The sequence below is a fragment of the Peromyscus eremicus genome, unplaced genomic scaffold, assembly GCF_949786415.1.
Source record: "Peromyscus eremicus unplaced genomic scaffold, PerEre_H2_v1 PerEre#2#chrX_unloc_1, whole genome shotgun sequence".
NCBI lineage: Eukaryota > Metazoa > Chordata > Mammalia > Rodentia > Cricetidae > Peromyscus > Peromyscus eremicus.
The window spans coordinates 2,096,355-2,162,502 of record NW_026734288.1 but is presented as its reverse complement, the minus strand read 5'-3'; the positions used below and the strand labels follow the sequence as shown (position 1 = coordinate 2,162,502).

At 37.5% G+C, this 66,148-nt stretch overlaps 2 protein-coding genes across 2 annotated transcripts; both read left to right on the top strand.

Annotated features, from left to right (window-relative positions):
• Positions 1-12,504: 12,504 nt before the first annotated feature.
• Positions 12,505-59,018, top strand: LOC131900899 (zinc finger protein 738-like). Its single transcript, XM_059252221.1, has 5 exons — positions 12,505-12,513; positions 34,935-35,061; positions 35,528-35,623; positions 58,516-58,611; positions 58,975-59,018. Exons 1-5 carry the CDS (start codon positions 12,505-12,507, stop codon positions 59,016-59,018), a joined length of 372 nt encoding a protein of 123 aa, XP_059108204.1.
• Positions 44,931-46,607, top strand: LOC131900995 (zinc finger protein 420-like; the record flags this gene model as incomplete). The annotated part of the gene is made up of 1 exon (XM_059252312.1): positions 44,931-46,607. A coding segment is annotated over one exon (1,677 nt), but the record flags the coding sequence as incomplete, so codon positions are not given.
• Positions 59,019-66,148: the final 7,130 nt, after the last annotated feature.

The window sequence follows — 66,148 nt, the reverse complement described above, 5'->3', positions numbered from 1 at the left end:
AGAAGCCAGCAACTCAGAGTTATTGCCTCCATGGTGTAGCTAGAGTTTTTCTGCCTGGCCCACAGTCAGGACAAATCTCTCTCACTGCCAGTCCCCCAGCCACTCAGACCTGACCAAGTAAACACAGAGACTTATATTGCTTACAAACTGTATGGCCATGGCAGGCTTCTTGCTAACTGTTCTTACAGCTTAAATCAATCCATTTCTATTAATCTATACCTTGCCACATGGCTCATGGCTTACCGGGATCTTAACATGCTGTTTGTCATCGTGGTGGCTGGCAGTGTCTCTCTGACTCAGCCTTCCACTTCCCAGTTTTATTCTCCTCCTTGTCCCGCCTACACTTCCTGCCTAGCCAATGGCCAATCAGTGTTTTATTTATTGACTAATCAGCAACACATTTGCCATACAGAACATCCCACAGCACTTCCCCCTCCCCTTTTTTTTTCAAAAAAGAAGGTTTTAACCTTAACAAAGTAAAATTACATATAATTTGGGAATTTGGGTGTAGCTTCTCTTACTACTTCCTGCTGGAGGGGGGTGCTGTATCTTATGGGGACACAAAGAAAATTTTAGGATCATAGAGTAGTCCGTGAGGCTGTATCATCTGAGCAAGTTGCCTTGAAACCATTCTGGATGTTGGATCATCTGGGCCATGATGTCATCAGAGACCTTTCATGTGATCTTGGCTGGTCAAACCTGATGTATCTTAATCTGGAACAATTCCATAGCCTTTGGCTTTCTGTGGGAACAAAAGCAGAGTCTCCTTTCCAAAACAACATACCCTTATATCCAAATTTTGAAGTCAAGGTACCTTTAAAATATACATTTTGGCATAACTCAACAGCTTTTACAATCAAATGTTTTTCTGCAGTTAGAAATCCCAAAGACAACACAATCCAGATTCTCTGTGTAATATCCATTTTTACGTGGCTTATTTTTTATACTACCTTTACTGTCTCTTTAAAGACTTTATTTTTAAAAACTATTTCTTTATATAACTGTATATATTCCTTTTTCTCTCTCTTTCAAGCCTACGTACATTTTTACACACATTGTAAACTATTACATCTGAATCTGTCTTATTGTGATTCTATTGCTATAAACTGCAGCAGCTGTGGCTGCTGGCTCCGCCCTCCTCAACTTCCCAACATGGCTATGTTTACCACCAGCTCTGGGAGCTATTGTGGGTCTATGCTTTTATCTAAGCAGCTTGTAGTCCAGAAACCTCTCTTTTTTGTTGTTGTTGTTTTGTACTAGCAAAGTCTAAATCCACGATGCAGCTTAATGTGCCACTTGCAGAGGCCTCATTTCCGCCATACTGCAGGTCAAGCGCACACCCTAGGAACCCACAAGGAGCTCAAACCAGCAGCTGCCGCTCATTTGAGAGAGACAATTAGGAAGCTGTTTTTAGCTCCGTTTTAGAATCTTTTTTCTCAGTTTTTAGGTGGAAACTCTTGCCACCACGTTGGATTCCATTTGTAGCTAGAGTTTTCCTGCCTGGCCCACAGTCAGGACAAATCTCTCTCACTGCCAGTCCCCCAGCCACTCAGACCCGACCAAGTAAACACAGAGACTTATATTGCTTACAAACTGTATGGCCATGGCAGGCTTCTTGCTAACTGTTCTTACAGCTTAAATCAATCCATTTCTATTAATCTATACCTTGCCACATGGCTCGTGGCTTACCGGCATCTTAACATGCTGTTTGTCATCGTGGTGGCTGGCAGTGTCTCTCTGACTCAGCCTTCCACTTCCCAGTTTTATTCTCCTCCTTGTCCCGCCTACACTTCCTGCCTAGCCAATGGCCAATCAGTGTTTTATTTATTGACTAATCAGCAACACATTTGCCATACAGAACATCCCACAGCACCTTGGTCCCACCACTGTTTGTGGTTAGGCCCAGGCTGAAGCTTATCGTAGGCCTCCTAGGCCAGCCTCAAACTCGGGATCCTCCTGCCTCTCCTTCCTTCAGTAAATCCTACCAGCGTGAGCCACCACAACCAGCTGAGTGTAGCATAGGCTTGAGCTTGGGCATACAAGGCCACAGGCAAGCAGCTTTTTCATGAATTCGTACCATGAACATTGGGCCCCGGATGTAACAGGAATCTTTTTTTTTTTTTTTTGGTTTTTTGAGACAGGGTTTCTCTGTGTAGCTTTGCGCCTTTTCCTGGAACTCTCTTGGTAGCCCAGGCTGGCCTCGAACTCACAGAGATCCGCCTGGCTCTGCCTCCCGAGTGCTGGGATTAAAGGCGTGCGCCACCACCGCCCGGCGTAACAGGAATCTTAAAAGTTCTTATTAATAAGAAAGAACCTGGGGCCAGTTATTGGGGTGAACTGGAAAATCATAGAAACAGTACAAGCCACAGCTATCTCACCTCACCAGATCCTCAGCTGGTCTTGTTTCCACAGACTGGAGGCCTCTGAGTCCTCATCCAGAATTGGGTCTCAGCTGAATTGCTGCTCAAAAGCCTGAATGCTTAACCAGACCAAATGCTTAACCAGGTCAAATGCTTCTAGTTTCTGGTCTTCATGCCTTATATATCTTTCCTTTCTACCATCACTCACAGGAATTAAAGGCTCACTTTCTGGAATTACAGGCGTGAGTCACCATGCTTGGCTGTATCCTTGAACAGATGGATTTCTGCCTCTGAAATGCTAGGATTAAAGTGTGCTACCACTGCCTATGCTCATGTTTAATATTATGGCTGTTCTGTCTCTGACACCAGATAAGTTTATTAGCATGCACAATATTTCAGGGAACACAATACCACAGTTAACCACAGAACAAAACTGCTTTTCCCTCTGAAAAGGCTGGCTTAGCAGAAGGTCACAGCTGTTTCCATGCAAGACCAGCAGGAGTTCATTTGAACAAGCCCTGGCTTGTTTTCTGGCTCAGGGCTGTAGCATCACAGTAAATAATTTCATTATTTCCATCTTATAACATTTTGAATAAAATTAATTATACAGTGCTTTGCCTGTGTATGTGTGTTGTGCCTTCCAAGACCAGAAGAAAGTAGGAGATGCCTGGGACTAGAGTTACAACAAATGGTAAGCTACCATGTGGGTTTGGAAAATGGAACCTGGGTCCTCTATAAAAACACATTGCTGAGCTGTCAATCTAGCTCCTTTTTTATTTAAAATTTATTCTCATAAGTTTTTAAATGAACGATATTACATCAGTTTCCCCTTTTTTCTCTTCATTGCATTCCTTCCCAAATCCTTTTCAAATCCCAAATCCTCTTCCCTTTTAAATGTGGGTGAATAAGTATGCTGAAATACAATAATACAATCTGCTGCATCTATATTTGTTGGATATATATGGATAATGGGCTGACCATGTTGTACTGGCTAAATAATTAGGGAACTCATCTTTGCCTGAGATTAAATCTCTCAGAAGAACTCTGTTTTTTAATTTTTATTTTTATTTTGCAATACAATTCAGTTCTACATATCAGCCACAGATTCCCTTGTTCTCCCCCCTCCTGCCCCCCTCACCTTCCCCCCCAGCCCACCCCCCCATTCCCATCTCCTCCAGGGCAAAGCCTTCCTCGCAGACTGAGATCAACCTGATAGACTCAGTCCAGGTAGGTCCAGTCCCCTCCTCCCAGGCCGAGCCAAGTGACCCTGCATAGGCCCCAGGTTTCAAACAGCCGACTCATGCAATGAGCACAGGACCTGGTCCCACTGCCTGGACGCCTCCCAAACAGATCAGGCCAATCAACTGTCTCACCCACTCAGAGGACATGATCCAGTTGGTGACCCCTCAGCCATTGGTTCATATTTCATAGAACTCTGTTTTTTAATCAGCATCTGGTATCTGACCCTGACTGGCCTACCTTGGACAGGAAACATAATCAAGATAGAAAACTTAGGTTGGAAAATATCTTACCAGTTAAGAGCACTGAAGATCCTTTCAGAGCACCAGCTTCCATTCCCAGTATATACAGAGATTCACTAATATCTCTAACTCCAGTATCAGGAGTCCTGACACAATCTCCTCTTTTTCCTTTTCAGTATAAGAAGAGACTTTGACCATAAAAATTATTTTTCAAGCTGTGAGTGGTACTTCATTCTTTTACTGCCAGCAATCTGGGCACAGAGGCAGGAAGATCACTGTGAGTTTTAAAACCTGTGCCACAGTCTACACAAACACACACACACATAAACACACACACATACAAAGAGAGAGAGAGAGAGAGAGAGAGAGAGAGAGAGAGAGAGAGAGAGAACTGAATTACATACAAGAAAATGAGCTTTGGAGAATTAGAACAACACAATACCTCTTAAAGTCATTTGAAGTGTCTGTCACTGGTGCCCATAGAATCATTTTCAAAAATAAATATGGCCAAGCATGAGAGAACATTACATTAATTCCAGTCACTGGGAGAAACTGAACATTTGACAGTGGGCCACCACCTTACCATGTGACCTGAACTGCCCATTGTCAGCTGGAGGTTATCCAACCCACCAAGTCATAAAGTAGGATATGCTCAGTTGCCGGGGGATTGTCTTTCTGTATTCTGTGAATATGTGTTGCTTCCATTGGTTCGTAAAGAAGCTGCTATGGCTTATGACAAGGCAGAATGGAATGAAGTAGGTAATCCAAGAGACATACAGCAAGAAGAAAGGTGGATTGAGAGGAAATGCTTTGACCCATAACAGCTGTGATCATGGTGAACACTTGTAATCCTAGCACTTTTTGAACCATAGAAGAAGGAACAGAATTTCAAGGATTCAAATGAGGTCAAGGTCACTATGGGCTACTTGAGAGCCTGTTGCAAAAAAAACTCAACTAAATACACAATAGCAATAAAGTCTAACAGAGACAAGATTAATCAGGTTTCCTATAATGGGGGCAAAAACTGAGGGGATGTAGCAAAGGCTTAGTAAGTAACAGCAGTGATTATTTTCATTGGGCACCTAGGGTTGATTTCTAGCATTGACATGGAAGCTCATAGTCATCTTTAATTCCAGTTGCAGGGAATCTGATATCCACTTCTGGCTTTGATAGGTACCAGAAATACAAGTGGTACACAGACATACATGTAGGCAAAGTATAAACATAGAAAACCTTAAATTAAAAGTGCCATCTTCTTGTAAGAAATGTGCTAAGAAAAGAAGTGGGTCAGGAGTGGCTACATATTATCTGGATTATAAACATAAAAAGACAATAGTGTAAAATCAAGCACCAGGATTGCATACACAATTTTAGTAGGCTGAAGTACAGACAAGTAGCACTCTTGGATTCTGGCTATGCATAATTTCTTGTTCACCTCCTTCTTAACCCAGGGCCCCTACATTCACAGAAAACACGAAACTGGTCCTTAAAGCCAAACTGGATAAACAGGTTTATCACTGTGACAAAGCAAGGCACTGAGTTCCCCTACAAGGAGCATAACCTGTTCGTAGTGGCCTAGAAGAACATACTCTGGGAGTGTAGGAAAACTTTATTCCTTAATTAGTATTTGTCTGGACCATTCTGGGACATTGTTTCAGTTATAAAAAACTAATAATAGTATCACTTAAATAAACATAATGTCTCCATACTACCATAATACTAAAAATATATCCTGAATTTAAGTAATTGGAACTCAAAATTCCTAACTTCCGACTGAAGAATAAAAAAAAAAAAATGTAGCCTAATGGTTATCTATTTGTAAGCAAGAGCTACATTTGTTAGCTGATTTCACATTTGCTGCAATACACAATCATTTAATTAGACATTTATGAGTGGAGAAAATACCTGGAAGACAAAGGATAGTTTATTGGACACACAACTGTAATCCCAGCTTTTGGAACATAGTAGGATTACCTGAAGGATGAGACTAGCATGATCTATATAGATTAATTCCAGGAAAGCTACCCAACAAAACTAGCTTAGATATATTGAATAATTCATTAATTATAATTTTAAAAACCGGGCAGATATAATTTAGCTACAGCATTATTAGGCTTTATGACAAAATGAAAGACAATTCCTTACACAGTCTCAATATTATCCACAAGAAAAACATGAGTCTTTGTTCAAAGACAAGCTGTATGAAACAAAAAGCCTTAAAAACTAAGAAATGAAGTCATCTAACTGCACAATTTTCTACTATAAGAAAAGTAGAGAAAGTAAAATCTCATGTGAAAGATTTATTAAGAAAAGAGCTTGATCTATTTACTGAGATAATAAAAAAGAAAAAATATGTTCAGACATCACAGAAGTATTTCTAAGGAAGAAAGCAGTTCAGTGGTAGAGCAATGCCTAGCATCAGCCCTGCCTGGGTTTCATTCCAAGATAAAATTGTCTAGAAAAATAAATCCAGGATATGCAAAAAATTATAATTCTAAGAGCAAATAAGCTTTTTTAAAAGAAAAACTGAGTAATGATGATTCATTTAGAACTAATTTGTGAAGACATGGACCACAAAGGTCAAAGAGCAAACAGAAGTCAAGCAGATGTGAATGGAAAAACAAGATTTAATACATATTAATTAAAATGTATGAAAATAAATTTTAAATAAAGATGTGGCCTAGAGAGATAGCTTAACAGTTAAAAGCAGCACCAGGTTATTACATAGGACAGAGGTTCCATTATACCTAACCATCTCTTGTAACTCTCTTCTGGCCTCTGCAAGAACTCTGCACGGACACCTGGAGGCAAACAGCCATAAAATAAACATAAAACATAAAATAAAATAAACATAAAACATAAACATAAAATAAAATAAAATAAAGCTTAAAAATTAATTAATTAATTAATTGCGATGATGTCACAGCCCTGAGACAGACAGCAGGCAGGGCTAGTTGAAATGATCTCCTTCCTGTTGTGCCCAGGTCTCAAGACCCCTAAGCAAGACCACCACAGAGCCATTAACTGACGAAAGCACACAGAGGTTTTTATTAACAAAACAAGCAATCTTGGTCCACACTCAACATCTGACACAGTCAGCCTGAGCACTCACTGTAAGGGGTTTGTATAAGAAAGGTTTACTTGCACCTTGGAATTGGACAATGTGGCTAGGAGTGCAGCAATTCTTTGAAGTTACTGGCTGAACTATAAGCATGGGGTTACTGATAGCTAACAGGATTCAGGGTATCTACAGAGACATAAATTTTTACTCCCTATGTCCTGCTTTTGTTGAACCCAGAATATATACATTCAGATTTATTGTTCCAGTCCTACTTTCTCCTGACTTCAACTTCTGGTCAATTGAGCCCATTATTCACTATATCTTGTTTTGCCAAGTCCAGGATACATAGATTCATTTTCCCAGCCTTAAAAGTTCAACTTCTAGTCACTTCTAAAACTGCTGGTCAGAAAATACCTTTGGAGGAGGAGAGGGGGAAGTATCTCTTGAGATGGCTACTGATTTTTCCCTTTTTCTTCCAAACCTGCATGCTTGTAAGACATTCTATGAAATCAACTTTCTACATAAATGGAGAGATTCATTCTACACATCCTGATCATGTGGAGAAGCTTGAATAATACAGTTGTGTTTTTTTTTTCACCTGTCTATGGATATGTGCTGGCTAACAATGATGCTTATAAATGCATTCTTCTTGGCTCCATTACTCTCTAAGTATTAAACTTTCCATGAAGACTACTCTTTATTATTATTTAATTTGCCAAAACTTTGCTCTGAATTTCAGGAATAAAACTCCTTAATCAATGGAGCCATCCTCCAGCTTTCTGATGGGAGAAAGACCTTTTATCTTGTTTGTGGTCTAGTTTCTGCTTTTCTTTGCTGTTTGTCTACAGTCCCTGTGACAACCAGGTAAAAGATACCTTCAGTTCACCTGATGTCAAGGTTAAGTCACACAACAAACATGAGGCTAATTCTCCCACCTGCAAGGGAACTCCATTATTTAATGAGCAATAAGAGTCTTATGCCCAAGTGATCTAGGTGCATTAGACAGGAAACTTTATCAAGAATGTAAAATATTGCCAAGAATAGTAAACTCGAATTGGTAAATACCTTAGCTAACAATTGCTGGTGCCATGGCCCTGAATTTCCGCAACTGCAGGGAAGACTATGGACATTGTTCTGAGCCAATCACATTCTCCCTTGGCTCTGTGGTCCTCTCCCCATACCCCAATAACCATTATCATTTTGCATGACTTTGAAATCCAGAAATTTCAACCTCCACATTCTAAGTACCATGATTACATTCCTGTGCCACCAGCCTGGGTAAGGGGGCCTCAGCTGCATTTAGTGTGGAATTAGAATGAGGAATGAGTAACAAGGGCAGATACAATTAACTATATTCAGAAACTACTTATCTCTGACAGCCTGAGTTTCACCATCTGCAAAATAAGGAAAGAACTGTTCCTAGGAAATTGATGAGTTATAACAGACTCAATAATATAGAAAAATAAAATTTCTCATAGTTGGAACACTGTGGACATTAAGGCAGAAAGGCTACATTTGATGTGACAATTCTTCTGTTACTGGAGATAGGACCAGAGCCTGTGTCCTGGTAACTATAACTAGCCAGGCTCAGCCATTCATCCTCAGTAAGCCAATTAAATGACCCAAGTTATCCTGTGAGTGACATGCCCACCTATATTTCTGGCAATCTGGAGGCAAGGTGGAGAGATCTCTCTGATGTCCTAAGATAGCCTAGTCTATAGTGTGAGTTCCATGCCAACCAGGGAGTCATGGTAATATTATTGCTTATAAAAAAGAAAAAAAGAAAAAGGACAAAAACAAGTTATTAATGAAATTTTTATTTAATATTTTTATTTATTTATTTATTTTTTTGTTTTTTGAGACAAGGTTTCTCTGTATAGCTTTGTGCCTTTTCCTGGGACACACTCTGTATCCCAGGCTGGCCTCAAACTCACAGAGATTCACCTGTCTCTGCCTCCTGAGTGCTGGGATTAAAGGCGTGCACCACCACTGCCCGTGAACATTTTTATTTTATAATTAACTCCATTTCACATATCAGCCACGGATTCACCTGTCCTCCCTCCTCCCCGCCGCAACCCTGCCTCCCAACTCACCCCCCATTCCCACCTCTTCCAAAGCAAGGTCTCCCTCCCCTTGGTAGTCAGCCCAGCCTGGTAGATTCAGTTGAGGCAGGTCCAGTCCCCTCTTCCCTGAACCAAGGCTGAGCAAAGTGTCCCAGCATAGGCCCTAGGCTCCAAAAAGCCAGCCTATGAACCAAGGACAGGTCCCAGCTCCACTGCCTAGGGACCTCTCAAACAGTTCAAGCCAATCAACTGTCTCACTTATCCAGAGGTCCTGACCTAGTTCCTTGGAGGTTCCTCAGTCATTGGTTCACAGTTCCTGTGTTTTCACTAGATTGGCCCTTTGTGCTTTTTTCCAATCATGGTCTCAATATCTCTCACTCATACAGTCCCTTCTCTCACTTGCCGATTGGACTTCTGGAGCTCCACCTGGGGCTCGGCCGTGAATCTCTGCATCAGATTCCATCAGACAATGGATGAGAGTTCTATCATGACAGCCAGGGTGTTCAGCCATCAAACACCAGAGTAGGTCAGCTCAAGAACTCTCTCAACCATTGCCAGTAGTCTACAGTGGAGATATCTTTGTGGATTTCTGGGGACCTCTCTAGCTCTCTGCAGTTTTCCCATTCCCCTGGAAATCTACATTCATCATGGTATCTCCCTCCCCATTCTCCCACTCTGCTCCTGATCCAGCTGGGACCTCCCATTTCCCTAAGCTCTCTTTTGCCCAAACCTTGCCCTCCATTACCCCACACACCCCCAGTTTGCTCATGTAGATCTCATCCATTTCTCTGTCATTGGGCAATCCCTGTGTCTTTCTTAGGATTCTCTTTACTAGGTAGTCTCCGTGGAGTTGTGAGTTGCAGTTAGGTTATCCTTTGCTTTACATCTAGTATCCACTTATGAGTGAGTACATACGATTTTTGTCTTTTGAGTCTGGGTTACCTTACTCAGGATGATTTTTTTCTAGTTCCATCTATTTGCCTGCAAATCTCATGAGAAGCTTTTGTAGGGCAAAGGACACGGTCAACACGAGAAAATGACAGCCTACAAAATGGGAAAATATCTTCAAACTCATGAAATCAGACCTCAAAATACCCAAAGGTCCAATTAAAAAATGGGCTATTGAGCTAAACAGAAAATTCTCAACAGAAGAAACTCAAATGGCTGAAAGACATTTAAGGAATTGCTAAACATACTTAGTCATCAGGGAAATAAACGACTATGAGATAACATCTTACACGCGTCAGAATGGCTAAGATCAAAGACACTAAAGACATCTTATGTTGCAGAGGATGTGGAGCAAGAGGAACACTCCTCCACTGTTGGTGGGAATGCAAACTTGTACAGCCCCTTCAATATGGAACTTTCTTAGAAAATTGGGAATCAACCTCCTTCAAGACCCAGCTATACCATTCTTGGGCATATACCCAAGAAATGCTCAATCATACCACAAGGACACATGCTCAACTATGTTCATAGCAGCATTATTTGTAATAGCCAGAACCTTGAAACAACATAGATGCCCTTCAACTGAAGAATGGATAAATAAAATGTGGTACATATACACAATGGAGTATTACTCAGCAGAGAAATGCTAATAAAAATTTAAAACATGATATTTATTCAAATTGACTAGTTTGGAACAATAAAGAAAATATAAGATAATTAATCTATCCTTGAGGTCCAAAAAGGTTTAGATAGAAGGCAAAAGATACGCAAAACTAGGTAATCTAATGAAGCCATGTAATTAATTTTTTCATCTTTAAAATCCACCTAAATTCTCATCTAGAGCATACAAGTCTTTTCCCATAATGAGATGCCCAGTGAAATTACAATTTTATGTTTTCCACTGCTTAACAAGTTGTTAGCCAAAGGGAGAGATATAAGTGTATCTTTAGAACATCCTTATTCCTATGAGGAATATAAGTGACAGGGATTGACAAGGTGGGAACAAAGGAGCTTTAAGGCCCTGGTGAGGATCACACAGTTGGAGCTGCAGGATAGTGTCATTGACAGCTACATGTAGTTGTCAAAAACAGGAAAAAGTGAGAGACCTGGAATGCACTAGCTCACGACAGCTGAGTGGATACAGAAAGCACAGTAGGAGACAGCTTGACCTCAGGTGCACCTCAAGTATTCCTCTCTGGTCATTTGATCCTGGGCTTTCACACCCAGAACTCCCTCCCAAACATTTCCTCCATACTCCACAGCTCTTTGTGAATGCCTGATTGCCCCAGGTTTAGAGTGACTTCTGTTTAAGTCTCAGCATCTCCTGACAAGGTGGATGTCGTCTGGAGTCACCACAATTCAGGGGCCCAACAGAAAGTTTTATAGGCATCAAGAAAGCAGAATAGGATTTCATTCAGACAAGTCAGTCTTCATGCCTGCTATTTCCTCTTATCTCCTTACAGGAGACATAAACTCCAGAATGGGTACACCTGACAATTGTCCTTGTGGGCCCACATTGCTCTTCATTTTTTTGCATTGGAGATAAACTCATGTCTCATGGATTTGGTCCAGCAGTCAGACACTTTTTAAGACTTGTATTGTTGTGGGCTGGATACCATCTGACATGAGATCTGATGACCTCTTCTGGCATGCAGGCAGAACACTACATACATAATAAAATAAATAAATCTTTAAAAATGAAAGACTTGTATTGCCAATCACACTCCTGATAATTTTTTTGTACTCTTCCCTCATTTTGTAGAGATTTGGGCTTAGAAACACTTTCAAGTACCATGTCTAAGTTAATTTTGGGTCCTTTCAATATTGAATTTCTTTAGAATAATTAGGGCTGAGTTGAAGATGAAATCAGGATCATCCATCACACCTCAATGCTATAATGACGTTTTCATGGGACTGAATAGATGGTTCAACACCTGAGAGCACTGGCTGCTTATTGACAGGGCCCAACTTTGATGCCCAGCACCCAGAAGACAGCTCACTACTGTCTGTAACTACAAGCACCAGGGATAAGGCACTCTCTTATGACATACTCTGGTATCTGGCATGTTATTGATATACACACTGGGAAAACTTATACATGTCAGGGACAAGGATAGAATCTCTAGTTAGTGGAAAAATACAGACCCCCATAAGGCAGGGAACTAGATTATCTTAAAGTCAGATTGCCTAGCAACAGGACATTGAGTAAGAGCCCTTGACCCTTTCACCCTCTAAACATCCTACATAAACATCCTGTTAGCTTGCCCCACCTTATGCAGATGACAGCTTCTTGCTCCCCCCACCCTGCAGGAACTGTATAAACCCTCCTGGAGAAAAATAATGTTGCACCTTGATCAGAATCTTGACTTGGTGTATTTCCTTTGTGTCTCCTGTCTTTATATTCCGTCCTTAGGGTGGTCGAGTACCCGTTAAAGCCCTGCAGCCCAGGGCAATTGGCTCCCAATGTGGATAAAACAACCTCTTGAGGATTCAGAATGTCGTCTCCCAGAGGAAAGACCAAGGCCTTGGTGAAGTTGTTGGATCCCCCTGAAATCGCCCGGGTCAGGACATGATCCCAGAGGAGGGTGGAGATGACGCAGGTAAGAAAGTGACGAGCCATGGGACAGGCAACTTCGTCACAAGATTTATTCCTTTCTGGCCTAAATGAGCCCCTGAAGACACAAGGAACGCCTGTTTTGATTATATTATAGACACATGTTCTTGGTTCCCCCAAGGAGGAACCATAGATGAAAAAAGTTGGGCACACCTCAGAGAATGTTTAGATGATTGCTACAGGACTTTTGGACTAGGGAAGGTTCCCATCACCACATTTTCTTACTGGAAGCTTATTAATGACATTCTTAGGGTCTATAAACATTCCACTGACATACAAGAGCTTATTAATATAGGAGAAAAAATCTTAAAAGAAGCCTTTCACTCCCCGTCTACCTGCCCTAAGACCCCCGAGTGCCTTCTCGTCCACCTTGGGTCTGTCCCTCAGACCATGACCTGTGCTCTATGGAAGAGGGGACGCTCATGACTTTTAAACCTAACAATCCCCAGGAGTCCGGCTCCTTCCCATCTTTATTCCACTGTTAATAATTTTACCTCTAACTCCCCTCTAGACCCCATCTAGGAGGCTTCCCTAGAGAAAGGGGCGGCCCATTACCATAATCCAGACTGGCCCCACTGCAAAAATCTCCTTGTAAAACAGGAGTCCTTGTGCCCTTTTATACCACCTCAAAAATCTCCGGTGGTTCCTCCTTCTGCAATGCCCCCTCCCTATGTTTCTCCATCTTACCATTTTTGCGGGCCCATTCTTGATGGGTTGGCTCCCCCTGTCCCAGATCTCGGCTCACTTTGACAGGCCCTCCAGGCTCACAGGGAACATGTTGAGCTTTTAAGGGAATTAAAAACTCTTGACAAAGAACTTAAAGATCTTGCCCTTGAAGTGGTGGCTCCTGGCCCGCTAAAACCATCTCAAAAATCTATTAAATCAAAAAATAAGCCTCAGCCTGTCCTGGCATTTCCTGTTACCTGGAGCCAGACCTCTGGAGACTCATCCAAGGTGGCCACCCAGAGCAGCCCCTGAGGGGGTTTGGAAGATCAAAATGAGGAGGAGGAGGAGGAGGAGGAGGAGGAGGAGGAGGAGGAGGAGGAGGAGCCATCATCAGAGGACCCCCCACCAGGACAGACTTATCACAAATTAAATTTCTGCCTTGAAAAGCTGAAATCCACCTGTGCTCAGTATGATCCTATGGCTGCTTTTACATTAGCCTTGGTGGAAAACCAGAGCAAACATTGGTTGACCCCTAATGACTGGTATTTTCTTGCCCACGCGGCTCTTCTGGGGGTGACTTTGTCCTCTGAAAAACAGAATTAACATAAAATTGTCAAGAAGTTGCTCAAAAAAATATTGAACAGCCATCCTCAAAAACCTGGATGCTAAAGAAACTCCTCCTCAGCAACCCCCCTTACGATACAAATGCAGCACAGGCAAAATTCCCTCCTGGCCTCCTGGCCCAGATTCAAAACGCGGGTGTCTGGGCCTGGAAACGCCTGCCCCAAAAGGGTTCTGCTACCACCTCATTAGCAAAGCTTCGTCAGGGCCCTGATGAACTTTTAGTGAATTTGTCTCTTGCTTAAATGATGAGGCTGAGAGACTTTTTGGGCCAAATGAACACAAAAGCACCTTTGTTAAACACTTGGCCTTTTAAAATGCAAACACTGCCTGACAGAAAGTCCTCCACCCTCATAAAAACAGAGTGAACCTGTCTGAATATGTGAGACTCTGTTCAGGTGTTTGCGCCGCCCATGCCAGGGGATTAGCTATAGGTGCTGCCCTCAGGGCTTCACAACAGCCTGGAACCCGCATCTGTTATTTCTGTAAACAACCCAGACATTTCTTTTGCTAGGGAATGCCCCCAGAAAGGTCACAGCTTTGCGCCCTTAGCCCAGCCAGCCCAGGAGGCCGCCTCACTTGGTCCTTATATGGGGATGAGGTTCGGCCTGCATTCTTGACCAGATACACTCTGCTCCCAGATAGTTACCAGAACACCTGGTTTGAGCTCTAAATATACCTGATCTGCCCAGGAGAGATAGCCCCTTTCCTGAGGAAACTTCTGTTTCAAATGCTGTCCCTCCGGCAAGCCTTCCAGGCTGTTGTCCTCACCCACAGCAACCCCCACCAGCCTTTTAGCTCTGGTATCACTCTGCTCAGAGTTCCTGTGGGGGGACAGTGGGAACTTTACAACAAACTGTGTTTGAGACCTTTCACACAGTATACAAGTCCCATAGTCAATCATGTTCTGGGCTGAGCAAGGACACTGCTTGTCACAAATCCAGTCTGACAGCAGGGGTCATGTTTCCAAGGGCAGTGCTGAATTTTCATCCAAGGTGTCAGAAAGGCTTGTCAGACTTGCTGGCCTTGGTGTCACAGGCGATCATAGCCATGTTGGGCCAGCTTGACACAGCCTGTGGCTGGCAGGTAACATAGCAAACAGGGCAGCACCAAAGAGAGGGCACCCATGAAGGACCAGCGGGTACAGCAGTTGGAGCAGGAGTAGGAGAAGCCTGCTCATCATCCTCATTGGTGCAATGGTAGAAGATGCCTTGTACTAGGCTCATGCATGTGTCATAGACCCAAATCTTCCTTGCTCAGTTGATTCTAACCTTCTGCTTATAATGATACTCTTTTAAAAAATCCTGTAACACTGAAGGCAGAAGAAGCCCACCAATTCCATCATATGTAGTGCACCTGCAGATCACTGGGTCAGGTCGCTGTGTTGCCACTCAGGGCACTTAGGTCCCTTCCACCTAGACTAACCTATTATTCCTCTAGGAAGAGAAGCCACACTGGGATGACTGCATTGACAGGAGCCTGTTACCGCCATCACCTTAGCAGTCCTTTTGGGGATTGGAGAAGCCAGAACAGGCACAGGGACTGCATCTCTGGTCCTGTCCAAACAACATTACTCTGAGCTTCAACTGTCCATAGATGAGGATGTTGTCCAACTTGAATGGGGATTTTCTTCCCTCGAGTCATCCCTTTCCTCCCTAGCTGAGGTAGTTTTACAGAAGAAGAGAGGCCTGGGTCTCCTCTTTTTACAACAGGGTGGCCTTTGTACTGTGCCCAAAGAGAATGTTGCTTCTTTACAGACCACACCAGAGTAGTCAGGGACAGTATGGTAAAAGTTGGGAAAGGACTAGAAAAAGAGAAAAAGGAAAGGAAAACAAGAGCTTGGGTGGTTCCAGAATTGGTTTTCCAACTCCCGTTGGCTAATGACCCTTCTTTCCTCCCTCCTAGGACCTGTTGTAGGCCTGCTCCTAATCTTTGCCTTTGGGCCATGGGCACTTTCCTGGCTCACTCAGTTCATCCAAAGCCAAATAACAGACCTGCCAGCCAGGCAGATCCAGGTTCATTACCACTGCTTTGATATGCAGGACTCCAGTGTTGAAATCTCCCCTGATGAGAGATGCCCCACACAGACCCCTTCACTCGGAGAAGGCTGTACCTGTGTGTGGGAAAAAGGCTCACTTAAGGCATGATTGGAATACAGCTGGGACTGCACAGGCTGGGGGCCATGGTACCCCAAAATCCTGAGAGCCTGGATTATATGCCCTGTTGCATAGCAGTTGTGCAGTAGCAGCCTTGAGCTTACCCATTTCCGCTCCCTCAAAAAACTGCATGATCCATTGATTCCCACACTATGCGGATGCCTGTGGTACTTGAGTCTGGAGAGACATTCCCTGTCGGACCTTTTTTCACAACCTTTAGTGGAATAGGGCCTCTGTAATCATCCATGCAAAGCCTCTTTCAGAGCCCTCCTTTTAGAACATTCGAATTTGGTTTATGTTGGCCCTGAGATTCGTTACTAAGAAGGGGGAGATGTCAAGGACAAGGACAGAATCTCTAGTTAGTGGAAAAATACAGACACCCCCCCCCATAAGACAGGGAACTAGATTACCTTCCAGTTAGGTTGCCTAGCAACAGGACATTGAGTCAGAGCCCTTGATCTTTCACCCTGTAAACGTCCTTTACAAACATCTTGTTAGCTTGCCCCACCCTATGCAGATAACAGCTTCTTGCTCCCCCCACCATGCAGGAACTATATAAACCCTCCTGGAGAAAAATAAAGTTGCACCTTGATCAGAATCTTGACTTGGTGTATTTCCTTTGTGTCTCCTGTCCCTATCATTCCATCCTAAGCATGGGCGAGAACCCGTTGAAGCCCTGCTGGCCGGGGCATGTGATGACATTTCTCCCTGTCTGGGGACTGCAGACCTTCACTCATGATGTAATTTTCCAGCTTTCCCAAGCTCTCTGATCAGCTTCCTGCAGCAGCTGTCATAGAACAGCACAAAAAAGCACTGGCATCAACTCCTCCTCAAAGCCAAGCCTGAAACTGGTGAATGGAAGGACACTGCACAACTTCTGACTAGCAGATTGCCTGAAGGACATGATTTGCTAGTGAGGCCTGAATGACAAGAGCACCTCACAAAGGGTTACACTGGGCTTAAAGACACAGCACAATGGTTCCTGATCCGGTCTTCCACCCCAGACACAGACTTGTTCTGACTTACCAGAGATTTGCATTTCAATAACATCTGCCCCTGGTTCAAATAGCAGACCCTGCTCTTTCCTGCCCTTCATGGGCACATCCCCTTTCTCTTCCTCTACAAAATGTGATTAGCTACCTTGTACAGCACACTGTACTATGTGGAGCTGAGAGATTCTTTGTCACACATATGGAAGGGTACCTGGAATATTAACAAATAAAGAGACATTGAAAGACACAAAAGCAGAGTCATCACACTGAGGTCAGGTGAATTCTAGGTACTTTTAATCTGGTAGGCACAGGGACTACAGAAAATCAGAAAAAAAAACCTGGAACTAGACCACAAACAACATAATAGATCTTCCTCCCATCAGAAAGTTGGATGATGGACCCATTAACTAAGGAATTTTATTCCTGAAATTCAGAGAAAAGTGTTGGCAAATTAAGCAATAATAAAGAGTAGTCTTCATGGAAAGTTGAATACTTAGTAAATAATAGAGCTAGGATGAATATCTTTATGCACATCATTGTCAGCCATCACATCTTCCTCTATGGGAAGGTGAAAAAAACACAACTGTATTATTCAAGGTTCCCTACATGATCAAGACTGGTACAATGAATCTCTCCATGTATGTAGAAAGCTGATTTAATAGAACATCTCACAATCTGTGGTCCAGGTAGTACAATAATTTTTGCCTGTCAATGTAAATTTGAAGAGTTTAGTAGTTGTTCTGTTCATGAGGCTAGATATTTCAGTTGGCCTTCAGTATACATCAAAATACAGAGAAAGCATGCTCTAATGCTGATAAAGTAATGAACTTGTAGCCAGTGCTAAGGCAAGCAGGCAAAGAAAGAGACAGAGCTTCTTCCTTCAATATACTTTATATATGGAGGCTACCTTCTGAGGTACAATCCAGATTAAATGTGGATCTTAAACTTTGTTTCATTATTTTGGTGTTTTCAAGACAGTGTTTATATGTGTAGGCAGCATCAATCCCAGGAAATTCCAACTGTTTCTGCATCCTGAGTGCTTGGAGTAAAGGTGTACATAGCCACCAAGCAGCTGAAATTGGATTTCACCTCAAATGATCCAAATTAAAGATGTGTCTTTAATTTCAAAACATTAAAAAAAAATCTCTAACAGGTATACCCAACTCTTTGAATTTTAGTTATTTCCAGATATAGTCAGTTTGACTACCAGAAATAACCATCACAACAGCCAAGAATAAATAAATGAGAAACATTTCTTACCTGAAGGAGGCAGGGAAAACATGCTTTTCCTAAACAAAGGAAGTATGTGGATTTTACTTAGGAAGGTTGGACATGTCCATGTAGAATTTTTCCTATTCCTAAACAGGTGAGTAAACAAATTCACTTCTGAACATGCTCACAATGTAAAAGCAGAGACATGTAGGGGTATTCTTACTGCAATGTCATGCAGAGACATATGTAAAATTATAAAAATGATGGAATCAAATGCTTCTGGTATATTCATCTTGTACCAAAATGTCTTACCTGAAAACTAATAAATGACACAATGAAAAAAATATTGCTTTGGAACCTATGTAACTTGTCAGTCTTGATGCTCAGTCTAACAGCTAACTGTACAAATACCATTCTCACAAATGGAAAAGACAGAGAACACAAATACAGAAAACTGCAAGGAAAAGTCACTCAACAGCACCGTATACTCTGCTCTTAGATGAATGGTTACAATGAACTATATTAACCTTAGAATGAAGCTGCTTTGGTCTCTGAGAAGGCTGGCTCAGTGGATGGGCACACCTCCTTCTATGCAAGACCATAGGGACATCATTTTAACTAGCCCTGGTTGCTGCCTGTCTCGGGGCTGTGATATCACTGTAGGAAATTGTATTTTTCCCTTTTTCTAACTTAAAAAATAAATTATATGGCTGTTTTCCATGCATGTGTCAGCGCACAGTACTTACAGATGCCAGAAGAAGGGAGGAGATGCCTTGGAGTGGAGCTAACTACCATATTAGTTTTAGAAATGGAACCTGAGTCAACTGTCACAACAGCCAGTGCTCTTAATTGCTGAGTAATCTCTCTAGCCCTCCTTTTACTTAAGCTTTATTTCCATCAAGTATTAATTAAAATGTATTGTATCACTTCCTTATTTTATCTTTTCATTTATTCCCTTCACAAACCCCTTCTAAATTCTTTCTTGTTAGGTGTGAGTGAATAAGTATGCTGAAATTCATGAAAACAACCTGCTGTATCCATTGTTGTTTTTTATACATATATGGATAATTGACTGATTATGTTTTATTAGACAGATAATTAGGGAGCTCATCCATGACTTATTCTCTCAAATGGAGGAGAATTCTACTTTTCAAGCAGTATCATGTGTATAACCCTGACTAGGCTGCCTTGGAGAGGAAATACAATCCAGACTAGAAAACTGAGGGTAGTAAATACTTAGGAGTTAAGAGCACTGAACATTCTTTCAGAGCATCCAGCTTCCATTCCTTTTACATATTGAAGCATCTCTACTATCTGTAACTTAAAAATCAGCAGTTCTGCTGCCATCTTTGGACTCCCTGGCCACCATAAGTTGAGTAGAATTAGACCATAAAAATATTTTTTAAGCTGTGTGTGATAGTGCATTCTTTTAGTACTAGCAATCAGTACATAGAGGAAGAAAGATTGCTGTTAATTTCCCAGGGTGTGTTACATAGTCTACACATACACACACACACACACACACACACACACACACACACACACACAGAGCTCACGGGCTATTCACTATTATTGATTGACTGAGAAAGAGAAAACTAGGGCCAGTTGGTGGTTGTGTACATCATGCAAGCACCACCCAGAAGTGGACAGCTGCAGCATTTCAACAACACATTGGAACAGGCCTGAAAGATATTGGTGAAGAGTGAAGGGGGCCCAAAACAGCTTGACCACATAGCTGCCATGACAGGCTTAGGGACCCAGGCACAGCTGCCATGAAAGCTTACTGGTAGGCAACATCTGGATCCATAACCTGATACCACCCAGGGATCCATTCAAGGATGGTCCAGCAACTAAGGAAAGTACCTGGCATTCCAATGATTCCAACCATTTATAAGAATAGATAAAGATGGCCAGATGTCTGTGTGAGGGTGTCTGGCCCCCTAGAACTGGAGCAACTGATAGTGTGATCCACCATGAGGGTGCTGAGATTTAAAAACAGATCTTCCAAATTAATCAGTGCTCTTTAACCATTGAGCCATCTTCCCAGCCCCATCATTTAGTCTGTTAACTACAATTCTAAATGGTGGCTTTATAACTGGAGAGAGTTTACTTTCTCCTTCCTTGGCAATTGATGTTGGTGTATCCCTTTTATGTATCAATTTATTGAGTATTTGAATTTTAATAGATTAAAGAACAAATGCCTACTAGATTAAATTAATAAATATGTAGCTTTATACTAAGTAACATGTACTTATGAACTTGATTAAAATAAATAATCTAATCTTTCTATGTATCTTAGGGCTCATACTCTCGTCTAAATTTTTCATCAGAAATAACATCTAACCCTATGCTTTATTGTTTTCCATGCTCTTTAGCTTTATACAATGAAAGGGTATTTTCTGCAAATCTGCATTAGCTGGTACTGAAGTATTTGCTAAGAGTGTTTCAGATGTGTAGTTAGAGTATATATCAAAATTTAGAACATAAAATATAGAAATTTAATTGACGGGGAGCCCCAGTGTGTTAGTCAAGGTTCTCGAGAGTCACAGAACTTACGGAATGAATTTCTCTCTCTCTCTCTCTCTCTCTCTCTCTCTCTCTCTCTCTCTCTCTCTCTCTCTTTCTCTCTCTCTCCCTCTCTTTCTATCCACCTATCTATCTATGTATCTTGTTAAAAATGATAAGCAGCACTGGCTACCATTTGGAAAGTTTATTAAGCACGAACCCTGAGATAACCCAGTATCATAGCTTTATTAGGAAGGGTGGGGACATAAGAACCAGGCCTTTAAAGGGAGCATATTCAGGGAGCAGAGAGAGAAAGAGATAGAGGTAGTAGGGGCAGCAGAAAATAGAGAGGGGAGGAGGAGGGGTCTGTATCTGGCTTTTAAGGGTTCCAGTCAACATGCACAGGCAGGATTATGGAGCGATCCCTTGCTTATGCTGATTATGTGCTCATGCTATCACCAGCATGAATTGAGGACGTAAGACACAAGACCCTTTGCTTAGTTCCTGAACATGTGCAGCCATGCTATATCTGTTTGTACATACATATGTGATATGTATATATATATATATATATATATATATATATATATATATATATATATATAGAGAGAGAGAGAGAGAGAGAGAGAGAGAGAGAGAGAGAGAGAGAGAGGTGGGAATTTATTGGAGTGCCTCACAGGCTGAAGCTAAAAATGGTAAGGTTTGAGTGGAAAGTTGATGAATCTAGTTGATGCTCAATCCCACTATGCTGTCTCAGCTATTTTTTTAATGCTGGAATCCTAAGGAAGTAGGCTTCAATGACAGTGAAAGAATGAATGTTCTGTCAAGGCATGTGAGAGAGGACATAATTTAATACATAATCTTCCTTTTTTCCTTGTCCTTTCTGCAGAATGTATGACCCAGATTGAAGGTGTTTCTTCCAGCCACAATATCTGGATTAAAGATGTCTGTAATCTAGCATCAGTATCTGGATCAAAGACATGTTATCTTCTTGCCTCAAGGTCCAGATCACAATTGTTCTGTCCAATTCTGAATTATATCTCAAATATAGTCAAGTTTACTACCAAGAATAGTGATCACAATCCAGCCCTTGTCAATTTGACAATTGTGTCATAGTTAATTTTTAAGTGAAAACAATAATCAGGTCCTAACTTTGCCTATACATAATACAACTCTAACACATGCAACTGCAAATGCATTATATATTTAGAATAGTGGCAATGTATATTGTGAGATATCTTTCTAGTATCTCCAACTTACATCTAATAACAAATGATATTCTCTTTTTATTTTTTTAATTTTAGTGAATTTATTCTTTAATTATACTCATGATATTCATTAATTACACTCAAGATATTAATTGCATTTGTGGTATTCATTGATTACATTCACAGGATTCATTCAATATTTATATTTACAAGATTTATTAATTACATTAATTTTATTGATTTATTACTTTCATGATATTATGTCCTGATACTGCTGTCCATTTGTGGGGTTTTTGCATCACACAAAACAGAGATTCTGTACTTAGGAAATCATTGCTCTATATTCCTTTCTTCTCCACCTTGAATTACATCTAATATTTCTGTCTCTATGAGTTTGTATATTCTATATATTATATGTAATACAATTCTATAGTATGTGTCCTTTGTTTGAATGTGAAAACATTTTATGTACAACAGCAAGAGAAATAATACACAGATAGCCTCAACATACAAACAGGTTATAATTTAAAAGTCCAATGTTATTTTAAACAGTAAAGTATTTTCTCTTCAGAAAATAGTATAAATGATAACATTTCCCAGTAAGCCCTTATAAGCCAAATGATAGTGGAATTATGCATATAAACATTGATTAGATTCTGGGACACAGAAGAAACCTATCTTCACCTGTTAAGAGAGCTATGCTTTACTTAAGTTGTGTAAATGAGATTCCTACTCATCTTCCCCTTCACTGTTTGATTTACAGCAGACATTTTTCTATAGGCTGGTCCATAATCTATAAAGACTTTAACCTCCCCTCCTGAAAATACAGCAAGCATATTCTTTCAACAGCTTGATATATTACAAATTCTTATCATAATAGTGAAATATTTCACTAAAGCTTGCCCAATGATTGGGTAAAACCAAAACTTACGATAAGCCACATTCATCCTAGGGTCCTCCCTGCTGGGCAGACTCCCTGGATCTGTGGGTTGCAGTCTGATTTTCCTTTGCTTATATCAAGTATCCACTTATGAGTGAGTGCATACTATGTTTGTCTTTCTGAGTCTGGGTTACCTCACTCAGGATGATATTTTGTAGTTCCATCCATTTACCTGCAAATATCATGATGTCATTGTTTTTCTCTGCTGAGTAGTACTCCTTTGTGCATATATACCACAGTTTCTCATGATTTTGAATACTACTGATACATAAAGAGGCTTTACCATTCTAATTATATTCATAGGGTTTCAATTCATTATGTGTTGTTTTATGCATTTGAAGAATATTATGATGTGCAAAGGCTTTACCACACTGATTACATTCATAGAGTTTCTCTACAGTGTGTTATTTTATGCCTTTGATGATGACTATGATAACCAGGCTTTACCACACTGATTACATTGATGGGGTTTCTCTACAGTATGTGTTCTTTTATGTCTTTAAAGACTTGTGACATTCAAAGGCTTAACAATTTGATTATATTCATAGGATTTCTATGATGTATGTTCTTTTATTATTACAAAGATTTTTTGATATTCATACGATTTAGATCCTGTATGTGTTCTTCTTTGCATTTCAAGATAAGTGTATTGTGCAAAGGCTTTACCACACTGATTACATTCATAGGGTTACTCTCCAGTATGTATTCTTTTATGCCTTTGAAGTGTTTTGTTACACAAAAAGGTTTTACCACATTGATTACACTCATAGGATTTCTCTCCAGTATGCAATTTTTTATGCCTTTAAAGTATTTTGTTACACAAAAAAAATTTACCACATTGATTACATTCATAGGGTTTCTCTCCAGTATGGGTTCTTTTATGCCTTTGAAGAGTACTGAGACATAAAAAGGCTTTATCACACTGTTTACATTCTTAGGGGTTCTCTCCAATATGTGTAATTTCATGCCTTCGAAGACCACGGTTTTTTTGCAAAGGCTTTACCACACTGATTACATTCATAGGGTTTCTCTCCAGTATGTATTCTTTCATGCAACTGAAGAGCATTGTGATGAGCAAAGGCTTTACCACACTGATTACATTCATAGGGTTTCTCTCCAGGATGTGTTCATTTATGCCTTTAAAGATGAGTCTGACATAAAAAGGCTTTTCCACACTGATAGAGTTCATAGGGTTTCTCTCCATATGTGTTCTTATATGCCCTCGAAGATGACTGAATTGTGGAAAAGCTTTACCGCACTGATTACATTCATAGAATTTTTGTCCAGCGTATGTTCTTGTATGCATTTGAAGACTTTTGTGACATGCAAAGGCTTTAATACTTGAATTAGATTCATAGGGTTCCTTTATAGTAAGTACTCTTTCATTCCTTTGAACAGTACTGGGATATGCAATGGCTTTAACACATTGAATGTTTACACAGGATTTCTCTCCAGCTTGACTTCTTCCATGACTGCAAAGATAATTGGCATATGTAAAATGATTAACACATTCAATACACTGTTGAATTTTTAATTCTGCATGAAGTAATTTTACAATTAACTGTAAAGTAGAATTAGATATTACCAGTTTATCACTGTTTTTACAATCATGTTTTCCTCCTTTATTAAGAGGTTTTCTGCATCTTTGAAGATGTCTTTGATGGTAACATTCTTTATTACAAGATTCACATTTACAGAATCTTTTTTTTTATATGAGTATTTTTAGATATTTAAAGAGAACTGGAAAAACACAGTTTTTTTAACCCATATTTCAATCATAATTTTTCCTATACTCTGAGTCATAAATTTGCTAAGTGAACTAGGACAAACAGGGGTATTTACTCTCTTCTAGTACTCATAAGACTTTTCTACTTCGTGAGTCTGTTACTGTATTAACAATGAAACTGAAAAACCAATTACTTGTGTACTTGAATCAAATTTAATAAGTATACTTAACATGGGGACTGCTATATATCTTCAAATTGTTCTGAGACAGAGATATGGAATATATTTTCATATCCTTACACTGATATGACTTGAATCTAGAGTGACATATGATATACTGAGCAAAGGAAGAACAATAAAAGGTTTCCATTGTGAATAGATAGTTTGATTTTCTGTCCACATGGACCTGTGTTACAGGGATAAGCTTTCTCTGTGACAATTTTCTTGACTTTTGACTCTAACTGCACCTCTTACTAAACAGCACAGTCACAACAGTTATATGAATATCTCTGTTATTACTATGGACTATTTGTATATTATAAGGTTTTTGAGATATACTTATCACCTCTTAAATATGTAAACATTTTGTAATATGAGTAGTATGAAATAAATGGATTGATGGTTCTACAGCAAAGCACTCATGGTAGTATGATTCAAGACGTGATATCTTAAGGAACTGTTTCCTTGCTTACTTTCTTAGAAGAATGGTATGCAAATGCAGCTCAACAACATGAAATTGAGGTAAATGTATTTGTGAGAATTTAATAATTATCACTGTAGTTTAAGCTGTACTTATTTACTGTTGCTTTTGTTTATAACTTACAGGACACATTACAAATTCTTCACAGGTACATTTGTATCAGTATGCACATGAAAATTACCTTTCATGTCTTCTAGAACTTTGACTATGTTCTTCATTATTATAGTCTTCCCAACTGTATCCTAGAATAGAGTATCACAAATTATATGTTATATTGTTGACCATTGTGTAAAATTTTAGATACTATGTGCAGTCTACCTTAGAACCATACCTGAGTTGTTTACCTCATTCTTCTTTATCAATTAAATTACAGAAGAACATGAATTATCAAGGATCAGATGTCCCCTTATTTTAAAACATGAAGAAAAATTCTGTCTTACCTATAGTGGTGATGTTCCTGTAGGTCTCCAGCATTACATCTTTGTAGAGACTCTTCTGGGAAGGATTCACCAAAGTCCACTCTTCCCAAGTGAAGTCTACATGCAAGTCATCATAAGTCACTGCTTTCTAACATATTTCATACATGTGTAAAATAGACAGCATAATATTGACTACATTGTAAATATATACTTCTTTGACACTACAGTCATACAGTCTTGGTATTCTCTATACCTATTTACTGACATAGAAGTTATAACATAATCACCAATTCACTTTAGAAAGAAATGAATAAAATCTCTGACATTTCTATCCCCTTGGAATAAGGTATCATCTTGCCAGAGAAATGCCTATTAACAAAAATAGAAACAAATAAATAGATCAACAGTACAGAGTACACATGAGAAAAATTGTATGAACAACTAGTAACTAGAAAAAGAAAAATAAGATGGACAAATGGGGTGTATTGCCTCAGGTCTTTAACCTCAGCACTGAGAATGCACAGGCAGGTATGACTGCCTCTAAATTGAATGTCATTCTAGTCTATGCAATCAGGTCCAGGACAATCAGAAGGACATATTAAGACCCTGTCTCCCATGAAAGAATCAGTCAAACAAAGAAAAGGAGTTAAGCATACGTTACTATTCTGTATTAATCTTCCAGAAACTTGAACTGTCCTAATTTAACCTGTAACACCAATAAGATTTTACTAAAAGTCACTGTGTTTTTAAACATTTACAAATGGACAGACAAAAACAGTAGCAATATAAATGGTTAGTAAACAACATTAGTAAACAACAAAGGGCAAGAGAGATGACTCAGTAGTAAAGAGCTCTTACTGATCTTGCATAGAGAATCTATTGCCATTATTTAAATGGGGGATCACATCTATCAATTATTCCATGTTCAGTGTTTCTGATTTCATCTTTTGATAACTGTGAGGACCAGGGACCACCATGGTACATATCAATGCATAGAGGTAAAAATTTCATATTCATTTAAAAACAAACACAACAGGCAGAAAGAGGGTCATGCACCTGCAATTCAATGACTTGGAAGGCACAGGCTATATTAATGTCATGAATACATGCCACCCCAAGAAGTAAAATGATACTTTCTGCCAAATTTTAAAAATCCAAAATATGAGTAAAACTCTGTACAGCAGCATATACTTGACATGTACAAAAACTTACATTCCAGGCCCACTGTCCAATAATATAAAAACAAAAAAAATCCAGGAATGTTGGAACACTATTAATTCCAGGACTTGGGAGCCAGAGTCCAGGGGATCTCCAAGTTCAAATCCAGCCTGGTGTACAGAGGTGTACTTCCCAGAGAGTCAGGGCTACACAGACAAACCTTGTCATCTTCAAAAACAAACAAAGATAAACATAAAATGTGTAGTTTATCAAAGTGCCTTAGCACTGAATAACAATTGTTTCTACTGTATCTTACATGATTTAAATATAGTGTTTATAGTGGTGGTTAAACCATGGCAATATAAAAAAAGCTGGCTGATTAATTTCAATGACAACACAGGAGAAATAAAGAAGAAGAAATAGATTGAGACTATGGAGATGCATATCACACACCCAGTATTTTATCCAGAAAGGCTCCTTTTATTAAGGTTTCACAAGAAATTCAAAGAAAGTCACTAAGGAGAGACACATATTAAAATACATCATTGTGTCTGTAAAGTTTTTCATTCAATGAACTACATTCTGAGCCAGGTCACTACAGATTAATGGCCATTCATGATGTAAATGCATTCAGTCACTTCAATGATCCTCACAGTCTGCAACAGCCCCTAAACTTTTCAAATGTCTGAAGTCTCTTCTGACACTCAAGATGATGTCTTGACAGTGACATTTTTTGAAATCAGAAAATGAGTTAGATCTTTCCAATATACAATAGCACAGAATTCCCTTCACATTTCAAAACAGAGAAATGGAGACATAGTGAGGGAAGATTGGACTAAGGCAAGACTGAAGCACAGCAGGACAAACATCAAATACTGAATCTCTCTCTTAGATGCATGGGGCCTCAGTTTCAAAGGGCTTAGATTGCTCTATACCTGAAACATCATGTAAGTTTCTTTCTTTGGTTACTTCTACTCTGTGTATGCAGTTAGGTCTCCTTGGGAGATATCTCAAGCCTTAGGTATCTCAATGTCTTGTGGTAACAAAATGCAACCCAGGCTGTTGTGGAATGTGAATTTAACATGTGGTATATTTGCCTATGCAAGGGAATATTTGTTCAAATGAAGCAAGGATGTGTTGCATGGTTTTATGTTGCATTTATTTAACTCTGTGAAGCTGTGGTACTTTGCCTCTCTAAAATACTTTGTTATTCTAATGAAGATCTGAATGTCCAATAGCTTGACAGAAAAGGATAGGCAAGGATGGCAGGCAAATGGAATAAATGGGCAGATAAGTCTGGGAGGAAAAAAGGAAGAAGGAGCAAGAAAATGAGAGGACAGCAAGGTCCAGCCACCCAGCAACACATCAAGCAATAAGAAGTAAAGAAATAAAGAAAGATAAAAGTCCAGCGACAAAACTTAGATGGGATGATTTGAGAAAAGCTGGCCATGAATAAGTCAAGCTAAGGCTGAATGTTTATGAGAAAGAATAATCCTTCTTGTGTGTGACTTATTTGACAGCTTCATGGCAAAGCCCCTAAAGAGAAATAAGTGACAAAAAAACAACAACAACAACACCAATGCTTCAAACCTTACAGCTTCATGCAATGAACTCTCACAATCTCTTCACTGAGTTTCCGACTGCTAAATATAGATGCCTGCAGCAATGCTGAACTGTAACCATATCATTTCAGTGTAAGGATATGGAAAATCCTTTAAAAGGGTAGGTGGATGCCCACCTCACTTTCCCTGAATCAGGTTCTCACTTATATGATCATGGTAAGCTATTCTTGCACTCTTTCCTGTATCCTACTACTCCTAACAGCTATAGAAGCAGCACTATGACCTTCACCTCTCAGGGTTTCACCACCAACACTGGTTGAATCCTTGTCCAGCTTGTTTCAAGTCTTGGGGTTTCAAGGGACTAGTTCCAGGGCAGCAAATGATCAGGGCAGGTGACACTCCATGAACACCTCATTCAGCTCCACAGATATTTGAGATAGGCAAGACAAGAGCTGTGTTGGTACACAGGACTTGAGAGCTTGTGCAGCCACACCTTCCTACCTCCCTAAGACAAGCCTGTCAATCAACTACTAAATACATCTTCCCTCTTGATTCAATCAGATCCTTTTTAATAATGGTGACTCCAGCAGCTGATTGCACACCCTGTTTCCCCCAGCAGTGTACACAATAAACTATTCTATTCTGGTCTGAAGGTAGAAACCATGCTACACATACAAATTCTTTTCATTTTAGATTAATGGATATTCAATTGCATGACTGAAATGGATAATTTTGAAACTCTGAGTTGGTACAGTCATTCAATGTAAGAATTTGTAGCTATAATATAGAGGACAGCAAGGTCACTGCCCTGGAGAACAACAGACTGAGACCAAGGCCACTTGTATAAACATAAAAGATCTTGTTTCAGAAACATTTTTTCTAAAAGGCTGGAAGTGCAACAGTTCTAGAATCAATATGCCCTCACAGGGAAAAATCACTCTACACACTTAAGAGATTAATAGAGAAAAATCTCTTCAATTATAGCAAAGGATAACTAGACCGCAACTTACAACTCCAGGGAAGATCTAGTAAAGAGAACTCTGAGAAAGACACAGGGATTGCCCTACAACAGAGAAATGGATGAGATCTACATGAGCAAACTGGGAGTGAGGGGGATAATGGAGGGCAAGGGTTAGGGGAAAGAGAGCTTAGGGGATAGGAAGGTCTCAACTGGATCAGGAGCAGAGTGGGAGAACAGGGAGGGAGATACCATGATGAATGAAGACCCCAGGTGAATAGGAAGAAGCAGAGTGCTAGACAGGTCTCCAGAGATCCACAAAGATACCTCCACTGTAGACCACTGGCATTGGTCAAGAGAAAGCCCAAACTGACTTACTCTGATGATCGGATGGCTGAACACCCTAACGGTCATGATAAAACTCTCATCCAGTTGCTGATGGAAGCAATTGCAGAGATCCATGGCCAAACCCCAGGTGGAGCTCCAGGAGTACAATCAGTGAGAAAGAGGAGGGATTATATGAGTAAGAGATATTGAGACTATGACTGGAAAAAGCACAGGCACAAATAGCCAAACTAGTGGAAACACATGAACTATGAACCAATAGCTGAGGAGCCCCCATGGAAATGGATCAGGCCCTCTGGATAAGTGAGACAGTCAATTAGCTTGAACCCAGGCAGTAGGACTGGGTCCTCTCCTTAGTGCATGAGCTGGCTTTTTGGAACCTAGTGCCTAATTCTTGGACACTATGCTCAGCCTAGTTGAAAGGAGGAGGGGACTGGAACTGCCTCAACTGAATCTACCAGGCTGAGCTCAATCCCGAGGGGAGTCTTTGCCTTGGAGGAGGTGGAAATGGGTAGTGAATTGTGGGGAGGGTGGGTTAGGTGGGAGGAGGGAGGTCAGGGAAATGCATAGCTGATATGTAAAATTAAATTAATTATAAAATTAAAAAAGAAAGGTTAATAAAATGTGTTTCTTTACTGAAAAAAATGAAAAAGAAGGTTATCATACTATATCCTGCCATCAGAATTATGTTTCTTGGATACATGGAACTACTATGAAGGAAATAGTGTGGATTAAAGGGATTTCATGGACTGCATTTTCACCATGAATAAAATCACTGATCTTTATCACCTATCAAAGCAGACAAAAATAAATCCAAATTTTAAGTCATTTTCAAAGTTACAAAGTAGGTTGTAAGGGAAAAAAAGCTCTCTTTTCCTGAGTTCAGTGATGAGATATAGAAGTATTGTTTGATTCTGAATGTTATCTTTTTGGCAACTGTAATTTCATAACTGGTGTGAGATATCATCTGTAAACAATAACGAGTTCAGATACCTGAGAGAACACTGTTCTGTGACAAGATGTTTCAAACACCTGAATCTAATGCCTCACCGATTACTAATTACACAAATAAAAATAAATAGTTTAAAAAGAGATCTATTTGACACCAAAATAATCAAAAACACCACAAATCATTTATCAAATGGAGAGTTTCTACATTCTGGTCTGCAAAAGCCATAACAAAGCATGAGCTGAGTACATTCTTGTGAAAGTGACTAAGATGAGATTAATCATCCAAATCTAGTCATAAGTTCCAAATCACAGAAAATTGTACAACACAATTGGCTTTTAATCCCTTAAAATAAAGACTTCTACAACAGTGAAAATAATTTAAAGGATTTTAAAAAGACACAATAAATTGAACTGTTATATACTTGGTCGAATTTTGAATTCATTTTAGTAGGGTATTTGACTGATGGGGGATCTGTTTCATCCTTACACTGAATACATTGATGAAGCAAGAATAGGTATTAGGATGTAATAGTCAAAATTGAGACATAATGTCATTTCAGAAGATACACTCCAGGATTAATATGTTAAATATTTTAAATTGGAAATTCATATTATTGTATTAAGATTTTAAAAGCATTTATTTTATATGAAACAATTTACATGTTAAAGAGAATAAAACATGTCATTAGAACATTGACTAAGAAAGTTATAAAGGGAATATGATGATAACACAATTATTTTAGTCAATAAATAAAAGAAATTCTATATCACAATATATCCTGGAACACAAAACTGATAATTGAGTGTTGATAAACTTTAATGTCATAGCCAGGTAAAAAATTTTCTGTGTTTTATTATGCCATGTAATACTGTTAACACATTTATTGTTTGTATGTATGTCAATGTCCAAACAAACACATATAAAAAAAGAAAAAGAAAAAGAAAAACTATGCATAGGTTGTAGTAATTAAAAACTGAGTATTGAAATTTGAACAACACAATGGAGTTCCTGTGCATCCTTCATTTCTGCACAGAGACATGCATGTCCTGTAGCCCTGTTTCTAGTAAATAGCTTACCTTTATTCAAGAAAAAGACAAAAAAAATAAATTTTTGCCTAGTTACTTCCAAATATTAATCGGGTGTTTGAGTAATTACTATGCATTTCATGTAAAAAACAGAGATAAACTGAGTATGTGTGTAGATTTCTACATAGTCAATATCACTTCCAGGGACTGTTCAGTTAATTTCTTTTGAAACTAAGTTAATGAATTCTTGTTTTGCAAAGGAGTCTTAAATATGAAGAGATTTTGCAGCACTCATTACTTTTTAAATTGCCAGCAAAACAATGATGTTAAAGAATGGAATTTAGTTTTCTTCACTAAAATCTTAAAGTATTAGATGATTCCTGAGAACTCACATATTGGAAAGAATACCACCTGATTCTTCTCATTTTTTTCTACCCATTGTTACTCTGGGTGAAGTAAAGTCAATGTGAAAATAAATTTGTGAAAAGATTTAATCTTGAGTCTCATTGCATAATTTCAGAATCTTAGTATTATAAATTTTATCATGGTAACCAATGGGAAAAGTCAGTGGAGATTTCAGAGGGGAATGCATTGCCTTCATGATTCTTGAACACAAGCAACTAGTTTTTTTTTTAATCTAGTTGAAGAACTACTTTTGTCTGTGACTACCCCACAGATGCTGTCTGTTATCCTCCATGGAAACCTCATTTTCCTTTAATCACCCACCCCAGAGAAAGAGAATGTGAGGGCTCTTAATGCTTATCAATGTCAGCTGTGCTCAGCCTCAGTTGAAAGGCCAACCTGACTCTGTTAGCTCCAGCACATCAATTTAAAAATGTAGTCTGTCTTTATTTAAGTCAGTCATGTTGTGAGCTAAACAGCCTACCTGCTGGCATGTATGAAAGCAGAAACTTCAGTGTTGTCTACCTCAGGGATATCATGTTGTTCTACATCTCTGTTATAGTACACTGAGGGAGCTTTTTGATCCTGCCTTCCAGTCTCTTAGTGTGGTAGAAAATAAACAAGCCTTTTCTTGCTTTGAAACCCAAAATATTTTCAGGAAGGTGAAATTTTGGGATAAAGGTTTCTGAGAAGATCCCGAAGGAAAGGAAATGAGTGATGGCTTTTTCTCAGGTAAATGTGTGTATGGAGGTGAGATGTGTTGCCTGTTCACCAACGAATGCTTCTTTTGTGGTGATCCCAAACCTTTACATTACCTCTCAGTTTCAACAAGGCTTTGTTTTTTGTTTTTTTTTTAATGCGATCATCAAGGTAACATTTTTTTAAAATGCATGTCACAGGTTTGTGTGATCCTTTCCACTGTTTTCTCATTTTATTTTTTCAAAATAAATTATCTGCATTAATGCATAGTATAAACATTTAATATACAAAATTACATGCATTTCCCTGTCCTACTGAAAATGGAATTGAGTCATCTTATATGAATGAGAAAGAAACCATGTTCCCTGTTCCTTTTGCCCAGGGATCTTTTTGCTCAATATAGGCTGTTCTGAGAAAGAGGCACTATGTACAAAGATGGAATGTCTTCCTGTCAATGGATGATGTTTATAATATTATTTCTATGAAAGATATATTGTTTTATATAATAAGTTGAAGAGTTTAAATGTAATACAACCTTCCAAGTAGAATTTGCCAGTCAGATGGTGGTATGAAATTACCCTATTATACTATTTTTCTTCTGTTTACTGTTCTGTTTTTGTGGCTAGATTCAAAGAGTCTATTCCATCATTTCTCTTTGCTAGCTACTAACTTTACAGTGAACTTGCAATGCCCTTCCGTTGTGCTGACACCTGCTAAGAGTCACTCCCCTGGGTGCTGATGCAATATTATATCCTATGGTTATCTAGTACATTTTTTGAAATGAACTGAGGGAGAACTAGTTGGCAAAGTGTACTTATATTTATGTGTATTTCACAAACAATCAAAGTTTCAACAAGGAAACCTTGTGTGGTTGGAATTGAAGTCTCTTCATTAACAACCAAAAGTACTAAACTGAGTGCAGGGATGTCATTATTTAGATACAGCATTTGCAAGTGAATCCACAAGATGCATATTCACTGTTTAACTGTTTAAAATAAACTTAAATGAGAATCTAAACACTGCATAACTGTGAAATGGTGGAATTTTAGAATAAAACCTGGAAACTAAAAGGAATGCCTGATTGGAGACATTGGTGAGGTAATAATTCCAAGCTGTGTCTTGGGTATAGGTAAGTATATTACTTACCCAGTGTGAGAAATACTTTCAGTTGTGGCTACCCCTCAGATTCCATTCACTATTTCAGATAGAGTTGCCAGTTATTTTCTAAAGAATGATCTCAGGGAATGGAATGTGAGGAAGGAGTCACTACAACTTCTTACGGCTGTGTGATGATGCACTTCAAAATGCCTGTGCACAGTTTAAAGCAAGGCAGTGAAATCTCATACCCAGGTTGTAGAGATTTCCATGATCTGCAGGAATAATGGACCCTCACAAAGCGGGAAAGGAGAAACTAAGTTTACAACTGTTTGTAAAAGTTTATGGTTTCTGCATATCTGCTGTGGCACAAGTCACTGATTGGGGATCTTTTATACCTGCTTTCTGCTTTGTGTGTGCTCTCAGGGAATGCAGGTGCTGCTGCCTTTGCACACAGAATCATGTCAGAAAGGTTAAATTTTAAGACAAACTTTCTGACAGGATCCATAAAGATGGTAAAGGAGAGATAGCATGTTCTCAGAAATATTCAACAAGGATGTGACAGGTTGACATTACCCACATAAATGTTTCATTTGCAAAACTCTCAACCTAAACTATAGTTCCTCATTGTAAAAAAAAAAAACTATATTTTTTTATTATATTCTGAATATCAGTTATTTATTGTCAGTGTCATTTCTGTTCTACATCCTGCTTTCCACTCTTTGTTCCTCTTTTATTTCCCAGTATAACTTTTCAACATGAGTTCATGATCTGAAATATTTATAAATTTTATGATATTAGAGATGAATGTTGAAACTCAATTCCTATTGTGGACAACTTCAGACATTATTTATCCTTGAGAAAAGGTGCATATTTCGTGAATAATTTAGATATTGGGCACTTTGATCCAATGAAAAAGTCACAATATCCTCCCTCTTAATTTGTAACATTTGAAAATTGCATATCAATTACTGATAACACAGCAAGTTCTTTAGTGAAATACTCTTTTCTGGGGCAAATAAAAGACTCAAGCCATCATAAAAAGAAAAATTGAATTTTCACTTCAGAGTCCATTGACTTTCAAGGATGTGGCAATCAGTTTCTCCAAGGAGGAATGGGAATGCCTGGACACTTCTCAGAGGGATTTATACAGAGAGGTCATGTTGGAGAACTACAGCAACCTGGTTTCTGTAGGTGAGAATAAATTCTTTCATCATTGCTGCTTAGCCCTAGAAATGTCTAGCAACATGTTTTAGTATTTTGAAATGTTTTCTATCAATGAATTTTAATTATTTCTACATATTGGTGAGTGTAATACAGACTGAAATTTTTCGTATTTTAAAAGGTCTTTTAATTTTGCCTAATACTTCCTTCAATCCAATTTTTTTGCAGGCAGTCAGTAGCATTAATGTTTGAATACAGTTTGATTATAATAGCTTTATTTTTGTAATGGGGTAATATAAGGAAAGTTGAATGTATACAAAATTAACATTATGGATTTCTTAAAAGTCTACAACACCTGTCAAGCATGTACTAATAAGAGTCCACTTATGAGTCTTTCTTTATGTAATTTCATATCTACTGATTACAAGCCTGTTATAGATCCCAACTATTTCCACATCATGTTAAGAAATTTTCATATGTCTCTTCTAATTCACAGGCCTTTCTGTACCAAAACCAGAGCTAGTCACCTGTCTTGAAAAGAACAAAGAACCCTGGATCATGAACATAGGGGAAGTAGAAGGTAGAGACTCAGGTAAGTTGGAAGGAAACTGGTTCATTTGTCAAGTACAAAGAAAGAAACAAATAATGACTTCATTTGTATTAGTCTAGCTTCTCACTAGAAGCGATGCCTGAGAATTTTATTTAGAATTGTGTACAAGGATCAAGCACACAGAGAATTTTACATGATTTTCCCTCATTTATTCAGAATAGTGAGTAGATGAAATTTAGAATGCCAATAGCAATTTGACAATGTCTGTGATGCTTTATTTTGTGTTCCAATAAGTGCCTGGATTTTTTCCTATATGACAGTGATTCTAGTGTTTTTCTGTATTTTTTGAAAATTTTTACAATATTTCTGGATCAATTTATTGTTATTTCTTTTACCTCTTGCATACAATCCCTTTCCCACACTCACCTAATGTCCTGATTCCCACATCCCATCTCATTCTCTCTATCAAAGAAATAACAGAAAATACATTAAAAAATTGAAGATTTCTGCTGGCCAACTGTTTCTGAACACAAGGCTTTGAATATGATTGATATGCCCTGGTGTTACACAATTGAAAAAATGGTTTTCTGACTCCTGGAAGCTAAGGACTGCACATGTTCTTGTCAAAAAGTTGTGACTATTGACCTACTTTCAACTTTACAAGCTGAGATTTTGTCTGTCTTGAGTTTCTGTGGGTTTTGGCCTTGCTGTCACAGACTTGGTAATTATATGGCCATTATTCTTATACTATTTGTGAATTTCTTCCCTAGAGTCATTTACCATTTTTTTTGTCTTTATGTTCTCTCTGCATCCATTTATTCATATGTGCCTGAACCCTGATTCAAGGATTAAGATAAAGAAATCCCAGGTATGGATTAGTTCTCCAAAATCTTCACATTAAGCTTCTTTAGCGAAGGATGAGTGATGCACAAATCTAATGGTATAACAATATAGCATTATTTGTTGGCACATGATTTCAAGTTTGAGTATTGGGTACAACGTCATATAGTAAAGACATTTAAATTGTTTTTAGATATACACATATTTTAACAAGATTCTACAGAAGTACAGTTGTCTATGTTTCTTCAAGGATTTCTCCAGTGGTCCAGAGAGATAAAAATACTTTCCTGCAAATCTGAATTGCAGAGTTCAATCACCAGGACAAAGACAGTGGAACAAGGTTTCTTAAACAAATGAGTGAATTTCTTAGCATAGAACCTAACAAAAATAAATCAAATGACATAAATAATTTATCATGTTGCATGTTCTAAAGTTGAACAGGAGGAACAATAAAAAAAATTCAACTTAAGAAAGCCAGATGAATTCAGGGAAGAATCCCTCCAGATAATTAGAGAAAAACTAACACCAATACATTTGCAATTATAAGACAAAATGTAAAATTTCCATTTCAAGAACACATAAAAATAATTGTCTACTAGGATCAAGGTGGCTTCATCAAAGAGATGCTAATGAGAATCAACTTAATTAATCAATACATGTAATACATTAGAAGAACAGTGTATGAGAGCCCAAATGATCTCTTCATTAAATTCAGAAAAGGCTTTTGACAAACACACCACTTCATTATAAAATTCAACAGTAGGAGGAGCACATCTACATATAATAGAATATGTTATTGTAAGTAATTACCAACATAAACATTTTATATGGAGAAAGCTCAAGACAGTTCTTCTATAAATGGGAAAATAAAGGATACTCACTCTCTACATACCTGTTATATGTTATGCTTGAAGACTTATGTGTCAGTCTAAGATGATATGACATTCAAGGGATACAGGTAGGAAAAGAAATGTCATAGAATCCACATTACATATAATATGTATTTTATACCAGAAAATTTGAACCAAGATTCTTATGCTTGGTGTTAAGTTTACTGCTAGTCTCTCTTTCATCTATTGTACTGACTTTCCTTCCTTCATAACTAAAAATTTTTCTCAAATTTTTGTTTCCCAATTCATAGTGTCCCTCTATCTCAAATCTCTAATCAAAGAATGATAAACACCTATTGAATGCTGTGACAAGGAGAATTGCCATCTGCCATGGGTTATCCCTGTTAGTCCTTATCCAATGCAAAGTAATGAGGCCTGAAATGATATAATCATTGACAATAAAGCTGGACTAACAATCTGAAGTTATATATTTTGTATGTATACTTGAGAAAATATTCACATAAATATGTAACTGTAACAATTATCAACTGGAGGTTATATTATTGATTTGAAGGTATGTGATGAGTTGGAGGAAAAGTGGCAGGGATAATGTTAAAATGAAATTATATAATTATATTTAAAATAATTTACACTTAAAAATGATTTTTGAATTTCACATATAAACTCTGGTTATGATATTTTAGTTTGAAATAGAATTCTACCTTTCAGTCTACTTTGAAAATATAAATTTTATTCAGTAGGCCTTTTATCAATGTGGTGCTTTTGGGGGCACAGAGTTTCTCTGTGTAACTGCCCTGGCTGTCTAGTAACTTGCTCTGTAGTCCAGGCTGGCCAGGAACTCACAGAGATTTGCCTGCCTCTGCCAACAGAGTTCTGAGATTAAAGCCTCTGTGTCCTGAGTGCTGGGACTAAAGGCATGGGCCACCACTGTCCAGCTTGCTTTTTTGTGTTTTTGACTAGAAACTTAGTAGATATCTAAGACTTTTTGCAAAATACAGATTGTAATGCACTCTGGCCCCCATTCTTTGTCTGAATTCAAGTCAGTGAAGAATACTTTAAGAAAAAGTCAGACTGTGATTCACATCGAAGGGCCATCTGGGATTTTTCTATCAGTTAGTTACACTAGGACAGGACATAGTGAGGCCAAGATCAAGGTTTGCTTTGCTGGCAATTAGTTTTACAGAGGAGAAACCCATCCATCTTAATGTTGCAAAGGGCAACTTGGCCTAATTGACTCTATTGGCACTTTTTTTTTATTACCTAGACATATAATTTACTTTTCTCACCTTTCCTCTTTTTTGAGACAGGGTCTGTAACCATGTAGGCCTGGTTGGCCAGGAACTGAATATGTAGATCAGGATGACCTCATAACCATAGAGAATCACCTGCCTCTGCCCCTGCCTCTGCCTTTCAAATGCTGAGATGAAAGGCAAGTTTTTTATCAATTTAAGATATTCTTAGGCTACTGAAAAATTGAAAGACCTATAGATAGGCTGAGTGTCACTCTATTGGAGAAAAGTTATGTTGTGTCTCAGTATGTTAAGTGTCAGTTCACTTGTTCACATGTAAAATAGTGGTTTGGTTTAATTCAATCTTTGATTATTTTTAAATATAACAAAATTAATTCTTATAAGATAAATCTATCATATTGGAGTCTTACAAGACAAAAAAACCAACAGAACAAAAAAAAGTCAAAGAATAGGCATAATAATCAAAGATCAACTTTTTGTCATGCTCAATAATCCCATAAAACCATTAAATCAGAAGTCATAATTTTTACACAGAAAATTTGAACGAACCTGTGCAGTCCCTGTGTTTGTTGCTTCATTCTCTCTGAGTTCATATGAAATTCCCCCATGTTAATTTAGAGGACCTGGTTTTCTTGATATTTGCCATCCCTGTGGCTCTTACACTATTTCCACCTCCTCTTCTGGAGGGTTGCCTGAGCAATGGAGGGGAGGTATTCAATAGAAAGATCTCATTTAGAGTTGAGTGTTCAAGATCTCTGACTCACTGTAGAATTTCTGGCAGTATATCTATATATTTTTGTATATTCTTTAGGAGAAATCTTCCCTGATAACATGTAAACAACACACTGACCTATGAGTATTACAGAATGTCATGAGGAGTCATTTTATTGCTACATTTTTCTTTCTTTAGATAAGTAGTATGTTGTAATATCCTAATTCAATGGGCTTTCTAGTATCAAGTTTATGATCATCTAAGAAACATCAGGTACGGTATTCATCTAGAGAAATAGCCTTAATTCAAATCAATTATTGGTACTTGCTCCATCAATCTTTGTTCCACCTTTGTCCTAACTAATCTTGCTGGCAGAATACCTTTGAAGATAAAGGCTGTTTGGGCTGAGTTGGCATAAGTTTCTGTTTAAAATACAGAAATTGTTCTTGTACTAAAGAAAATATGTGTTTATTGCTCTCTGTAGGCACTAGGCCTATGTCTTAATTTTCAATGATTTATATCATTATTGTCTTCAGTAATTAAACTTTATTTTCAGTTCACAGAGAGGAAGGGGTAGAACTGGCAAATGCCAGACATGTTTGGGTATATACTTTGGTCCACTTCGCTAACATTCAATTGTTTGGAACACAATTTTTATACTGAAATATGTTTTAGATCATAAGAGAGAGATATTTTGGACTCTGATTCCCCTATTATTTAGCAATGTTTTTTGATATTTTTCATGTATGTTTCTGGAAGTTCTTACTGAATTTGGTTTCAATGCTACCCCTCAAATGCCCATTAATTTTATCAGTCTCAACCTGTACTTCTGCCTAGAACCCCATCTCTATTCACCCTACGCTATCTATTCATACTTGTTTATTCTATTTCCCTTCCTAAAGCAGATATTTCTGTTTCATTTCCCTTGTGCTTCTACAGATTGTAGCTTTGTTATCATTGTCTTCATGGCTCTTATCCACTAATAAGTGGACCATGAGTGAGTAGAGTCAATAGCAGAATGTCTGATAAATGTCTGGGGATGAGATTGGGACATAGGACATGGGGACATGGATGCAGATTTGATAATGTGCAACTAGTATCTTTGATTCTCTGGTAAGGATGGCCTCTGTTTGAAGAGAATTGCTGCTGTAGTTTCAAGTAGGAACAAATCAATGAAGTATGAGATAGAAATTTGGATGGGGAAATCTGTGTGATCCATTTTAAATTAGTACAGGAGGGAAGAAATGGCTTCAGAAGTTGTGTTTTCTTCCAGATCTGGGGATGAGTCTTGGGGGATAGATTTAGAAGAGCAGAGAAAAAGAAGAAAATCAGCAATTTTCCTCCCTGCTTCTCTTCCCAGTTTGGTTTCTGGGTCTTCGTTTCTTCTGGATTTGAAGTGAGGACAATGTAATCAGGAATAGAAGGAAGGTTCAGGGATTGGTTGTGGGATTCTCTGGCATAGGGAAGGATGAGGCTGCTGCTGTTCTGCTACAGAGCTTGGCCTGAATCTGTTACATTGGACTTGAAGAGCCATGGTGAGAGGTGAAGTCCTGGAGTTTACTTCTTACCTGGCAGGAGGGACTCTGGAGTTCCAGGGAATTTCTGCCAGAGTTGGGTGCTGAGATCAAGAAAGGCTGTGAAAAATGGTGTTAGAATTGGAAGATGTGTTTTAACCAATGGAGATGAAATCACAGGCATCAGGGAACCTGCAGCAGGTCATTTTATCAAAGCTAAAGATGGTACTGTGGGATTGGATTAAGAAAAGCAAAATTTGAGGTGAAGGTCTGCAGTTAGTGTATCTGCAGTTCTGGCTAGAGTTGCCTGTCAGTCTTAAATACTGTTTCCTGTCTCTTGTTTTCCATGGTTGTGCATGTTATGAATCATTTCATATCTTCTAATTCATAAAAAATCCTTTCCCCTCAATTGTAGCAGACAGTTTTGCTTACTATAGTAGTCAGTATAGGCCCTTATTCTCTTTAGAAGTGCACTGTCCCTGGCTCTTTTGGTTAGTACCTTCTCCTCTGAAATAAGCTGTTACTCTAATGGGCTTTCCTTTATATGAGATATTTAATTCCCTTTGTCATATTTTATTTTATTTTTTATAATTTATTTAATTTTATTTTATGTGCATTGGTGTGAAGGTATCAGATCTCCTGGAACTGCAGTTACAAAAAGCTGTGAGCTGCCATGTGGACGCTAGGAATCGAACCTGGGTCCTCTGGGAAAGCAGCCAGTGTTCTTAACCACTGTGCCATCTCTCCAGCCCCCCCTTCTTCATATTTTAATGCTCTTGTTTTGTTTTGTATATTAACTAGGGCTTGCTGTGTGGTATTTCTTTTTATATTTTTGTCTATTTGGTGTTGGAATGTTTCCAGTATCTAAAATGTTATGACTTTCTTGAGTTTGGCAAATTTGTCTTTCATGATCTTGGGGAAGATTTTATCTATGCCATTGAGGTAAGATTCTTATCTTACACACACACAAACACACACACACACACACACACACTATATATATATATATATATATATTCATGTTACTATGGTGTTGATCATTACCTGTGTAATCTTTTTAGTTCTATATTTAAATATACAAATATATGTGTCTGTTTCTGATATACAGTTAAATTACTCTTCTTGTTTTTATTGAGTTTTGATAGTATATTTACTATTTTTCTGTCTCACTTATAAAGGTTTATCTTGACTTTTCTAATTAGTTTCCTGTTGCAACTTCATTTTAGACTGAGTTCTCATCAATAAACCTATACTGTTTTTTAAATTTTTTTTGAGGCTGGACTGACTTCATTTATGTCTCTGTGGTCTCTTTCATCACTCAGGTTTTTTAGTTTCTCTTCATTAATTTTATTAAGCTGTTTGTCTCTGTCTAATTTAAGCACTTTGACTACTTTAATAGTGTTCATGATAGTTCTTCCATCTTCTGTATCATGGTAATTATGGATTGAAGAATACTTCTATGAGACTGGTAGACTTTGGGAGCGGGGGTAAAATACTAGCTTTATTCTTTATAGTCAATGTGTGATTTTCTATTATTTTGATTAAACACCATTACCAGAAAATGTGTAAAATTAAGAGTTTCATTGGGCTTAAGATACCATGAAAATAAGACTCCATTATGCCATGGGATGAAGTCAAGAGGCAGTAAATGTTGTAGAAAGAACAGATAACATTCAAATGTCAAATTTCAAGTCAGCACCAGAAAGGAAACTAAAGATAGTGTGTAGTTCCTACATTTAAAGGTCCGAACTCAGTCCCACATTTTATGTATTAACACCATACTTCGAGTCAAATAATGTGGCTACATTAAAACAATGTTTAGGGAACATTGTTATTAAAACTATCATATAGAGTAATCATGTTCTTGTGATCAAAATTGGTCTTGTGAACTCCTTTGTAATTTCTGTGTCTTTTATGCACAATGAAGTCCTAACAGGCAACAATAAATACAGGGAAGCTTAGGTGTGAAGGCTACATATAGCATGGGTGGTGGGGTGTCAAGTAGGCACAGGGGATGGGCAGAATTACAAGATGGGCATCCCATGGTAAGGGTGAATGTAGGAGTATTCTGGACAGAGATTATCAGTCTAAATATGGGCACATAGGGTAGAATACAGGCTAGAACCATGGATTGGTGAGGAAATGTAGATGAGGGGATATTGTGGAATCACCGGTCTGTAAAATGTATGTTGTCAGACTGGGATCAAAAGTGCTGATGATTTGCATGAAGGAGAATTGGGAAGTGTCCTGTGATCCCTTGCTAGTGATAGAATAATGTCAGGGCCCTTCATAGTGTTTGTAAGAGTTATCAGGACAGGTTGTAGTTTCTATCTTGATCATGTGTTCAGGAAATTACACAGAGTCAGGTGATTATAAATTACTTATGCAATTGTTTTGTGTAGATGAGAGGATATGCTAGCAACAACCTACTTACTCACTCTTATGGAGGATAGTAATAATACAGAACAGATGGCAGACATGATTGAGCAGTTCTGGTTTATGCTGTCTTTGTGGGAAAAAATGAGTTGGGGTGCAATCCAAGTTGCCCTGTTAAGGAAACGGGAAAGAAGTGGATTTTCACACGGAGGAGTAGAGTCAACAAAAAAAGTGTGATCTCTTGGATTATGATTGTGTAAGCAGAAAGAATCATAGCAGTGAATACAATAGATGTCTTCCTCACACACATGGCAAGTGGGACAGAGCTCCAATATTTTTCTGAAATTGTTTTTTATGTTTGCGTGTTACATGACTTTATGAAGGTCAAGTATTACATGAATTTCTCTCATTTTTCATAAGCAAATTTATTTCTTACACCAAAACTTTGACAACTTCCTATATTACAATCTTGATATATTCCCCAGACAGCTGTCATTTTATGCATTATACTCTCATATAGTTTTCAAATAATTTTACAAATCAAGAGTGTGTTTCTTTTCATTTCTTTCAGCTCTGTCATTTTACCAGACCCAGGAGGTCTCACAACAGAAATACAAACAAGATTCTTTACAGGAAGAAAGAACAGGCTTATTCGAAACTATTGGTCTTGACATGTTACATACAAGGAAGTTCTGGGATTATCATGGTGACAACAGAGAATATGAGTCATGTTATCATGAGAGTGATGTTTATGACAAACATGCCGAAGGCATTATTTATGAAAAACATCAAGAACCTCTGGTGTGTCCAAAGAGATCATACTCTGTGTCAGTTACAAGTTCAGAATCAAATGATTATATGGAAAAATATTCACCCCAAGCATGGGCACCTGGCTATACTCTACATGGATATGTGAAAACTTCACAAGGGGACACACAATGTAACACTTCAAATTCTTTGCAACACTTTTCAAGTGTTGTGCAATTAAATGATACTCCAATAGTCCCTGAAGAAAGGAGTTCTTTAAGCACAGAAAAATATTTGAATTGTCAGCAGTGTGGTATTTCCTATACTCAAAATTCAGTAGAGGTTCCTGAACAATTACTTCCACTATTTGAAAACCTCCACAATTTACATCAACATAAATATTTTAGGAATGAAATGTGGCATAATATGTATCATAAGGATAGAAGTTGTGAAAATTCCAATGTATTTAGTGATGTTGATAATGACCTTGCTAAGTTTTCTTTGGTAAATAATTACCAGAATACTCAGTTTGAAATACCTTTTAATGGAAAGAACTCATGGACTTACTCTACTAATGATGTAATTCCTAGTAATTCTCACATAAATACTTGTTCAACAGTTAATCATTTTGAAAACCATGAACATCAGAAAGTTTTTCATAAGTACTCAAACACTTCTTTGCAAAAACATGAACATAGCCAAGAGAAGCACAGGAAAAGCAAACACCATTACCAAATTCTTAATGAATTCTCAAACTGTATTCAGAATAATGGAACTAGTACTCAAGAAATTTATGAGAGACTCAGAGGTGATGCATGCAAGAAGGTAACAATCAAATCCTCAAATCTGGAGATGGATAATATGAAGCATACAGGAATAAAATTTTGCCAGATTAAAGAATGTGATAAATTCTTTGATTTCAATTCAAATATCATTCAGAATGATTCAAGTCACACTGCAGAAAAGAAACCATACAGATGTAATGACTGTGGAAAGTCCTGTAGAAAACTCTCATACCTTCATATTCATCACAGAATCCATATGAGAGAGAACCTTTATAAATGTGATGAATGTGGAAAATCCTTTAGGAAAAGTTCATCCCTTAATGTTCACCACAGAATCCATATAGGAAAGAAACCTTATAAATGTGAAAAATGTGGAAAATGCTTTACTAGGTGCTTATTACTTCATGTTCATCAGAGAATCCATACTGGAGAGAAACCTTATATATGTGATGACTGTGGAAAGTCCTTTAGTAAGTCCTCCAGTCTTCAATGTCATAGGAGAATCCATACTGGAAAGAAACCTTATAAATGTGATGACTGTGGAAAATCCTTTGTTCATTCTTCCAAACTTCAATGTCATAGGAGAATCCATACTGGAGAGAAACCTTATAAATGTGATGAATGTGGAAAGTCTTTTGTTAATTCCTCCAAACTTCAATGTCATAGGAGAATACATACTGGAGAGAAACCTTACAAATGTGATGACTGTGGAAAGTCCTTTGTTCAGGCCTCCCATCTTCAATATCATAGGAGAATCCATACTGGAGAGAAATCTTATCAATGTGATGACTGTGAAAAGTACTTTAGAGATGAATCATCTCTTCATGTTCATCAGAGAATCCATACTGGAGAAAAACCTTATAAATGTGATGAATGTGGAAAGTCCTTTGTTCAATTCTCCCAACTTCAATGTCATAGTAGAACCCATACTGGAGAGAAACCTTATAAATGTGATGAATGTGGAAAGTCCTTTGTTCAATTCTCCCATCTTCAATGTCATAGGAGAATCCATACTGGAGAGAAACCTTATAAATGTGATGAATGTGGAAAGTCCTTTGTTAAGTCCTCCCATCTTCAATGTCATAGGAGAATCCATACTGGAGAGAAACCTTATCAATGTGATGACTGTGGAAAGTACTTTAGAGATGGATCATCTCTTCATGTTCATCAGAGAATCCATACTGGAGAAAAACCTTATAAATGTGATGAATGTGGAAAGTCCTTTGTTAAGTCCTCCCAACTTCAATGTCATAGGAGAATCCATACTGGAGAGAAACCTTATAAATGTGATGACTGTGGAAAATCCTTTGTCCAGTCAGCCAATCTTAAATGTCATAGGAGAATCCATACTGGAGAGAAACCTTATAAATGTGATGACTGTGGAAAATCCTTTGTCTGGTTAGCCAATCTTAAATGTCATAGGAGAATCCATACTGGAGAGAAACCTTATCAATGTGATGACTGTGGAAAGTACTTTAGAAATCGATCATCTCTTCATGTTCATCAGAGAATCCATACTGGAGAAAAACCTTATAAATGTGATGAATGTGGAAAGTCCTTTGTTAGGTCCTCCCATCTTCAATATCATAGGAGAATCCATACTGGAGAGAAACCTTATCAATGTGATGACTGTGAAAAGTACTTTAGAGATGAATCATCTCTTCATGTTCATCAGAGAATCCATACTGGAGAAAAACCTTATACATGCGATGAATGTGGAAAGTCCTTTGTTCAATTCTCCCATCTTCAATGTCATAGTAGAACCCATACTGGAGAGAAACCTTATAAATGTGATGAATGTGGAAAGTCCTTTGTTAAGTCCTCCCATCTTCAATGTCATAGGAGAATCCATACTGGAGAGAAACCTTATAAATGTTATGACTGTGCAAAATGCTTTAGGCATGGCTCTTCTCTTCATGTTCATCAGAGAATCCACACTAGAGACAAATGATAGAAATATTAAAAATGTATTGTCTTATACCCTTTGCTTTCTATTAATGTTCATCAGAGAACTCACATCTGAGCCAAGCCTTATAAATGTAAAGAAGGTGAAAATTTCTTAACCAAATCTTCAACACTTCATCTTCCCTGAACTCATTCTAAAGAAAATATTTACAAATATGAAGAATGTGAAAAAATACTTCTCATGAGCTCTCACCTTAGAAGACATCAGAAAAAAATTATAAGAATCTTAAAAAATTCTATAATAATTATTAAATTTATTTTAGTATCATTATATTTATTCAATAAAATTTCCTTCAAAAATGTGTGGAATATACAAAATCTTTGATCAATATTCACTCCTGATTCAATATCACAAACATCACTTTAGGAAGCCCTACCGTTGATGTGAATTTGGAAAAGTTAATTCAGGAGTAGACATTATGCTTATTGAAAAATTTGCTATGGATATTGTTTTATTAATCTATCAACTCATTAATTTCAAGGAGTACTTGTTTGAAAATACTAAAGCAAGAGCAATGTGAAACAAGAATTTTTGCTAATAGATGATTATTGACTACAATAAAAAGTCCAAATGGCTACATAACATTTTTTGCAATTTGTTGATGATATTGTCTTTTGTGTGAAATTATTATATTCTATATATTCTATATCATTATTATATTCCCAGTATTTTAGCTTTTGTAGATTGTATATTAATGATTGTTTTTAACTTCATATCGATTCCCTGTTTTTACAAGCCCAAATAAATGTAGTACACTTTCTGTTGATTTTTATTTATTTTGATGAGATGAATCTTCATTTACTGTGAGGATGCCATAATGAAGATTGAATGTTCCAGAAATGACAGTGATAATAAAAACATATAATTAAAAATAGGTTCTATAGAAAACTGTACCAGTGGAAATAAGCTTATGCAAATAGCAATATTATGAAATTGCAAAGGAAGGAGACAACAAGATTATTTTAAGGAAATTATGTCTCTATTTTCACATTGAGATAAATTAATGCTTGATCCCCCTGGTTCCTACAATCCTTTTTCTCTCTATTCTAGGAACCCACAAGTCTTAACCAGCAAGCAGGGAGCCTTCATGGAACCAAACTCCACCCTCTACACATATGTAACATATTTGTAGTTTGTCTATTTTTGGAACTCCTTACAATGGGGGGAGGGTCTATTCCTAATTCTTTGGTTGGTTCTTTAGAGCCTATTCCTCTTACTGGATTGTCTTTCTTAGTTAATTGCAAGGGGAGGTTCTTAGTCTTACAGCAACTTTATATGCCATGCTTAGCCTATGTACGTTGGAGGCTGGCAATTTTCTTATCAGAGACAGAGGGGGAGTGGAATACAGTGTGGAGGAAAACTAGGAAGGTAATTGGAGGAAAGGAGGGAGGGGAACATGTGATCAGGATGTAAAATAATAAATTGTTAAATTCTTAGAAGAATAAAGAATACAACCACACAGACAAAAACAAAGAAAAGATGTTGTTTGTATATTGACTACCGATGAGTATCAGTGTAGCTTAGCCATTTTTAAAATTCCTAATATTGTGACATTTTAATACAAGTCTTCATTTTTTATCACCTTAAAGCATAAAAGTATTTTTGTTGCTTTTTCATAAGTATAATTTTGTTCCTGTTATGAATTTTCATGTAAATATCTGATATTTCTAATGATCTGTGATGACCCTTGGTAAAGGGTCTTTGGACCCCCCAAATGAATATGATCCAGAGGTTGAGAACTGTGGCTGTATGGTTTCTATAAACTGATTATGTAGAGAGATACACATATAAGCAAATATAAGAAAGATGTAACTTATTCTTTGAATACTGTTAAGTGATTTCAAGCTAGACCCCAGAGAGCCTAGTATTTTTGAACACATCAACAAAATTGACAAAAGGACTCCTCAAGTAACCTACAAATGCTTTGCAAGACCTAAAATGAGTGTTCTATCCAAGTAAATTAAAATGTTGGATTCCCATGGCAGCTGAATTTGATTTCATAAATTGCTTTGAGTTTAGTAATATAAAGTAAAGCTATCTATATGTCACAGAAAAATCATCCAAACCTTTAAACTTTCAAAGTTATTCATTTCATAGCAAAAGAAATACAAATGCCCCAGTATGATCCAATATAATTATGACATACATGATCTTTTCTTACAGAACTTAAACCTGAAATATATCATATATCCTCACCCACAATTATTTTTATTGAAGAACATTGTCACTCTTTAATGATTTCAAAGAATGTTGTGGAGTATAAGTTGAATGAATATTTACACTTAATATTAAAGATAGGTATCCTTAATATCACAAAACTTCACTGAATATTTCCTTAATCTAACTCCATATCTCATATTGTAGAATACACCATGCTGATTTTAGCAATCAGTCAATGTCATATTGGAGCTTCAAGATTCTGAAAATAAGAATTTTTTTATTTTTTATTTTTATTTATTTTTATTTTGCAATACAATTCAGTTCTACATATCAGCCACGGATTCCCTTGTTCTCCCCCCTCCTGCCCCCTCACCTTCCCCCCAGGCCACCTCTCATTCCCACCTCCTCCAGGGCAAAGCCTTCCCCGTGGACTGAGACCAACCTGGTAGATTCAGTCCAGGTAGGTCCAGACCCTCCTCCCAGGCCGAGCCAAGTGATCCTGCATAGGCCCCAGGTTTCAAACAGCCAACTCATGCAATGAGCACAGGACCCGGTCCCACTGCCTGGATGCCTCCCAAACAGATCAAGCCAATCAACTGTCTCACCCATTCAGAGGGCCTGATCCAGTTGGTGACCCCTCAGCCATTGGTTCATAGTTCATATGTTTCCATTCATTTGGCTATTTGTCCCTGTGCTTTATCCAACCTTGGTCTCAACAATTCTTGCTCATATAAACCCTCCTCATTCTCGCTAATTGGACTCCCAGAGATCCACCCGGGGCCTAGTCATGGATCTCTGCATCCAGATCCCTCAGTAGTTGGATGAGGTTTCTATCATGACAATTAGGGTGTTTGGCCATCCCATCACCAGAGTAGGTCAGTTCGGGCTATATCTTGACCATTGCCAGCAGTCTGTTGTGGGGGTATCATTGTGGGTTTCTGTGGGCCTCTCTAGCACTTTGCTTCTTCCTATTCTCATGTGGTCTTCATTTACCATGGTCTCCTATTCCTTGTTCTCCCTCTCTGTTGTTGATCCAGCTGGGATCTCTCACTCCCACAAGCTCTCTTTCCCTTGACCCTCGCCCTTCACTACCCCCACTCATGTCTAGGCTGTTCATGTAGATCTCATTCCATTTCTCTGTCATTGGGCGATCCCCGTGTCTTTCTTGGGTTCCTGTTTTCCAGGTAGCCTCCCTGGTGATGTGGGTAGCAGTCCAGTCATCCTTGTTCAACATCTAGAATTCTCCTATGAGTGAGTACATACCAAAAGTTGGAGCTATATTCATAACTCAGGCTGCATTTATTCTCTAATGAAAGTTCTATTTGTTAAATAAGAAGTACATCTAATTTGTTCATTTCATTACCTTTGTTCCCTTATTTTGAAGCAAAGGTTTGATTGTTCTCAACATATAAGTGAATTCTTGTAGTAAAAATAAAACTTCCACAAGTGAAAACATTAACAGAAAACTCAGTAAGTAAAAGAAATACTGATTCTGTTACACAGAAAGGTGATTCCAACAGAAATCCTCAGGGAATTAAGTGCATGTGGTATGTTCATGTGGGTATAGATAGGTATGTGTATACCTATACTATCATATAAAATCACATAAGATCATGAGCATTGAAGATCATCTCAAATGAAGAAAAGCTTATTTGAACCCTTGCCTGTGTTATTTCATTCCAAGGATACTTGGCTCAATTTCTATTCTTATGTCTTGGTACAGAATTTAATAGATCATGGGGCATATGGACAAAAGACAACTCACCATGTAGAAGCCATTAGATCTATGCCATCCTCATGGATTGAGCCACTAATTAGCTCCTAAACTTCTGGTCTCATTATTAGGCTCCTCCTAATCACAACCACCTCCGACTGTTATAGAAAAGCAGAAAAGGCATCGGAACCACCACTTCTCTCAGGTTATTCCACTGCCTCACTTTTTGGGACCCTCAATTCTGTCTGTTCTGTTTTATTGTTTTCTATTTTGTCTCCTTCATATTTATCTCTATTGTAATAAAGATATTATCATCCTGACTGATTACTATTATTTTTATTAGCTTATTTTTGAACAGACTTATTTTTCCTCTAAACAGCGTTGACATCATCAAGCAGTTGTCTTAGTGTCCAGCAAGTGTTCTGGGGTTTCTCTCATGCAATGCCACTTGTACTATAAGTATGAATCTTGTGAGCATTAGTAGACTTCTTCATTGATCATGAGTGGAGAGTGTGTGAAACACAGCCAAAATCTACTGACTTCTCATAACTTATGTTGTTCTCTCTGTTTCTCGTGGTCACATTGTGAATTGGGTATGATCTGGATTCAGGAAGTCATATTCAAAGACCTGAATCACACAGAGAAGTCAAAATGGAGGATTTTTTCCTTTGACAATAGATACTACAGATCACACCTTTGTGGGAAAGCAGTGGGCTCCTTAAGTTCAACAATTCAACAGTGTAGAATAGGGTAAGGGGCTTCAGTTTTATTAATGTTGTGTGTAGACTTGTTTTGTTTTGTGTGTGTGTGTGTGTGTGTGTGTGTGTGTGTGCATGTGCATGTGTGCTTCTGTGTTGTAGCTCCTTGCCACAGTGTGAAAAGAATTAGCTCTGACTTTAGAAAATGTTGGTTTTGTTTAACAAGTGATTTTGTCACATGTTAAGGAGAAGTGTCATTATGGAACAAGTTTTGTCAGCAATACTTGTTCTTCCCTTAATTGTGTCAATTAAGTGGAGTAGTTGAATACTATGGTGCAAGGAACTGATGGGTCTCTACGCTAAAGTATAGGCTTGAATAATGTAAGACTCTGCTCACTGCATATGTACTTTACCAGGTGTCTGATTGTAATCATATGCAAACTTGTTTATGTATAGGCATGGAGGAAATTGTTTCTTTTTCTTGAAATTTCAAGGAAAATACACAGTACTTTCCATTTCCAATGTGCCCCAAACAAGTTCAGATGACTTTTTTTCTGAATGTTGTAGTAATAATTGGAGTCAACAATAAAGAGAAACTTGAAGGAAAAAGGGAGGAAAAATTTATGACAAATAGATGGTTCCTGTCTTAAAAGTGACCTCTAACCTCAGTTTGAAAAAGGTGCAGATCCCAGTTTATTAGGAGAAAGAGGCAGCATTTAACTCAAGCCTAGTGGAGTATATGTTTCTCATGCTCTCAGAGTGTTTCTCGGCCATATGTCCATGAATGGAAACATGTCTATTTCAGGACAACACATCTATTCAATTTGTGCCAGATATATATTTTCCTTAATCTAGAATTAATAATCACAGGTATAGAACCTCATGATAGAAGCATGAATAAAGAAGGTATCTTTTCACTGCCCAGGCAGACACCTCACCTAATCTCAAGGAGTCTCATGAGCCTTCTGCAGGTGTGGAATTGGTACAGTAGAGTTAGAGACTAGATAATACCATTCAACTAATAACCATGCAATTCAGATCCCAGATTTGTCTTGTAGGAAGCCATTAGATTGCAGGCAGTTACCAAATAAATTTCTGAGAAAATACAGGCAAATTAACATAGTTGTAATTTGTTATGCTTGCTGTGAGTAAGGAGAAGCACATGGCTGGTGTTATTTGTTATAAATATGCTTCTATTTCTCTAAATGGATTACATTTAATTTTACCCCCAATTTTCTTCATTCCTCCTTCTCTGGGTTCCAGTCTGTTTTCTTTGTGCAGAGTCTTGATATATACATCTTGAATGTGGTGAGAGGTTTAATCATTTGTGAAGGAAGTGGTTATGCTTCAGAATTCTATACCCAAACAAGGTCATTGTATCTTCTTCAGTTTAGGAGTAGTTTCTCTTTAACCCTGTTTAGAGCTTTTGAAAATTTGACTTTCCTTCTAGTGAGAGGAATTAGTGTTCATTAGAATCCCATTGAAAAAATATGCATAGTCTGTAGGAACTGAAAACTGAACATGCAAATTTAAGCAGCACCAGGGAGTTCCTGTGCATTCTTCATTTCTGCACAGACATGCATGTCATACAGCTCTGATTCTAGTAAATACCTTACCTTAGTGCCAGAAAAAGACAAAAAAATAAAATTTTGTTTAGATAATTCCAAATATTAATGGAGAGTCTGAGTAATTACAATGCAATTAATGTAGAAAACAAAGATAAACTGAGTATGTGTGCAGATATTTATGTGGTCAATGTCACTTCCAGGGAGTGTTCCACAAATTACGTTTATTGTCACTATTGATATCTGATAAATTTCCAACAAAAACAATGAAGTTCAAGGATGGAATTCAGTGTTTTTCACTAAAATCTTAAGGTATTAGAGTGTTCTTTGGAGCTCACATATTGTAAAGAATTCCACTTGGTTCTCCTCATTTTTCTTTCTTTTATCCCTTTTCTTTCCTTCCTTCCTTCCTTCCTTCATTTCTTTTTTTGATTTTTAAGAGAAGAGTTTCTTTGTGTTGCTTTTGGACCCTGTCCTGGAACTCAGTTTGTAGACCAGGCTGGCCACAAACACACAGGGATTCATCAGGCTCTGCCTCCTGCATGCTGGGATTAAAGGCATTTGCCACCACCGCTTGTCTCCTCATTTTTCACCCATAATTACTTAATAGTGTTCCTGGGTGAAGTAATGTCATTGTGAAAATAAATTTGTGAAAAAATTTAATCATGACTCTCACTGAAAAGTTGCAGAACCTTAATATTATAAATTGTATCATGGTAACCAAAGGGAAAAGTCAGTGGAGACTTTAGAGGGGAATACGTTGCCTTCATGCTGCTTGGACATAAGCAACTAGATTTCTTTACCCAATTGAAGAATTACTTTCATGTGCGACTACCTCACAGATGCTGTTTGTTATCCTCCATGGAAGCCTCATTTGGCTTTAATCAACCACCCCAGAGAAAGAGAATGTGAGGATCCTTAATGATTCTCAATGTCAGCTGTGCTCAGCCTTAACTTGAAATACCAACCTGGCTCTGGTAGCTATAGCAAGTCAATTTAATCATGCTGCCAAGTCTGTACTAAAGTCATTCATGCTGGCCAAACAGCCTACCTACCTAATGCATGAGAGTTGAACTTATCGTTTTCTCTGCCTCTGGGAGCTCATGTTGTTCTACATCTCTGCTCTGTTATAGTACACGTAGTGAGCTTTTTGATTCTGCCTTCCAGTATCTTGGTGTGGTAGAAAGTATATGGGGCTTTTCCTGCTTTGAAATCAAAATATTATCAGAGAGGTAAAATTTTGAGATAAAGTTTCTTGAGAGGATCTACACAGAAGGGGAAGAGAGATGGCATTTTCTCAGGTAAATGTATGAATGGAGTGGATGTGAGACATATTGACTGTTTTACAAATGCTTCTTTTGCTGTGATCTCAAACCTTTACATTACCTCTCAGTTTCTATAAACCATTATTTTTCTTTTTCTGAAATGGTTGTCAAGTTGAAGTCTTTTGAATGCATGTCCCACATATGCTGCTTTCCACTGTTTTCTCACCATTTCATTTTTTAGCATAAATTCTCTGAGTTAATGCATAATGTAACCTTCTGGTAGACAAAAAGAACATGTCCTACTGAGAGTGGAGTTGAGACATTTCACATGAATGAGAAAGAAGCCATGTTCCATGATCATTTTGCCCAGGTATCCATTTGCTCAATGTAGGCTTTTCCAAAAAGGAGGCACTGTGAAAAAGGATAACATGTCTTCTTTCAATGTATAATGTTTAAAGTAGTATTGTTATGAAAGACATACTGTGTTATATACTAAGATGAAATGTTTAAATGCAATACAAATTTCCAAGTGGAATTTGCCAGTTATAAGGTTTTATGAAATTATCACATCAGGCATATTTCCATTTTCTGTTTTGTGACTGGATTCAAAGAGTCTATTCTATCATTTCTTTTTGTCTGCTACTAACATTACAATGAACTTGCAATGCCCCTGTGTTGTGATGACACCTGCTAACAATCAATCCCCTGGGAGTACGTGTAACATTACATCTCATGGTTATATAGTACATTTTTTTGAACAAATGAACAAATGGAGACCTTGTAGGTACTTATTATAATCCTGTGGATTTCACAAACAATGGAAAAGTCTCAATAAGATAAATTTAGGTGTCTTCTTAACAACCAAGTGTACTAAATTGAGTGCAGGGATGGCATTATTTAAATACAATATTTGCAAGTGAATCCAAAAGCTTTTTCACTGTTTAAAATAAATGTAAGAGAGAATCTAATCATTTGCCTCACTGAAATACTATAAAATGATGTAATTTTAGAAAGCAACATGGAAAGTAAAGGGAATGCCTCATGGGAGACACTGTTGAGGTATCAATTTTTTACTCTGCCTTGCTTGCAAGCAAGTATATTACTTACCCAGGGTGAGAAATAATTTCAGTTGAGGCTATCCCTCAGATTCCATCCACTATTTCAAATACAGGAGTCAGTTATGTTTTAATTAATGATCTCAGTAAAATGGAATGTGAGGAAGGGGTCTGTACAACTTTGTACAGCTGTGTTCAGACTCAATTTAAAGCAGGGCACTGACACCACTTACCCATGTGATATAGATTTCCAGGATCTGAAGGAGTAAAGGACCCCTTCAAGGCAGGAAAGACAAAGCTAAGTTTCGGTCTGCCAGTAAAAGTTCAATGTTTCTGCATCTCTGCTGTGGCGCAAGGCTCCAATTGCAATTTTTTTTAACCTGCTTTTGGATCTCTGTGCTGTGGGATGTATGGCAAATGTGTTGCTAATTAATCAATAAAACACTGATTGGCCGTTACTAGGCAGGAAGTATAGGCTGGGCAAGGAGGAGAATAAAGCTGGGAAGTGGAAGGCTGAGTCAGAGAGACACTGCCAGCCGCCACGATGAGAAACAGCTTGTGAAGATGCCGGTAAGCCACGAGCCATGTGGCAAGGTATAGATTAAAGGAAATGGATTAATTTAAGCTATAAGAACAGTTAGCAAGAAGCCTGCCACGGCCATACAGTTTGAAAGCAACATAAGTCTCTGTGTTTACTTGGTCAGGTCTGAGAGGCTGTGGGACTGGCAGGTGAAAGAGATTTGCCCTGACTGTGGGCCAGGCAGGAAAACTCCAGCTACAAATGGTGCCCAACGTGGGGCAAGAATTTCCACCTAAAACCTGAGAAAAGATTCTAAAATGGAGCTAAAAACAGTTCCTAAATGTCTCTCTCAAATGAGTGGCAGCTGCTGGTTTGAGCTACTTGTGGGTTCCTAGCATACGCCCTGTGGCAGGAATGAGGCTTCTCTGCAAGTGGCACATTAAGCTGCATGGTGGATTTAGACCTTGCTGGTACAAAACAAAAGAAAGAGGTTTCTGGGCTACATGCTGCTTGGATAAAAGCATAGACCCACAATAGCTCCCAGAGCTAGCGGTAAACGTAGCCATGTTGGGAAGCTGAGGTGGGCGGAGCCAGCAGCCACAGCTGCTGCAGTTTAAAGCAATAGATTCACAATAAGACAGATTCAGATGTAATAGTTTACAATGTGTATAAAAGATACGTAGGCTTGAAAGAGACAAAAAAGGTGATATATAGAGTTATAGAAACAAATACATAGTTTTAAAAAATAAAGTCATTAAAGAGACAGTAAAGGTAGTATAAAAAATAAGCCACGTAAAAATGGATATTACACAGAGAATCTGGATTGTGTTGTCTTTGGGAATTTTAACTGCAGAAAAACATTTGATTGTAAAAGCTGTTGAGTTATGCCAAAATGTATATTTTAAAGATATCTTGACTTCAAAATTTGAGTATAAGGATATGTTACTTTGGAAAGGAGACTCTGCTTTTGTTTCCACAGAAAGCCAGAGGCTATGGATTTGTTCAAGATTAAGATACATCAGGTTTGACCAGCCAAGACCCCCTGAAAGGTCTCTGATGACACCATGGCCCAGATGATCCAACATCCAGAATGGTTTGAAGGCATCTGGCTCAGACGATACAGCCTCATGGACTATTCCATAATTCTAAAATTTTCTTTGTTTCCCCATAAGATACAGTGCCCCCTTCCAGCAGGAAGCAGTAAGAGAAGCTACGCCCAAATTCCCAAATTATATGTAATTTTACTTTGTTAAGGTTAAAACCTTCCTTTTTGAAAAAAAAAAGGGGGAAGTGCTGTGGGATGTATGGCAAATGTGTTGCTAATTAATCAATAAAACACTGATTGGCCGTTGGCTAGGCAGGAAGTATAGGCGGGGCAAGGAAGAGAATAAAGCTGGGAAGTGGAAGGCTGAGTCAGAGAGACACTGCCAGCCGCCACGATGAGAAACAGCTTGTGAAGATGCCGGTAAGCCACGAGCCATGTGGCAAGGTATAGATTAAAGGAAATGGATTAATTTAAGCTATAAGAACAGTTAGCAAGAAGCCTGCCACGGCCATACAGTTTGAAAGCAACATAAGTCTCTGTGTTTACTTGGTCAGGTCTGAGAGGCTGTGGGACTGGCAGGTGAAAGAGATTTGCCCTGACTGTGGGCCAGGCAGGAAAACTCCAGCTACATCTCTGAGTGTGGAATGCAGGTGCTGCAGCCTTTCACACAGAATAGTTTCAGAAAGGTGAAACTTTAAGATAAACTTCCTGACAGGATCCATTAAGAAGGGGAGGGACAGATGGCATGTTCTCAGGTAAATTCATGCACAAGGATGGGATGGTTTGACATTCCACACATAAATGCTTCATTTGCAGAGCTCTGAACCTTCACTATAATTCCTCACTAGAGGAAAACTATGTTTTTATGTTTTATTATATTTCTAATATAAATTTTTTATTATCAGTCATCTCCGTTCCACATTCTGCTTTCTACTCTTTCCTGCCTCTTTTATTTTCCAGTGTGACCTAACTACATCAGTTAATGACCTGAAATATTTATAAATTTTCTGATATTAGATATGACTATTGAAAGAAAATCCATACTGAGCACAATTTCAGACATTATTTATCACTGAGAAGAGGTGCATATTTCATGAAATGTTTAGATGTTGAGTACTTTGATTCCATGAAAAAGTTACAATGTCCTTCCTCTTAATATATAACTTTTGAAAATTGCAGATTACTGATAACACAGAGAATTCTTTAGTTAAATGCTCTTTCCTTGGGCAAATAACTCAAATGATCATAACAAAGAGAAATTGAATTTTTACTTCAGAGTCCATTGACATTCAAGGATGTGACTATCAATTTCTCCAAGGAGGAATGGGAATTCCTGGACACATCTCAGAGGGATTTATACAGAGAGGTCATGTTTAAGAACTACAGCAACCTGGATTCTGTAGGTGAGAATAAATTCTTTCATATTGCTGCTTAGCCCTATGAATGCCTAGTAACTTGTATTAGTCCTTGAATTGCTTTCTATCAATGAATCTGAGCTGCCAATTATTATTAGATATTGTTGAGTGTAATATTTATTGAAAATGTTCTTAATCTAAATGTTCTTTAATTTAGCAAATACTCCCTTAAATCCAATTTTTTTGCAGTCACTCAGTAGCAATAATGTGTGAATACAGTCTGATTCCCACAGTTTTATTTTTGTAATGGCATAATGTATACAAAGTTGAATGTATACACAATTAAAATTATTGATTGCTTTAAACTCTATAACCACTGTCAAGTATGGATTAATAAAACTTCACTTATGAGTCTTTCCTTATGTAACTTGATATCCACTGAGTACAAGCCCGTGCTAGAACTCAACTCTTTTCCCCATCATACAAAAAAATTATCATGTCTCTTCTAAGTCACAGGCCTTTCTGTATCAAAACCAGACGTAGTCACGTGCCTTGAGCAGAACAAAGAGCCCTGGATCCTGAACATAGAGGAAGCAGAAGGTAGAGAATCAGGTAAGGTGGAAGGAAACAATGGTTTATGTATAAAGTACAAAACAAAAAAAAAATGGAACCATAACTGGAGTGGGATTAGCCCAGCTCCTCACTCAAAGCAATGCCTGAGAATTTCATTTGGAATTGTGAACTAGGATTGAGAACACAGAAAATTTTACATGATTTTCCCTCATTTCATCGGAAGAGTGATTAGATGAAATTTATTATACCAATAGTAATTTCACAATGTATGTGGGGCTTTATTTTGTATTCCAATAAATGTCTGAATTTGTGTCCTGATTGTCAGTGATTCTAAGGTTTTTTTGAAATTTTTAAACATTTTGATATTATATCTGGATCAACATAGTTTTTTTTTTCTTTTAGCTCCTTGCCTACCATCCCTGTATGACACTAACCCATTGTCATGATTCCTGCACCATGTCTCATTCCCTCTATCAAAGAAAGAACATAAAATACATAAAAAAATCAAGGAATATTTGGGCTGGTCAATTGTTTCTGAACACAAGACTTTGAATATGATTGATATGCCCTAGTGTTACTCATTGAAAAACCGATTTTGTTACTCCTGGAAGCTAAGGACTACACATACATTCTTGTCACAAATTTTGACTTTGGGCCTACTTTTCACTTTAGAAGCTGAGATTTTGTTTGACTTGGGCTTCTGTGGAGTTTGGCCTTGCTGTCACAGACTTGGTGATTTATGGCCCATTGTTCCTATAATGTTTGTAAATTTCTTCCCTAAATTCATTTACCATTTCTAGTCTCTATGTTCTCTCAGCATATATTTATTCATAGGTACCTAAACCTTTATGCAAGGGTTAAGATAAAAGAATCCCAGAGAGGGCTCAGTTCTCCAAAATCTCCTAATTAAGCTTCTCCAATGAAGGATGAGTGATGCACAAATATATGTGTATAACATTATAGGATTAGTTTAATGCCATGTTCATTAAGCAGAAAAATAATCATTTTTTATCTTGAGCCCATGATCAATTTGGTCTCAGTTTCTTGTCTGCAATACTAGTGTCAGGTACAGGTTCAAACAATGGAGTGGGATTTAAGAAAATCAAATGCTGGTTAATGATTGTCAACACAGTTGTTCCAATTTTGTGCATTTCTTTCATGCCAATGAGAATATTCAGTCACATGGTACATAACGATGAAAGACTGATGAGTACTTTTCTTCTCATGTAGCATATATGACACTATGAACATATTTGAGTTGGGTTGAAGTGTTTTGTTGAACACATGTTTGATATCTTGTCACTCCATTTTTTAAATATATGAGCCTTTTTATTGAGTTTTTGATGATTATTACAAAAGTGATACCTGCTATGTTTGGGTATAACACCAGAAAACAATGCAACCCATTACTTGTACAGGAGGCTTTATTTGTTGGCACATGATTTCAAGTTTGGGTATTGGCTACACCATCATACAGTAAAGACATTTAAAATGTTTTTTGATATTCACTTATTTTAACAAGCTTCCACAGAAGTACAGTTGTCTATGTTTCTTTAAAAGAAGATTTCTTTGTGAACCAGAGACATGAAAATGATTCCCTGCAAATCTGATTACCAGAGGGCTATTACCAGGACACAGACAGTGGAAAGAGGTTTCTGAGAACTACCATCTAATCATATTCATGCCACATATATAGTCAATAAATATATAAATATGTTTTTAAGATTATCAAGAAAAGGACTGTAATCTTAGTTATTCTTCTTTGTATTTACTCTTCTACAGTACTCTAACATCACTTTCATGACTTAATACTGTTTTAATTTCTCATTCCTTTTAATAGTGCTGTTTTTAATTACCCCTTTTGTGGAAAAAAACCTACATCCCCATTGGCTCCATGTTAGTTACCTAAACTCTATACAAAATATAGAGAACAAAATCTTAAAAGCTAGCATCTACAAATTTGAGAAAATATGCAGTATTTGTCTTTCTGGATTAAGTCACTTATTATAATTTTTTTCAGTTTTACTCATTTACCTACAATATGTGTAATATAAAAAAAGAGTTTCTTAGCGTATAACCTACCAAAGATAAATCAAGTGAATAAAGAATTTATCATGACACATGTTAATTAATAATTAAAAAAACAAACTCAACTTAAGAAAATGAGATGGATTCAGGACAGAATTCCACCAGAACATTAGAGAAAAACTAACATCAATCCATTTATAGTTATATGACAAAAGGGAAACTTTCCATTTCAAGAATATCTCAAAATAATTATCTACTAGGATCAAGGTGACATCATCCAAAAGATGTTAATAGGAAACAATATAAGTAAATAAAGACACATAATGTATTAGGAGAACAAACTATATGAAACAGACCAAATGGTCTCTTCAATAAATGCAGAAAATACTTTCATCAAAATAAAACATCCCTTCATTATAAAACTTCTACAGTAGGAGGAATATATCCACAAGTAATAGAATATGTTTACTGCAAGTAATTACCAACATAATCACTAAATTGAGAAAATGCAAAACATTTTATAACTGGGAAAATAAAGGAAACTCACTCTCTCCATACCTGTTATATGTTCTGCTTGAAGTCTTAAGTGTTAGTCTAAGATCATATGAAGTTCAAGGGGATACAGAAAGGAAAGAAAAAAAGTCATAGTATCCTTAATACATAATATTTATTTTATACCAGAAAATTTAAATCAAGATTCTATTGAGTGGTGCTAAGGTTATTGCTCATTTCTGCATCACTTTTTGTACTGACTTTCCTTCCATCATAACTGAAGAACCCTTCTGAGTTTCTGTTTCCCAGTTCATAGTGTCCCTCTATCTCAAATGTCTAATCAAAGAATTATAGACACCAAATGAATACTGTGACAAGAAGAGTTACCATCTGCCATGTGTTATTCTTATTATTGCTTGTCTAGTGCAAAGTGGTGAGACCTGAAATGATATAATCACTAATCAATAAAGCTGCACTAACATTCTGAAGTTATATATATTTCATATATATATATATTTGAAAATTATATGCATAAATACATCAGGGTAACAATGATCAAATGGAGGTTATATTATTGATTTGGGGATATGGGAATAGTTGGAGGGAATGTAGCTGGGATAACCTTGAAAGGAAATGATATAATTATATTTAAATTAAATTTACATTTAAAAAAGAATTTTTTAATTTACCATGTAAACTCTGAGTCATGATATTTTACTTTGAAATAGAATTCTGTATTTTAGTCTACTTTGAAAATATAAATTTTATTGACTAGGCCTTTTTCACTTTGTTCAGTTTTTATTGGGGGAGTACAATGTTACTCTATGTAACTGCCCTGGCTGTCCTGGAACTTTCTCTATAGTCCAGGGTGGCTTGAACTCACAGACATTTGCCTGCCTCTGTCTACTGAGTTCTGGCATTAAAGGCTCTGTTTGCTGAGTGCTGAGACTATAGGCATGTGCCACCACTGCTCAGCTTATATTTTGTATTTTTGTATCCAAACATATTAGAGATCTAAGACTCTTTAAGAAAAAGTGAATGTAATTAACTCTGCCCACCATTCATATTCTGCATTCAAGTCAGTGAAGGACACTTTAAGAAAAAGCCAGACAGTGATTCACATTTACGGGCCATCTGGGATGGTTTTATCAGTTAGTTATGCTAGGACAGGAGATATTGAGGCCAAGGTCAAGGTGTGCCTTGCTGAGAATTAGTTTTACAATGGAGAAACCCATTCATCATAATATTGCCCAGGGGCACTTTGCCTAATTGACTCTATTTGTACTTTTTCTTGTCTGAACATATAATTTACTTTTCTCACCCCTCCCCTTTTTTGAGACTGGATCTCTATCCATGTAGCTAAAATAGGCATGAAATTGAATATGTAGATCAGATTGGCTTTATACCCATAGAGATCCACGTATCTCTGCTTTCCAAATGCTGAGATAAAAGAGCTGTCTTTTTTAAATTTTAGACATTCTTAGGTATCTGAAAAAATGAAAGTCCTATAGAATTATCAATGTGATTGTGGAGATTTTGAAACATTCTCTCCTCGGGTCCATAAAGGTCTATGGACCTCATAGGTATATTTGTTTTTCATGATCATTTTATTGTTTTCTTTTTCGTAATGACTCACTTTGAATAACTACACATTAACATGTATTAATAATCATTAATCATAGAAAATCTATACATGATATTTTACCATTTATATATTAGGTAAGGATATTTTTTCCTAAACTGATAATGCAATTTTCAAGTGAACAGAATATTTTTAATAATGGTTAATAATTTAATTTTATAACAATTATGTTTACAGTTATTTGTTACATGACATTTTTAAAGAGAACCCTGTCAAATTATACATATTATAAATTACAATTTTATGAAATGACCTTCTTATGTTCACCATGTTTGAACATTTGTTTCTTTATAGAATAAACCTGAATATTTGTGTTTTTTTTTTTGCTATAGTCCAATATTGGTGTCATTTTATGTATAAGTGTCTATGTTATTTTTGGCTAATTCTATACACTTAGATAATAATTGTCTTTCATTTCCTCCAGCTTTGTTTTGTTATCCCATTCAAGAGTTGTTTCTAAAAGAGCATACAGAGGATACTGGCCAAACAGAACTATCACGACAGTTTGTAAGTGGTAGCCCTGGTGAATTATACATTTGAAAGTTCTGGGCATGTAGATCTGTCAATGATGAGCCAGAATCATATGCTGATGGAAATGATCTTCATGAAGCACACATCACTGACATTTCTGACAGAATAGATGAAGTCCCCCCCCAAAAAAAAACCCTCACTCTTCATCACCAGGACTCAATGTAGGTTGTGACTCTTTAATGGCCTCTTGAGCAACATGTTAGAGGCCTTTCTGTGACACCAGTAAAAGAATTCCTTTCCTATCTACAATTGAGAGTTTGGTCGTGACAAATGGCCCTCTGGAAGGGTATCCCAATCCTTTCACCTGATAAATGAAATTCAGTTGGAAGAAAACACATCAGCCACTGCCTCATCCCATAATGGCAGTTACATGTAAACCTTCAGAGGGAGGTCTCATAAGAACTAGAGGTAAAATCAACTGGACAATTTAGGGTAAAAAGAAACCCCAAAGAAAAGTAAGATGTTGCTTTCTTAATTAATAGCCAGAAGTGTCACTGGGATTCTGAGGATTTCATCCTTTACAGAGGCCAAGATGTCAAAAGCATTTTGGGAGCTCTGATTTCTAATGCTAAGTGATTCTACATGCCTTAGGAAGGAGAAAAGTTAAAAGTAGTAATGAAAGCCTGTTAAAAGGGCCCTGTTCAGGAGAACTGGATCTTTGTCCTGGGTACAGAACTGACATTTAAGTGGGGATATGTCAATCTCCTGGACAAGGGACCTAGTTAGTGGAGTCCAAGAAATGATCACTCAGGACATTTATCTATCACTGATAATTGATTAATTAATTGCACATTGGCAACCTAAACTACAATGAAAACTGGAAAATTTTATGGCTTCTTTCAATCCCTCCCTTTCTGTACTGTGTACCTCACTGGTTGTAATATGCGAACAGTGAATTCCTATTCTTACCCAAGCACCTCTGCAATGCCCCTTCTCATAAAAAAAAAAAAAACTCTGGAATGAACAAAAACATTAATTTCCTTGTTCCTTTTGCCTTCTCACTGAGCAGGCAAAGCCCAGCCTAAAATGCCTGACACATTTGTGCTTAGAGGCAGGGAATGGATGGTGAAGATGATGAAATAATAATCCCCAAATTTATGTTAAGAAATTGAAACAGACCTTATGGCCATGAGCTCCAGAGACTAGAGATTTGCATTAAAGCACAAGGACTACTCATAGCTTTTCTCTCAGGATAAACATCTTAAATCTGGAAGATAACAGTCTTGTTAGTCAGGATCACACCATTAAATTCAGGTCTTTTTTGTTGTTGTTGTTCAACTAGAGTTAACTACATTAATTTCATTTCATGTTCTTTAACTAGATTCTTGATTGCTTGGTCTTGGGCAATCAGGACAGTTATTGATCATCTAACATTGATTACTTCAGAATTCATTACTAATGTCATCTATTGTCAGAGCAGGAAAGGTTTCACCAACTTTCTTGCTCATCTTTTTATTTACTGTGCCTAATCCTGATTAAAGTTGGTCTGTAAACTCAATTATTGCACAGGTGCCTCTTCACTTGTTAGTTCCCCAAAAATGCCAGATAGTGCCAGGCGGTGGTGGCACATGCCTTTAATCCCAGCACTCGGGAGGCAAAGGCAGGTGGATATTTGTGAGTTCAAGGCCAGCCTCGTCTACAAAGCGAGATCAAGGAAAGGCGCAAAGCTACACAGAGAAACTCTGTCTCTAAAAAACAAAACAAAAAAAAAATGCCAGATAGTTTGAAGTATACTCATTCACTGGTCTATTTTTCTTTCTTACTGACCAGCCAAGACCCAAAATAGAAGGAATGGTAGGACTGTCTTCCCAGCCCTCATTAGCACAGTCAGGATTAAATTATCAAAGCAATTCTCCATTACATTGTGTGAGAAAAGTCTGAAATACAGAAGAACGTGCTCTAAACAAAAAAAAAAATTAACCAACATCTAGAAAAAGGCAATGAAATTCTTAATGACTGAGAAATACATAAAATAAAACAAACAAGAGATTAGAGGAGTGATACAATCAAAGAAAATAAAATTTAAATAGTGAAATTAATACTTGACATTAAAAAATATAAATATAATTGAAAAAAAACACATAGCAATCTGGACTTGGATTAGGAGGAGGCCATTCCCTGGTAGAGAACTGGCATTAAAACCAACTGTTTGACTTTGCACTATGTATTATGTTTGCTGCTGAGTTTGTCACCTGCTACACACATCTACAGTCAATGACCTGTGTCTCAACTCTGTGAGCTGATTTAACAGTGAAAAACAGGATTAAATATATCTGCCAAGGAGAGCCCATTAGTTAGAAATTCAGTATTCACTGGCTCAAAAGAACCTTTCCAAATCGTATGCCCACTAATCTGACCTGCCTTCATTAACATGATATGAAATAATACATGATGAGAAATTACAAATCAGTAGCCCTGCCACAGTCTGGTCCTATTTCACAATGTTAACTCCAGCAGTTAATTGCCTATCTTCTTTTCCCCTGCAGTGTACACATAAATTATTCTTCCTATTCTGTTCTGAAGGCAGAAACCATGCTTCACATGTAAATCTTTTACCAGTTACTGTAATAGACAGTTGACTACATGACTCAAACTGGTATTTCTAAAACTCACTGGTGGTTGAGCCTTTTAAGAACTTAGTTTATTTAATGAAGAGGACAGTAAGGTCAATTCCCTGAGAAGCAACTGACTGGGATCATGGTCACCATAATTAACATAAGGAGAGTTTGACTCAGAATCATTTTCTTAATGAATGGGTGTACAGCTGTTTTACAATTAATGTCTTCCTAGAAACAAATCACTCCATATACTTGAATTATTAATCAACAAAACTCTATTTAGTAACATTGTGCATCCATCTCTGGCTAATGCTACAAGAGGACC

What these genes read in the sequence shown, in the direction of transcription:
- LOC131900899 (XM_059252221.1), top strand. An exon ending in AGTAGAAGGTAGAGACTCAG is followed by an intron (nt 35,624 to 58,515) that starts GTAAGTTGGAAG and finishes TCTAAGTCACAG; the next exon opens with GCCTTTCTGTATCAAAACCA. An exon ending in AGCAGAAGGTAGAGAATCAG is followed by an intron (nt 58,612 to 58,974) that starts GTAAGGTGGAAG and finishes TTTTTCTTTTAG; the next exon opens with CTCCTTGCCTACCATCCCTG.